Consider the following 72,089-nt stretch of genomic DNA (forward strand, 5'->3'; position numbering starts at 1 on the left):
GGGGGGGGGGAGGGGTGGTGGTGGTGGAGGGTAGTGTTGCCAACGACCAAGAGTAGCAGCCAAATACGTTGGGTTTACCCAGAGAAAGACTACAATGACCATGAAGCCTTGCGTGGGCACAAGTGCGCATGCGTGACTTGCGCATTCGTGTACGTGCCGATTTTTATTACAAATTGCTTTTGCCGATTCTATTCGGGGGGTGGGAGAAGGGGGGTGTTAATCGCGACCGGAGTATAGGTGATAAGTGGCTAATACACTCACTTTCGTTTCTGAAAGGGTTTATCTAACGAATTTAATATTAAACACACAGCGCATATTTTCCTCGCATGAATATTGCGATAAGTCAATTATCAGGGCAGGACAGGGGAGCTTGAAGTAAGTGTTGAAAGAACTTCCAGTAGAAGTGATAGAGGCAGGTTCGATATTATCACTTAAAGAAAAATTGGATAAGTATGTGGACAGGAAAGAAATGGAGTGTTATGGGCTGAGTGCAGGTCAGTGGGACTAGGTGAGAGTAGCGTTCGGCACGGACTAGAAGGGCAGGGATCGCTTATTTCCGTGCTGCAATTTTTATATGGTTATATAAGTCAATAGCATCATAACATTTTAAGTAACATTTGGATATTAAACACACAGCACGTATTTTCCCTGTATGAACATATAAAATTATTGCAACACACCAATATCGCTGAATCAGTGGGAGCCCTGGGCTTGTTTCCCTGCAACAAGACGGTCCTATTGAGGAGTGATGGGAGACAGCGATACTTGAAGGGGGTTCCTTATATCCAGTCTACTCCGCAATTTAGTTTTCGTTGCATTCATTGTAGGGATATGTTGGAAATGGAAGCAACGTTTTTAGTGCTTTTGTGGCTATCTCAGGATATTTAGCCTTGACTTTGATTCAGAATGCCAGCAGAGATGTTACGTCAAACATACTTTTCAGCCCGCCGTCATTTGCAAGCTCGAGGAGTTGATCTCCTTCCCGTGCTGACATGGATGATGCGTGCGCAATGACCTCGCGTGCGTTCAGGTTTAACAGTGGGCGTGACAGGGAATGAGGAAAGGTGCAGCTGACTCATATCGCCAAATCATATCGTTTCCTCGCGGCCCGGTAGCGCATGCTTTGCGGCCCAGCACAGGTCCGCGGCCCGGTGGTTGGGGACCACTGCTGTAAGGAGTTTGTATGTTCTCCCTATGACCATGTGGGTTTCCTCTAGGTTTCTCCCACAGTTCAAAGGTGTACAGGTTGGTAAGTTAATTGGTCATTGTAAATTGTCCCTTGAATAAGCTAGGATTAAATTTGGGGCATTGCTAGGCAGTGTGGCTCAAAGAACCAGAAGGGCCAATTTCACATTGTATCTCAATAGATGAATAATTAAATAAATTTCATTTATCAATGCTGCCCTTCAACACTTACTAGTCTGTATATGTGTAGCTTTGTGCCAAGTATCTAATGACTTTGAGCTACACACAAATGAAAGTAACTATTTGTTTTCACAATTTCTAGCGATAGAGCTCAAGAACAGCAAGGAGAAATTGTACATGTGTCTAATCATAAGCCAAAGAAAACCTGATGTAGAGAGGTCTGGAATTATGTATGGAGTTAGTGCAATCTATTGATTAGTCATCCACTGTGGTCCACCATCCAAAATACACTGCAGAAAATATTGAAACTGCTGCATTTTGGAAGTTAGTGCCTCTTCAATGGTAAAGAAGCAAAGCATCATGAGATTGGGGAGATACTGGGTCTTGAAATTTAATTGCACGGGACTTTTTGTGTACAATTAATACAAAAAGAATGGGAACACACTGAGAGAAAATGGAATTCTTTTGTGTGAATTAACACGTCTACATCTTGCAGATTTGGTTCTAGTGAAGCAGTAAATAGAAACAAATTGACTAACTTGAAAAAAGGTGGAGCATACTAGTAATAATATTGATTACCTGCTATTGCTTCCAAACTGGCCTTCACTTAGTCCTCAATAGACTTCCTTTTTCAGGTTTCTTCGACTTTCATTCGTTCTTTCCTGTTACAATCTTATTCCAGGAGTATATACTCAGTGGCTGGTTTGTTAGATACACCTGTACACCTGCTCATTAATGCAAATATCTAATCAGCCAATCAAGTGGCAGCCACTCAATGCATAAGCGTGTGCAGACATGGTCAAGAGGTTCAGTTGTTATTCATAGCATCAGAATGGAAAAGAAATGTGAACTAAGTGACTTTGACTGTGGAAAGATCGTTGGTACCAAACAGGGTGGTTTGAATATCTCAGAAACTACTGATCTCCTGGGATTTTCACACACAACAGTCTCCAGCGTTTACAGAGAATGGTGCAAGAAACCAAAAAAAAGACGTCCAATGTGTGGCAGTTCTGTGGGCAAAATTGCTTTGATAATGAGAGAGATCAGAAGAGAACAGCCAAACTGGTTCAAGCTATTAGGAAGGCATCAGTAACTAAAATAATCATGCGTTACAAGTGTGGTGTGCAGAAGAGCATCTCTGAACATACAACAAGTTGAACCTTGAAGTGGATCTGTTACGGTATCAGAAGACCACAAAGTTACAGGAATACACTCTGTGGCCACCTCCTGTAGCTAATAAAGTGACCACTGAGTGTGGAACTACCACAAAATATCAAACAAATAAATTAAAACAAAACTTCTTTAAGAACCATTTCTGATGAAGTGGGATCATCTGATTCCTCTACTTCTATTTCTTTCCTGTCTGCTGGAACAATTTGATTGCTTTTCCTCCTTCCTCATATAGGCATATCCCATTGGGATTGATGACAGTTCATGAATCTCAACTTGAAGAACCTGCTCAAATTTCCCATTAATTGCTCACTGAAGAACTGGAATTTGGAACTCACCATTTGAAAAAAGTTGAGGCAAAATCAGGGGAGAAGACACATTGGAAATATGATTCTTGATGGGTCGGGAGTTTCATGCATTACATATTATAAGGACCAGTCATTCCTCTGGAGAGGTAATGTATTCCTGGCAGTAGGAAATTTAGGGTAATTATTTAGAAATAGTGGAAAGAATGGGTTTGAGGGTAACAAAGGCAATATTTCAGGACAAGGTTTCCTCTTTGTGCTTAGATGCATCCAACAAACATATTTATTTGCCCAAATAAATTGTGCAGCAATGCTTTATCAATGTAACAATGATCTCGGGTTTGTTTTCCAGAAATTTGACCAGACATTTCCAGTTGACATTCACAGGATAACTTCAGTCCTTTAGCAAAGCTCCTATGCCGGTCTATCTGGCAGCCTCTCCAGAACCGGTTTCACCATTAATGTCACTGAAGTTACACTGATATGTTGAGGAGAGGAACAGGATGCACTTCACATCTGATCCTCAGCTGCACATCAGTAAAATTGATCAAAGAACTATAGCACATTCATTGTTCTCAGGAAGGCAACAAATTTCACGAAAATACACCGCTGATATTAAACCTGATTCTGATTATTTCTGAAGAGGTGAAAAGGATAAGTGTTTGAGCTATATTATTTTTTCTTATTATTTTAATTAATTGTTAATAATTTTAAATTTTGATTTGCTTTGAATTTAATTTATTTTACCTTTTTATTATTATTTTTTAAATCAGTTACATCTCTTTGAACAAAAGGATTTAAAAATTGCTCCCAAAGCCTTCATCAGAGGCGAGGTCTGGAGCAAAGTGCTGGGGTTCTGTTGCTTGAAACAGAGTGCTTATTCCACGTCATAGGAATCCTCTCTTTTAGAGACAGTCATCTTGACCAGACCTTCGTACCTGAGAAGGTTAATGTTGATGGACAGCCCAGAGAAATGGTGCATTCAGGCAAGGGGCTCAATGTTGGACAACCTCAACAAGGATCTCCAGCTTAATTAGGCAGAATTGGCATGTAAGCCAGTGGTGATGCGGTTGTCTGAATTTTTAAATGGTTTTATTTTTATTATAGAGTTATTAAGCACTAAATCACAGAAATAGGGCCTTTGGCTAATCTACTATATGCCAACCTGGTCTTCCGCTTGGTCCCTTCTACCTGCACCCAAACCAAAGCCATCCTTGCCCATCTCATCCATCTTCTTGGTTATGGCCCAAGTGCCAAGACAGAGACACTGAAGCAGATCAAGAGTTCACTGACGTTAATAGGAACTGTGCAAAAATTAAAGAAAAACGACAAACGCTCGTCCAGCTGACTGTTAATGAGAACTTTTAAACTAAATCTAATGCTGATACAATGGCTTGGCAATAGAGGCTCAATACTGAATAAAGACTGTTTCCTAACAGTGTCAATCTAAATGGGCGTCTTCTTTTCTGGAACCAGGACAACGGTAAGCAGTGAATGCTGACATTGCTGTGCCTTTGGTCGAGTCTTGACAAGAGTGAAAAGAGAGGAAAGGACTTAAATATCAACACAATGAAACACTAATTGGCTGGAAAGTGCAAGCTCACGAGGGTATTTGCCGAACACGTTCCGCAGCCCGCCTGTGAGGGCACACAGACCCTGCAGCAGAGTTTGTGGTTGTGACAGGTCCCGCCTCCCTAGGCACAACTCCTGAGGCGCCAGAGACCTGTGCCTGCTGGTAGTTCCGGATGTGAGAATAGTTTAGGATGTTTTGGGCCAGAACCAAAGAATGTTTCTCAGGGCACACATTTCACAATTCATGAGATACTGGAATCTGCCCCACGCCCAGCGAGATGCCAGGAGGTGCGGCACAGAGTGGACCAGGGACCCATCCACCAAGTGGGAAGGAGGGGAATGGGGGAGGGGGTGAATTGGGCAAAGGGGGAGATTGTCACCGGCTTGAGCTGGGAAACATTGAACACTGGGTGAATTTTCATTGATGATGGTAACTGCAATCTATACAAGATGTTATAGACAACAAGACTTTCTCCCTTGGCTTGAGTGTCCTCTTCTGTCAGCAGAGCTGATCAGGCTGCCGTGCATGTTGTTTCTGAGCACACAGCAGAGAAGCCTTAGCTCTTCTCCACATACACTTATAGCATTGGACTAACTGTTTAGCAGCAGGAAATCCCAAGTCAATCTCCTGGTCAGGGAAGAGCGGTGGCTGGAATCCTTTCTGACATTCCAAGGGACACATGCCAGTAGAGGATGATGAGGTTATTGTGGGCGATCTCTGCCCAAACCATTTGGGAGCTCCAGGACGTAGGGTTGGAAGGGGCAAGGTGGTGCTGGGTTGCCTCCAACTCCTGGTTCACTCTCTGTGAGAATGGGGGTAGAAATCAAATGAGATGGCTGTGGCTCCCACAAGAGAACAGAAGGCCTTCCAAAAATGGGATGTGAGCTGTGGTCCTTGATCAGACACTATGTCCTGAGGGAAGACGTGCAGCCTGAACACATGTGGCCATGAGGCTGGCAGTCTCATGAGCTGACAGGAGCTTGGGGAGAGGTAACAAATTCGGCAGCCTTGGAGAATCAGTCCACAACAACCAGAATGGTAGTGTTTCCAACAGATGGAGGCAGACCGGTGATGAAATGCATGAAAAAGTGGGACCGGGGCAGTGAGTCACATACAGCAGATATAGTGGATCTGCAGGGTGCTTGAGTGATCTTATTGTGGCATAAGTGGGACAGGCAAAGATGAAGTCGTGGATGTCCTGGGACACAGATGCCCACCAAAATCATCTCTTGATATATTCTAGGGTCTGTTGAATTCCTGGCTGCCCAATCAGACAGGAAGAGTTACCTCATGCCGTCACTCTGGGATGCATTGTGGCAGGGACAAACAGCCTGCTCGGAGGTTTCCAACCTGGGCCTGGATCTGACTGTTGGGCAGCCCTCACCTCCACCTCCATTCCCCAAATCATGGGAGCAGCAATTGCACGAGTGAGGAAAGATGGGCTCTGGATTGGTGTTGTCCTTAAACAGATCGAACTGCCAGAGAGACCATTGACCTTGGTACTCTTACTGCCAGGATGGTAGGTGTTGGTGAAGTTAAACTGGCTGAAGAAGAGAACCCAATGGGCTCAATGGGAGTTGAGTCTCTTGATGTCCCAAATGTAGGAGAGGTTATTATGATCAGTCCATACCAAAAAGGGGTGCTCTGCCTCGTCCAGCCATTGTCGCTATGCTTCCAGGGCCTCCTTGATAGCCAGAAGTTCTCACTTTCCAACATCATAGTTATACCTGGCAGGAGTCAAGTAACAGGAAAAGAGGCATAAGGATGCAGCCAGTTATCCATAGAAGAGTGCTGAGAGAGTACAGCTCCAATTCCGATGTCTGCTGCATTCACCTGGCGATGAATGGATGGGATGGGTCTGGATGTTGGAGCACTGGGGCATTGGTAAAGTTTCACTTTAGTTCTGAGAATGCTTGGTCTGCTTTATTTGTCCAAAGGAATCCTGCAGAGGTCTTCTTGGTGAGTACGTTAATAGGGGCTGCGATGGAACTGAAGTTTCTGATGAATTGGCAATAAAAGTTCACAAGCCCTATGGAGAGCTGCACCTGTGCGACTGTAGATTGTTTGGGCCACTCTGTGACTGCCTGAACCGTACACAGGTGTATTTGAACACTGGAAGGGGTATGTATATAGCTCAAAAATGACACCTGGTCTTTATGGAACCCACACTTCTCTAGCTTGGCATGAAGTTTATTTGTGAGGAGACATTTGAGAACCCTCTGGACAGGTTGGACGTGTTCTTGCCAGGAGTGGGAAGAGATTACAATACCATCCAAATACACGGAAATAAACTATTTGATGTGTCCCAGAGCACATCTTTGACCAGGGTCTAATAAACAGCTGGGGCATTGGTCAGACCAAAGGGCATCATAAAGTACTCATCATGGCCAATGGCTGTCTTCCACTCATCCCCCTCTCAGGTATGAACCATGTTATAAGCATCGTGCAGATAAATCTCAGAAAATATAGTTGCTCTCTGGAGATGCTCGAACGCAAAGGTAATCGGGGGGAAGAGGGCAGCAGTTCTTCACCATGATGTTAAGTGGTCAATAATCAATGCAGGGATGGAGCTTGCCATCTGTCGTGATCACAAAAAAATAAGCCCACCCCTGCTGGCGAGGTTGACAGACTGATAAACCCTAAGGCCAAAGCCTTCTTGATGTACACTTCTATGACCACCAATTCAGGATGAGAGAGAGAAAAGAGCTGACCCTGGGGACGAGGTCAATAGCATAGTCATATGGCTGGTGCGGAGGTGGCCTTCTTTTTACTGAAGACCTCAAGAGGTTCAGCATACTCAGCCAGATTGCCAGACAGGTCCGGTCTAACAATAGACACAGGTGGGATACACTAAAAGGGGTTTGAGCTGGACCCAGACATGTGAACAGGCCCCACCCTTGGAGCACCTTTAGGGACCATGGGTTGTGTCGAGATAACCAGGGGAAGACCAAGCACCTGTGGCAGTTCAGGCAAATCATTCAGGCAGTAGGAGAGCTACTCACTGTGGTTGCCTTCTTGCTCAAGTTGGAGAGGCTTTGTGGGAAGGTGGAACTTGCTGTGACTAGAGGCTGACCATCCAGGGTCTTGACATTAATGTTCTCTCTCAATTACTGAGTCAGAAATTTCCATCTTTGAGCATGAGGTTCCTGCCTGCCTTGGGGTCATTAAATGCTTGAAGCCCATGGGTCTGAGACACCTACAACAAAGAAGCTGGTGGCATTATAAAATTAGGGGAAGATACTTGCTGGGGGAATTGACCCATCAGAACTCCCTTTCCTGCTGACGGGTATCCTCTTTGATTGAGTACTTGGGACATGAAGCCCGGAACTGGCCTGGATCACCACAATAGAGTCAGGAACCTGTTCCTTTGTGCCAACCTCATTCCTCTTGAGATAGAGGCATGCGTCCCACCTGCACTGGCTCCTCCACGGGCTGTGTACTGGGTAATATGGGAGAGGTTGCAGACAAAAAATGATCTAAGGAGTAAGAAGCTCAGGCGTTCTGTGCCATTCCGTTGCTCAATTATCAATTTGAATGGGCAGATTAATCAGGTCACCCAGGCTGTCCTGCTCATCACGCTCTGCCATCATGTGCTGGACCCCTGCGCACAGTCCCCACTGGAAGGCAATAAGGGATCTCTTATTCCACTTGTCTCCACTGCAAACGTGTGGAACTTTACTGCGTAGTCCCTCACTGTCCCTCTACTTTGCTGTAGTTCCAGGAGTCAGTGGGCAGTCTCATGACCCTATACTGGAAGATAAAAAGACTCTCCTGAACTCGACGACAAAATGCTGAAACGACAGGGCTGCAGGGCATTGCCGAGCATTGAAGAGGCTGAGTTGCGGGGGGCGGGGGGGGGGGTTGTTATCTAAAAGATACACCATGTATGCCAGTTTCCGTGCCTCATCACCCAACCAACCAGGCTGGACTTGGAAGATCAGCTCACACGAGGAAATAAACTTACTGCAGCCATTGGGGTCAGGGTCTTCAGAGAATCTGCCTCGTGGGGGTTTTGGTCCAGTCAGGGCATTAATGGATGAAGCTGATGAGGTTGTTGAAGAGGAGGATCTTGGAGTTGCTGAGAGTGAGAGCAATGATGGCTGTCAGTAATTCTGGCTGAAGGTATTAAGCTGCTGAACCGCGGCTGTGAGAACAATAATCGCTGCCACTTGATTCTGGCTGTCTGCGGTGCGTTATCGGACTGTTGCTGCCAGGGCTGAAACCTGTTCTTTCAGCTGGGACCGGGTTTACCGCTCTCTTAGTAGTCCTTGCGCTGCGCGGACACATCGACCAACCCAGTCTGTACCAATCATAGTTTCTCCTCTATGAAGTTTGGTTTGAGCTCGGCTTGTTATTCTGAAAGTACCTGTGGCGCTGCTTGAGTCATTTATCCTAAAACATTAGCGGTGGACCAATCGATTCAAAGATAGATAGATAGATAGATAGATAGATAGATAGATAGGGGGAGAGAGGGGGGTAGAGGGGGGGAGAGAGAGGGGGAGAGAGAGGGAGGGGGAGAGAGGGGGAGAGAGGGGCAGAGAGGGAGAGAGAGGGAGAGAGAGGGAGAGATTGATTTCCACATGTCGGGGAGAAGAGTTTAAAAAAGGAGCGTTTCGTGGAGATCGGCGCATTAGCGGCAGACCAATCGATTCGCGATTTATTAGCAGGAGCAAATAAAAGTAAAGCAGGGTCAAAACAGAGCGGCCCTTGTGAGGGGACCAGTGTAGGTGTGGGAGCTTGAGGTTTTGGAGAAGAGGCACAGGTAAGTAGTAAGTAAGACTTTTGCAGTTGTTGAATAAAAAGTCTCTAAATTACAGCTAATTCAATAAAGGGACGATGCAGGATCAGCTGATGTGCTGTAGCTGCATGATGTGAGAGCTAGTGGACTCCATTGTGGTTCCTGGTGACCACATCTGCAGCGAGTGTTCCCTTGATGACCTGGAATCTGAGCTTCAAATACTGCGGCACATCGGGGGAGTGGGGTGGCGGGGGAGACAGTTACCTGGATTCTTTGCTTCAGGAGGGAGTCACACCCATTAGATTAGCTGCCTCAAATTCGGTCTGTGGTCAGGGACAAGAGGGTGTGACTGTGAGCGAGGTGGGTAGTGGGATCCAAGAGACAGTGCTGGAGGAGCCTCAGCCCTCGAGTTTGTCCAACAGCTCTGAGATGAGTGTAAGGGCACTTTATCTGAATGCCCGTGGTATTCAAAACAAGGTCAGTGAACTTGTGGCTCAGATCAGTACAAAGAGGTGTGATCTAGTGGCCATTACAGAGGCGTGGTTGCAGGATGGAGAGGATTGGGAATTAAATGTCCAAGGATATCAGTAATATGGAAGGATAGGCAGGAAGGTAAGGGAGGTGGGATAGTGCTCTTAATTAAAGATGAGATCAGGGCGATAGCGAAAGACGACATGAGATCTAAGGAGCAGAATGTTGAATCTATCTGGGTAAAGATTAGGAATAGTAAAGGGAACAAGTAACTGGTGGGAGTTGTCTATTAGCCATCGAATAATAACATTACAGTGGCACAGGCAATAAACAGAGAAATATCTGAGGTATGTAAGAATGGAACAGCAGTTATCACGGGGGACTTTAACTTGCACATATATTGGGTGAATAAAGTTGGTCAAGGTAGTCTTGAGGAGGACTTCATAGAATGCATCTGTGATGGCTTTCTTGAGCAGCATGTTACTGAACCTACAAGGGAATGTATTATCTTAGATCTGGTCCTCTGCAATGAGACAGGTAAAATTAGTGATCTTGTAGTTAGGGATCCTCTTGGAAAGAGTGATCACAGTATGATTGACTTTCTCATACAAATGGAGGGTGCAATAGTTCAATCTAAAACCAGTGTATAATGCCTGAATAATGGAGGCTAAACAATGGTGAGGGAGGATTTGGCTATTGAAGACTGGGAACACAGCTAAATGGTGGGACAGATGAGGAACAGTGGAAGGCTTTTCACGGTGCTCTACAAAAGCATATTCCAGTTAAAAGCAAGGACAGTAAGGGTGGGGAGAACCAGCCTTGGATAACTAAGGAAATAAAAGAAGGCATTAAACTAAAAGCTTGTGCATACAAAGTCGCTAAGAGTAGTGGGAAACTGGAAGACTGGGAAAACTTTAAAAAGCAACGAAGTACCACTAAGCGAGCAAAAAAGAAAGGGAAGCTAGATTATGAAAAGAAACCAGCACAAAATATAAAAATGGATAGTAAAAGTTTTTATAATTATATAAAGGGAAGAAGGGTGGCTAAAGTGAGTGTAAGTCCCTTGGAGGACGAGAAGGGGGAATCGATATTGGGTAATGAGGAAATGGCCGAGGCTTTGAATGACTATCTCATGCCGGTCTTCACAGTGGAGGGTGCATCTAACATGCCAAAGAGAGATGTTATGGATGTGATGGATGGTGAGGACGTCGATAGAATAGCTATCATTAAAAAGGTTCTGCTGAGCAAACTGGTGGGACTGAAGATAGATAAGTTCCCTGGTCCTGATGGAATACATCCCAGGTACTGAAAGAAATGGCAGAAGTTATAGTAGAGGCTTTGGTGATAAGTTACCAAAATTCTCTGGACTCTAGGCAGGTCCCGGTGGATTGGACAGCGGTGAACGTCACACCACTGTTCAAAAAAGGATGTAGATAAAAGGTAGGTAACTATAGGCCAGTTAATTTAACATCTGTGGTTGGGAAAATGCTTGAAGCTATCACAAAAGAAGAAATAGCAAGACATCTGGAAAGAAATGGATCCATAGACAGATGCAGCATGGATTCAGCAAAGGCAAGTCCTGTTTGACAAACTTACTAGAGCTCTTTCAGGATCTAACAAGTGCAGTGGATAGAGGGGAACAGATGGATATTATTTACTTGGATTTCCAGAAGGCGTTTGATAAGGTGCCACATAAAAGACTTATCCATAAGATAAGGATGCATAGAGTTGGGGGTGATTTATTAACATGGATAGAGGATTGATTAACTAATAGAAAGCAGAGAGTTGGAATACATGGGTACTACTCTGGTGGGCAATCAATGGTGAGCGGTGTGCTGCAGTGGTCAGTGTTGGGCCCACAATTGTTCACAATATACATTAATGATCTGGAAGAGGGAGCTGAGTGTAGTGTATCTAAGTTTGCTGATGTTACTAAATTGAGTGGAAAAGCAAATTGTACAGAGGATACGGAGAGTCTGCAGAGAGATATAGATAGGTTATGTGAGCGGGCAAGGGTCTGGCAGATGGAGTACAATGTTGGTAAATGTGAGGTCATCCACTTTGGAAGGAAAAATAAAAGAGCAGATTATTATTTGAATGGTAATGCTGCTGTGCTGAGGGACTTGGGAGTGCTTGTGCATGAATCACAAAAGGTTGGTTTGCAGGTGCAGCAGGCTATCAAGAAGGCAAATGCAATGGTGGCCTTCATTGCTAGAGGGATTGAATTTAAGAACAGGGAGGTTATGCTGCAATTATACGGGTACTGGTGAGGCCGCACCTGGAGTATTGTGTGCAGTTCTGGTCTCTTTACTTGAAGAAGGATATACTGGCCTTGGAGGAGGTGCAGAGGGAGGTTCACCAGGTTGATTTCAGAGATGAGGGGGTTAGACGATGAGGAGAGATTGAGTCGCCTGGGACTGTACACACTGGAGCTCAAAAGAATGAGAGGAGATCTTATAGAAACATATAAAATTATGAAAGGCATAGGTAAGATAGAGGCAGGAAAGTTGTTTCCACTGGTAGGTGAGACTATAACTAGGAGACGTAGCCTCAAGATCTGGGGGAGTAAACTTAGGATGGAGATGAGGAGGAACTACTTTTCCCAGTGAGTAGTCAATCCGTGGAATTCTCTGCCCAATGAAGTAGTGGAGGCTACCTCAGTAAATATACTTAAGACAGGCTGGGTAGATTTTTGCATAGTAAGGGAATAAAGAGTTATGGGGATAAGGCAGGTAGGTGGAGATGAGTCCATGGTCAGATCAGCCATGATCTTACTGAATGGCAGAGCAGGCTAAATGGGCCTGCTCCTATTCCTTACATCCTTATGTTCTAAAACAGCTCCCATTGACTGTAATTTCTTTCCCAAGGTGGCATGGTAGCTTAGTGGTTAGCACATTGCTTTACAGTACCAATGGCCCAGGTTCAATTCATGCTGCTGCCTTAAGGAGTTTGTACGTTCTCCCTGTGACCACGTGGGTTTCCTCCAGGTGCTCAGGTTTCCTCCAACAGTCCAAAGACATATCAGTTGGTAGGTTAATTGTGAATTGTCCCATGATTAGGCTAGGATTAAACTGGGGGATTATTGGGCAGCATGGCTCAAAGGACCTGAGGGGCCTACTATGTGTTATTGCCCAAATTATCTGGGCGGAGAATATCAGGGCCAAGGTCAGCTGTTCCCTCTCTGCTGTCCACTTTCTTGCTGACAAGAGGTGTGCAGGTATGGCCCAAGTTCTAAGAGAGACACACACACACTGTAGTGGATCAATAATACACTGACGTTAATAGGAACCGTGCAGAACTAAAGGAACGACAATGAACTCGAGTCCAACTGGCCATCAACTAGAATTTTCAAACTAAATATTATACTGATAAGGTGGCTTGGTAGTAGTAGCTTAATACCAAATATATACTGCTCCTTAACAACATCAGTCACAGTGAACGGTCATCCTCTTTCCTGGAACCAGGACAACAGTAAGCAGGGAGCGTTGATGTTGCTGTGCTTTTGGTCACGTCATGACACGACTGAAATGAGAGGAGGGGAGTTAAATACCACCAGAATGAAACACTAATTGGGTGGAACATGTATACTCATGAGTCTGAATTGTACAAGGCATTGGTAAGGCCAAATTTGGAGTATTGTGTACAGTTCTGGTCGCTGAATTATAGGAAAGAGGTCACTAAAATTGAGAGAGTACAGAGGAGATTTACTAGAATGTTACCTGGGTTTCATCTCCTAAGTTACAGAGAAAGGTTGAACAAGTTGGGTCTTTATTCCTTGGAGCATAGCAGGTTGAGGGGGGACTTGATAGAGGTATTTAAAACTATGAAGGGGATAGATAGAGTTGACGTGGATAGGCTTTTTCCATAGAGAGTGGGGGAAATTCAAACAAGAGGACATGAGTTGAGAGTTAAAGAGCAAAAGTTTAGGGGTAACATGAGGGGTAACTTCTTTACTCAGAGAGTGGTAGCTATGTGGAGCGAGCTTCCAGCAGAAGTGGTTGAGGCAGGTTCGATGTTGTCATTTAAAGTTAAATTGGATAGATATATGGACAGGAAAGGAATGGAGGGTTATGGGCTGAGTGCAGGTCGGTGGGATTAGGTGAGAGTAAGAGTTCGGCACAGACTAGAAGGGCCGAGATGGCCTGTTTCCGTGCTGTAATTGTTATATGGTTATATGAATCTATTCCGTAATCTGCCTGCGAGGGAGCACAGGCCCTGTATCAGAGTTCTTGGTTGTGACAGTACCTATACAAACTTAAATCTTACAGTTCAACTCAGCTCTACCTCTTCCATTGGTAGCTTGTTTCACACTCACACCATCCTCTGAGTGAAGAAGCTCCCTACATCAGATCTCTTCTCATTTTCCTGAACTCCAATGAATTAAATCCTAACATGTTCAATCATTCCCTATAACTCAGGTCTTCAAGTCCCAACAAAATCCTTGTAAATTTTCTCTGTACTCTTTCCATAAGACCATAAGATATAGGAGCAGAAGTAGGCCATTCGGCCCATCGAGTCTGCTCCACTATTCAATCGTGGGCTGAACCAATTCTTTCAGTCATCCCCACTCCCCAGCCTTCTCCCCATACCCTTTGATGCCCTGGCTAATCAAGAACCTATCTATCTCTGCCTTAAATGCACCCAGTGACCTGGCCTCCACAGCCGCTCATGGAAACAAATTCCACAGATTTACCACCCTCTGACTAAAGTAATTTCTCCGCATCTCAGTTCTAAGTGGACGTCCTTCAATCCTGAAGTTGTGCCCTCTTGTCCTAGACTCCCCTACCATGGGAAATAACTTTGCCATATGTAATCTGTTCAGGCATTTTAACATTCAGAATGTTTCTATGAGATCCCTCGTCATTCTCCTGAACTCCAGGGTATACAGCCCAAGAGCTGCCAGACGTTCCTCATACAGTAACCCTTTCATTCCTGGAATCATTCTCGTGAATCTTCTCTGAACCGTCTCCAAAATCAGTATATCCCTTCTAAAATAAAGAGCCCAAAACTGCACACAATGCTCCAAATGTGGTCTCATGAGTGCCTTATAGAGCCTCAACATCACATCCCTGCTCTTATATTCTATACCTCTAGAAATGAATGCCAACATTGCATTCGCCTTTTTCACCACTGACTCAGCCTGGAGGTTAACCTTTAGGGCATCCTGCACAAGAACTCCCAAGTCCCTTTACATCTCTCTATTTTGAATTCTCTACCCAACTAAATGATGGACTTCCCATTTATTTCTTCCACCAAGGTGCATGACCATACACTTTCCAACATTGTATTTCATTTGCTACTTCTTTACTCATTCCCCTAAACTACCTAAGTCTCTCTGCAGGCTCTCTGTTTCCTCAACACTACCCGCTCCTCCACCTATCTTTGTATCATCGGTAAATTTAGCCACAAATCCATTAATCCCATAGTCCAAATCATTGCCATACTTCGTAAAAAGCAGTGGTCCCAACACCAACCCTTGTGGAAATCCACTGGTAACCAACAGCTTGCCAGAATAGGATCCCTTTATTCCCATTCTCTGTTTTCTGCCGATCAGCCAATGCTCCACCCATGCTAATAACTCCCCTTTGATTCCATGGGCTCTTATCTTGCTGAACAGCCTAATGTGTGGCCCCTTGTCAAAGGCCTTCTGAAAAACCAAGTACACCACATCTACTGCATTTCCTTTGTTTAGCCTGCTTGTCATTTCCTCAAAAAATTGCAGTAGGTCAGTCATGCAGGATTCTTCTTTCAGGAAACAATGCTGGCTTTGGCCTATCTTGTCATGTGCCTCCAGGTACTCCATAATCTCATCCCTAACAGTCGATTCCAATAAATTCCCAACCACTTATGTCAGGCTAACAGATCTATAGTTTCCTTTCTGCTGCCTCCCAGCCTTCTTAAATAGTGGAGTAACATTTGCAATTTTCTGGTCATCTGGTACAATGCCAGAATCTATCAATTCTTGAAAGATCATTGTTGATGCCTCCACAATCTCTCCAGCTACTTCCTTCAGAACCTGAGGGTGCATTCCATCAGGTCCAGGAGATTTATCCACCCTCAGACCATTAAGCTTCCTGAGCACCTTCTCAGTCATAGTTCTCACTGCACAAACCTCACTTTACTGATACTCTTGAATGCCTGGTATACTGCAGATGTCTTCCACTGTGAAGACTCTGCATTTCTCATTACAATATCTCCAGTGTCATTTTCTATTAGTCCTATATCTACCCTCAACTCTCTTTTACCCTTTATATACTTAAAAAAGCTTTTAGTATCTTCTTTGATATTACTTGCCAGCTTCCTTTTATGATTCATCTTTTCCTTCCTAATGACCTTCCTAGTTTCCTTCTGAAAGTTTTTAAAAGCTTCCAAATCCTCTACCTTCCCACTAGCTTTGGCTTCCTTGTACGCCCTCTCTTTTGCTTTTACTTTGGCTCTGACTTCACTTGCCAGCCATATCGGACTTTAGTTTCTCCTTCTCAATTTTAAAGTGAACTCTACCATATTGTGATCACTGTGCCCCAAGGGTTCCTTAACCTTAAGCTCTCTTATCACCCCTGGAATATTGCACAACACCCAATGCAGTACAGCCAATCCCCTAGTGGGCTCAACAACAAGCTGTTCTAAAAAGCCATCCTATAGACATTCTACAAGTTTTCTCTCTTGTGGTCCAGTACTGGCGTGATTTTACCAATCCACTTTCATGTTAAAATCCCCAACTATTATCATGATATTACCCTTCTGACACACCTTTTCTATCTCCTGCTGTAATTCGTAATTACGTTCCGGCTGCTGTTTGGAAGCCTGTATACAACTGCCATTAGGGTCCTTTTACCCTTGCCATTTCTGAACTCAACCCATAGAGACTCGACACCTTCTGATCCTATGTCATCTCTTTCTAATGATTTAATATTAATTCTTATACACAGGGCCACACCACCCCCTCTGCCTACTAACCTATCTTTCTGATACACTATATATCCTTGGACTTTCAGCTCCCAATGGTAGCCATCCTTTAGCCAAATTTCGGAGATGGCCACAACGTTATACTTGCCAATCTGTAGCTGAATTTCAAGATTGTCCATTTTATTTCTTATGCTGCGTGCATTCAAATGTAACACTTTCAGTCCATTATTTGTTGCTTTCTGTTTTAACTGCACAACACCTCTCTTGCCCTGTAAATCATCCGACTGGCTGTGATTATGCCTCATCTCCTGCCTGTTCTTCCTATCATCTCTGTTGCATGCTATCTTTGATTTATTTCTGTTTTCCCCTTCCTCAGCCCTATCACTCCAGTTCCTATCCCCCTGCCAAATTAGTTTAAACCCTCCCTAACAGCTCTATTAAACCTGCCTGCTGGGATATTGGACCCCTTTGGGTTCAGGTGTAACCCATCCTTTTCGCACAGGTTATACCTCCCCCAGAAAAGGCCCAGGATGATCCAGGAACCCGAAGCCCTGCCCCCTGCACCAGTCTCTTAGCCATGCATCAATATGCCTGATCATCCCATTCTTGCGCTCGTTAGCACGTGGCACAGGCAGCAATCCTGAGATGACTACCCTGGAGGTCCTGCTTTTCAGCTTCCTACCCAACTGTCTGAATTCTCTCTTCAGGACCTCCTCCCTTTTTCTACCCATGTCATTGGTACCAACGTGTACCAAGACTTCTGGCTGTTCACCCTCTCCCTTCAGAATACTCTGCACTCGATCTGAGACATCCCGTACCCTGGCACCTGGGAAGCAACACACCATGCAGGTATCTCTATCAGGCTGACAGAGTCTCCTGTCTGTTCCCTTCACTATGGAATCCCCTTTGACTACCACATTCCTCATCTTCTTTTCTCCCTTCTGCCCCACGGAACCAGGCTCAATGCCAGAGACCCGATTGCCATGGTAGTTCTCTGTCAGGTCACCTCCCCCCTCAACAGCATCCAAAATGAGATAATGATTACTTTCAAATGTTCTACTATCTTTCCTGTATGTATGTCACCAGAAATACAGTATTTTGGAAGTCCAAATTACTCCAGATTGGGCTTCATTAACATCTTATACAACTTCAACATAACATCTCAACTCCTGCACTCAATGCTTTGAGTTATGAAGGCCAATGTTGCAGAAGCTCTCATTAGGACACTATCTATAACCCATCTGTACCCAAGCAACTCTGGATCAGTATTCCCAGATTCATCTGCTCTACCATCTCAGTGCCCTACCTTTCACTGTGTAAGCCCTACTCTGGTTTAACTTCCCAAAGTACATCACCTCACCTCATATTAATTTCCATTTGCTATTTGTCAGCCCATTTTCCCAGCCAGTCCAGATCACTCTGCAAGTTTTGATAGCCTTCCTCCATGTCCACTAGCTCTCCACCTTGGTGTCATCTGCAAATTTGCTGATCCAGTCTACCACAATATCATCCAATCATTAAAATAGATGATAGACAACAAAGAACCCAGCACTGATCAATGTGGCACACCAGTAGTCACAGGCCTCCAGTCAGAGAGAAAACCATCTGATACCACGTTGATGAAACATTTCTAATCACGGTGACAATTTCCTGTTATTCTATTCTATTGATTTCTTGGTCTATTGATGATGCCTCCAGGTTTTATGTTGTTTCTGTAGACTGGCTCCCCCACTTAAAGCCTGGTGTACAGCTGGATAACTTTTTTAAAATTAATCTTTTTATTGATTTTGAGAAAACATATATACATACAAGGGGAGAATTATCTCAAATATATATCAGCAACAATATAAACAAAAGATAAAATAGATATTATCATAATCATACATAATAATAAGCAAATATGCAATATATAATAAAAAAGGACTGCTAATTCTCCTCTTATCAATTCATAAGAGAGGAAAAATAACTTTAAATTTAAAATAAAGAAAAAAAACCCACTACACTAAAAAAAAGAGTAAAAAAAGGGACTGGGCAGTCCGTTTGGAGGATACAACCAAGAAAAAAGGAAAGATGTTCTGATCAAATCTAAAACATCAAAAAAATGAAACAATTGGAAGAATAATAAATCAAATCAAATGAAAATATAAAATGAAAGGTTGCCATATTTGCTCAAATTTAAAGGATGTATCAAATATCAGACTTCTTATTTTCTCTAAACTTAAACAGGACATAATGGAGGAAAGCCAAAAAAAGACAGAAGGTGGATTAGAATCCTTCCACTTCAATAAAATGGCTCTCCTAGCCAATAAAGTCGAAAAGTCTATCATACATTGAGCGGAAACAGGAATATTTCCTGGCTTCCGACTGGATCGGGTCCAGAACATTCTGAAGGGAGAGGATGAGCAGCCAGCTGTCTTGGTACATGTTGGTACCAATGACATAGATAGGAAAAGGGAGGAGGTCCTGAAGAGAGATTTCTGGGGGTTAGGAAGGAAGCTGAGAAGCAGGACCTCCAGCGTAGTAATCTCAGGATTGCTACCTGTGCCATGTGCTAGCGAGGGCAAGAATAGTAGGATCAGGCCGATGAATGCATGGCTGAGAGACTGGTGCAGGGGGCAGGGCTTCAGATTCTTGGATAATTGGGATCTCTTCTGGGGGAAGTATGACCTGTTCAGAAAGGACGGGTTACACCTGAACCCGAAAGGGACCAATATCCTGGCAGGAAGGTTTAATAGAGCTGTTAGGGAGGGTTTAAACTAATTTGGCAGGGGGATGGGAACCAGAATGATAGAGCAGAGGAGGGAGAAAACAGAAATAAATCTAAGATAGTGAGCAGTAGAGATGTCAGGAAGGACAGGCAGGTGATGGGGCAAATTTGCAGCCATTGGGATGAGTTGCAGTGCAATCAAAGAAAAAAGTACCAATTACTGGACTTAATGTGTTATACTTAAATGCACGCAGCATAAGGAATTAGGTGGATGATTTTATCGTACTACAGGTTGGCAGGTATGATATTGTGGCCATCACTGAGACGTGGCTAAAGGATGCATGTCTCTGGGAGCTGAACGTCCAAGGATACCTGGTGTATCAGAAGGATAGGCAGGTAGGCAGAGGGGGTGGCGTGGCTTTATTGGTAAGAAATGATATTATATCATTAGAAAGAGGTGACATAGGATCAGAAGGTGCAGAATCTTTATGGGTTGAGCTAAGAAATCGCAGGGGTAAAAGGACTCTGATGGCAGTTATTTATAGGCCTCCAAACAGCTGCAGTGATGTGGACTACAAATTACAACAGGAAATAGAAAAGGCTTGTCAGAAGGGCAGTGTTATGATAATTGTGGGGGATTTTAACATGCGAGTGGATTGGGAAAATCAGGTCAGCACTGGATCTCAAGAGAGAGAACTTGTAGAATGTCTGCGAGATGACTTTTTAGAACAGCTTGTTGTTGAGCCCACTAGGGGATCGGCTGTACTGGATTGGGCATTGTGCAATGAACAGGAGGTGATTAGAGAGATTGAGGTGAAGGAAACCTTAGGGGAAAGTGATCATAACATGATTGAGTTCACTGTGAAATTTGAGAAAGAGAAGCCAAAATTTGATGTGTCGGTATTTCAGTGGAGTAAAGGAAATTACAGTGGCATGAGAGAGGAACTGGCCAAAGTTGACTGGAAAAGGGACACTGGCAGGAAGGACGGCAGAGCAGCAGTGGCTGGAGTTTATGCGAGAAGTGAGGAAGATGCAAGACAGATATACGCCAAAAAAGAAGAAATTTTCGAAAGGAAAAAGAATGCAGCTGTGGCTGACAAGAGAAGTCAAAGCCAAAGTTAAAGCAAAGGAAAGGGCATACAAGGAAACAAAAATTAGTGGGAAGACAGAGGATTGGGAAGTTTTTAAAAGCTTACAAAAGGAAACTAAGAAGGTCATTAAGAAGGAAAAGATTAACTATGAAAGGAAGCTAGCAAATAATATCAAAGAGGATACTAAAAACTTTTTCAAGTATATAAAGAGTAAAAGACAGGTGAGAGTAGATATAGGACCGATAGAAAATGATGCTGGAGAAATTGTAATGGAAGATAAGGAGATGGCGGAGGAACAGAACAAGTATTTTGCATCAGTCTTCACTGAGGAAGACATCAGCAGTATACCGGACACTCAAGGGTGTCAGGGAAGAGAAGTGTGCACAGTCTCAATTACGATAGAGAAAGTACTCAGGAAGCTGAATAGTCTAAGGGTAGATAAATCTCCCTGACCAGATGCAGTGCACCCTTGTGTTCTGAAGGAAGTAGCTGTGGAGATTGCGGAGCCATTAGCAATGATCTTTCAAAGGTCAATAGATTCTGGCGTGTTTCCGGAGGACTGGAAGATTGCAAATGTCACTCCGCTATTTAAGAAGGGGGCAAGGAAGCAAAAAGGAAAATATAGACGTGTTAGCTTGACATCGGTGGTTGGGAAGTTGTTGGAGTCGATTTTCAAGGATGAGGTTACAGAGTACCTGGAGGCAAATGACAAGATAGGCAGAACTCAGTATGGTTTCCTTAAAGGAAAATCCTGCCTGACAAACCTATTACAATTTTTTGAGGAAATTACAAGTAGGCTAGACAAGGGAGATGCAGTGGATGTTGTGTATTTGGATTTTCAGAAGGCCTTTGACAAGGTGCCACACATGAGGCTGCTAAACAAGATAAGAGCCCATAGAATTACAGGAAAGTTACACACGTGGATAGGGCATTGGCTGATTGGCAGGAAACAGAGAGTGGGAATAAAGGGATCCTATTCTGATTGGCTGCTTGGTGGTTCTGCTTGGTGTTCCACAAGGGTCCGTGTTGGGGCCGCTTCTTTTTACGTTTTACATCAACGATTTGGATTATGGAATAGATGGCTTTGTGGCTAGGTTTGCTGATGATACAAAGATAGGTGGAGGGGCTGGTAGTGCTGAGGAAACAGAGAATCTGCAGAGAGACTTGGATAGATTGGGAGAATGGGCAAAGAAGTGGCAAATGAAATACAATGTTGGAAAGTGTATGGTGATACACTTTGGTAGAAGAAATAAACGGGAAGACTATTATTTAAATGGGGAGAGAATTCAAAGTTCTGAGATGCAATGGGACTTGAGAGTCCTTGTGCAGGATACCCTTAAGGTTAACCTCCAGGTTGAGTCGGTGGTGAAGAAGGCAAATGCAATGTTGGCATTCATTTCTAGAGGAATAGAGTATAGGAGCAGGTATGTGATGTTGAGGCTCTATAAGGCACTGGTAAGACCTCACCTGGAGTACTGTGGGCAGTTTTGGGCTCCTTATTTAAGAAAGGATGTGCTGACGTTGGAGAGGGTTCAGAGAAGATTCACTAGAATGATTCCAGGAATGAGAGGGTTAACATATGAGGAATGTTTGACCGCTCTAGGACTGTACTCCTTGGAGTTTAGAAGAATGAGGGAGGACCTCTTAGAAACATTTTGAATGTTGAAAGGCATGGACAGAGTGGATGTGGCAAAGTTGTTTCCCATGGGGGAGTCTAGTACGAGAGGGCATGACTTAAGGATTGAAGGGCACCCATTCAGAACAGAGATGCGAAGAAATTTTTTTAGTCAGAGGGTGGTGAATCTATGGAATTTGTTGCCACGGGTGGCAGTGGAGGCCAAGTCATTGGGTGTATTTAAGGCAGAGATTGATAGGTATCTGAGTAGCCAGGGCATCAAAGGTTATGGTGAGAAGGCGGGGGAGTGGGTCTAAATGGAAGGATGGATCAGCTCATGATAAAATGGTGGAGCAGACTTGATGGGCTGAATGGCCGACTTCTGCTCCTTTGTCTTATGGTCTTATGGTTTTATGGATAATCCCAAAAATTGCCGTAAGTAAATTAGATTGCAAATCCAGATCCAAGACTTTTGATAGCATTTTAAAAACATCTCTCCAAAAGTTATCTAGCTTTATACAAGACCAAAACATATGAGTTAAAGAGGCCACCTCAGTATTACACCTGTCACAAATTGGATTAATATTGGAAAAAATACGTGCTAGTTTATCCTTTGACATATGGGCCCGATGCAATACCTTGAACTGTATCAAGGAACAATGGGCACAAATAGATGAGTTATTAACTGAAAAGAAAAATTTTACTCCATTGATTATCTGAAAAAGACTCCTGAAATTTCGATTCCCAAGCACGTTTAATTTTATCATTAGATATTGTTTGTGAATTCAATAACCATTTATAGATTATAGCTATCAACCCATTCTGAAATGGTTTAAGCTGAAAGAGAGCATCTGTCATATTAGGTGGATAAACAGAAGGGTAATTTGGCAGCAAACCACATAAAAAATTCCTAATTTGTAAATATCTAAAACAGTGTACATTAGATAAATCACATTTATCCACTAACTGAGAAAAAGACATTAAACAATCCCCTAAAAACAAATCTGAAAATGTTATTATTCCCCTGGTTTTTGAAATTAAAAAGGCCTTATCCAAAACTGATGGTTTAAAAAAATAATTGAGATGGATAAAATTAAAGAATAAAATTACTTAACTCAAAAAATCTATGAAACTGAAACCAAATTCTTAATGTATGTTTAATAATGGGATTAAAATCTTGTCTACTGATCTTAGAAAACAAAAAGGGAAGAGGAGCTCCCAGTAAAGAGGCCAAAGAGAACCCCTTCACTGAGTTTTCTTCCAAATCCAACCATGAAGGACATTCATGTATATCTGAATAGTGAATCCAAAAAGTAATATATCAAATGTTAATTGCCCAGTAATACATTCTAAAATTTGGCAAAGCCATACCACCATCCTTTTTTAATTTCTGCAATAAGGGTTTCCTCAATCTAGGATTTTTATTGTTCCAGATATAAGATAAGATTATAGAATCTATTCTGTCAAGGTGGGGCATTAGCGGAAGTTAGAGAAGTCGATGTTCTAACAATGATGATGACTAACAATCTTTTTTCTTTTTTTTCTGTTAATCAGCTTCAGTCTTGGTAGTGGGTTAGATATTTTATATAATAAAATTATTATTTTTCGATGTTACGAACTAATTGACTTGTACGAATATAGGGAAAGGAGTTTTTATATGCGATTTAGTTTAATATATTGACATATATATTTTTTTCCTGTACTCTGTATTCTTATATATATTAATTAATAAAAATATTGGAAAAAGAAAAGTAAAGCTGAATTTCAAAATACATCTGATTACAATGTCAAGTCTTGTTGGAATCATAACTCGGTAATGAAAGGTAAGTGGAATTTGTGTGTGTGCTTGTTTGTTCAGTATCAGAAAGGTTTTTTTGCTTCTTACCTTTTCCAAAGACAGTACATCCTATAAGATGCTTCAGTGTAGGAGAGGTTCAAAGAACAAGTCATCGTCAAGAGATTTCATTTTTGTCTCAACAATTGCAGCTCCAGTTCTGTTTGTATCGCCTGTGATTGGGTGAGAGGGTCACCCAATCCGCTTCCACGGATGCTGCCTGACCTGCTGAGTTCCTCCAGTGTGTTGTGAGGGTCATTACTGAGCTGCTATAGAAAGGCCCCATCTACTCCCTCAGGTGAATTTAAGAGCAGGTTCCTTCTTGACTATTTGTAAGACAGCCCACAGTATGATCGACCCCACAGTAGTTAATCAGTTGTCGAAGGTTACCATTCTTCTTGTAGTACTGTTTGGGGAACTAGCTGCATTTAAATTGTTGCTTTATTTAACTACAGTAGTGTAGTTCAAAACTAGTTGGCTGCAGTGTTGTGAATCTTTCTGAAAGGAAGGCGAAAGACTTTAAATAAGTACAAACCTTCCCCTTGTATCATAATTACAAATGATGAAATATTGACCCTCTTTCTGAATAACTGCAAAACTGCACAATTCATGAGCGATTTTCTTTGAAAAGAAAGACATTGAATTTTTATAGTTCCTTCATGATTTCAGAAGCTTTGAAAGTGTCTTCCAAGCAATGAGAAGCATAATCACTGTTGTAATGTGGAAAATTCAGCAGTCAAATTCCCTTCTGCAAGGGCCGCCAAAAAGGAGAGGATGTTGTATTTTTAGCGGTGTTGGCTAAGTGAAAAAATATGGCTTGGATTCCAGGAAGAACTGGTGGGAGTTCTTTGGTCTTTCAATATAAAAGTAGCATAGAACCTTTTGTGTTCAACAGAGAATGCAAGTGAGGATTTACTTACTGTCTCATTCTAAAGATAGCTCCTTCGTCCGTGACGCCCAAGGTAAATACCACACACATCAACTCCATGATATTAAACTCTTATTGAAGGCAGAGTTATTGCTTTAGTTGTGAAGGAATATTAAAATAATGTCTCCAGTCACGAGAATTATCATTATTTATTTACTCTCAGGTTGCAGAGATCTTGGTCAATTCCAGCATGTATTGTCCATCCCTATTTGTGGTTGAAGTGAGAAGGTAATTTCAGAAATAATTACATTGGTGGATTCTAGAGTGTCTTTTTTTTGTGTTTAATGTGTTTGAGTACTTTTTAAATTCCAGACTCGTTCAATTTGGATTTAAATTTGCCATGGAGGGATTCAGAGTCAATTCTCTGAATGGATGATCCATGATGCTTGCCCAGCAACTTAACCTTTCTGCTGCCCTGAGCAGATTGAGGGTGGGTGTAGGATGGGACACTGGTGTGATTCACTTCATCAATTTGATCCCTCCTAAGGAAAAGGGATGTACACAGCCAGCCCCAGTGGAAAGTAACTAGAGAAGTAACACTCAGTTTGTGAAGGCACCGGTGACCCAGCTTGGAGAATCAAGTGAAGAGGCCAAATACCGAGTACACTTTGATGAAGGCAGCTCAAGGAAGGGCAAGTTTCACCTTCAGGTACAAATTTGGCTACAACCCTTAATTTAGTCACCAAAGCATATGTGCAAGTCTGTGCTGTGAGTGCTACTGGTTGGCAAATTAGGAAGCAAATTCTACCTGTCAAGTGCTGTTATCTCAGAACACCAGTTAGGCTGTAATATTGACTACGAATCAGCACTGTTAAACCGGAGCATAGGTGCTTCCCACATTCACCAGGGAATCTCCATCAGGACTAGTCATTGGTTATCAGTTATTTTCAGTCAGGTGGATTGACGTTAATGGCTAGTCCTAATTCAGAAAATAGTTTTAGTAGAAGACCTAGGTGTTTTGGTCCCAGTTTGCTTATCAAGATTCAAAGATTCAAGATTCAAAAAACTTTATTGTCATTCTAACTGTACATCAGCTCTGCAGGGCAGAATGAGACAGCGTTTCCCAGGAGCAGTGCAATCATAACATAACAAACACAACACTAGATAATAAACATAACAATAAATAGTAAAACACAACAGCCAAATGTCAGTTAAAATCAAGTTATAAGTGTCCAGTTCAAGTTAAAAGTGTCCAAGCAGAGTCAGGTAGAGCAGCTATTTAGCAGTCTGACTGCCTGTGGGAGGAAGCTGTTTAGTAGCCTTGTGGTTTTAGTTTTGATGCTCCTGTAATGTTTGCCTGATGGCAGAAGAACAAACAGTTCATGGAGAGGGTGTGAGGAGTCTTTAATGATGTACCATGTTGACTCTGAAAGGGGTCTTGGACAGAACGTAGGGAGACCCCAATAACCTTCTCTGCTCCCCTAACCACCCTCTGCAAGGCTTTTTTGTTGACAGCACTGCAGCTGGAGGGCCAGGTTGTGATGCAAAAGGTCAGCACATATGTTTACAGATGAGCAGCACAGTCATCATAATGTTGAAAACTGAAGTCAAAGGCAACAGGAAAACATATGACCTTTGGTTATTCCTTGTTCAATGTGAAAATAAAACCAGATGCTGGCCACTAAGGGGTTAAATACTACTTTGAAACGTAGCAATTGCACAAATATGGTACCTACACTTTGACAGCAAATCAACTCAGATATTTGTTCAATGGAAAAGTTGAGATTGTTTCTCTTTCTTGAGCTCATCAAATGTTAAGAAAACAGAATCTGTTCCTGCTTTTACTTTTCAGTTGATTTAAGGCAGAGAGTCTGGTGTTTGCAGAAGTGTGTCGTTCTGCAGCAGGTAAACTGATTCAACAGCATGATTGGCAAATAACTCTCAGTAGCGCTGTAGCAGAGGCAGGGAAGGTTCATTCCTGTGCAATTTCTTCTGCCTTCTACCAATGCAAGAATGAGCCAAGATTCTTTCTTGCAGGTCTTCCAATGCAGTCTTAAACAACCCTTTTTCCATCCTTTTCAGTGCTGCCAAAGTAGGAAGGTGTTTGAAGATATTTGCATAATTTAGTCAAAACCTTATCTATTGCTTTCTTCAGTTTTTCTTTACTGGATCAGTCTTGCCATTTTCTTTTGACTTTTTTTTAGCTTATGGAACACTTTATGAAACATGTCCATTCTATCAGGTGAGACATTGTGTGTCCAAAGAGAAAAATGTGTTTTTCAACACAACTTTGTTAATTTGCTTAAAATATTTGTACCCTCTTCTTTGAAAAACTAAATTGAAAACATTCAGCTGATTAAATATATCTGGCAGATATGCAATAGAAGCAAGTCATGTATGAAACAGATCTTTTTTCAAAAATAAATCTGCCAACCCACTTTAAAGTTTCTGTAATGAGCCAACATTTTTCCACACAACAGCCAATAAAGTCCGCACGGTAAATCTGATGTATGTTCTCACTGTTCATTTATGTCAAAGATTCTAAATCATATTAAATTCTTGACATTTTTTGTTTGATTTAATCCTCAATTTGAACAAGAGCATTCAGAGTTTTGCACAGCTCAGCTACAAGGCATTTCTTCAACAACGCTTCCCTTTAAATAAAGCATTGGTAAGTTCAAAAGGATCTTTCCATTAATTGCAGCAAATTTTTGGAGCGATCCCATCAATTGTAATTGATCTGAGATACTTAGGCCAGTTCAGAGTCACTGTTTGTAAGCAATTATCCTGTGCAATGTGCTGGATACAGCCCAGTACAGCACAGGAAAAACCTTCCTTACCTTTGAGCACATCTACAAGGAGTGCCGCCACAAGACAGCTGTATCCGTCATCAGGGACCCCCACCATCTAGGCCATGGGTTTTTCTCGCTGCTGCCATCTGGAAGGAGATACTGGATCCTCAGGTCCCACACCACCTGGTTCAGGAACAGTTATTACCCTTCAGCCGTCAGGCTCCTGAACCAGCATGGATAACTTCACTCACCACAACTCTGAACTGATTCCACAATCTATGGGCTCACTTTCAAGGACAATATAATTCATGTTCTCAGTTATATTTGTATTTATTTATTTATTTATTTATTAGTACTTCTTCTGCATTTGCACAGTTTGTCTTCTTTTGAACATTGGTTGTTTCTCAGTTTTTGTGTGTGCCTTTTTGTTGCTTCTATTGTATTTCTTTGTTCTACCGTGAATGCCTGCAAGAAAGCAAATCTCAGGGTAGTAAATGGAGACACTGATGCACTTTGATAATAAATTTACTTTGAACTTTGAACTTTAAAGAGTAGGCAACCTGTACCAGAAGGGTAATGTTGAAAATCGCACTCCCTTGCGTGATTTCCCATGACCCAGCCAGATAACTGAATTTGACATGTGTGTGGATACGTCTAATTGTAAATCTAAGCACTTATTTACTGAAAGACTAGTGGACGCATACCTTTGTCCTTCTTTTGTGATACTGCAATTTCTTTTCTTTATCAGGGCTTTATAGAAGGATTCTTTTTCTAGCTATGTCTCCCAAGAATTTAATGAACACAACAAGAGAAGTGACCTCTGCTGGTGCAAAGTTTTCTACACTTTGGCGATCAGTGAAGTAAGAAGCAGACATACATTGCTCTTCAATCATTTGGAATAATCTGGGTCTGGAGAAAAGTACACCTTCTTGAATGCAACAATTTTGTCTGTTTCCTCAAAATCTTTGAACCCTCTTTCCTGCAAAGAATGAATCAAAACTTTCAGCTCATCAGATACACATTCAGTGGCCGCTCTATTAGGTACACTTGTACACCTGCTCGTTAATGCAGATACCTAATCTGCCAATCACGTGGGAGCAACTCAATGCACAAAAGCATGCAGACATGGCCTAGAGGTTTGGTGTTGTTTAGACCAAACATCAAAACGGGGAAGAAACACAATCCAAATGACTTTGACTGTGGGAATGATTGTGGAATACCAGATGGGGTTGTTTCAGTATTTCAGAAAACTGCTGAAATCCTGCGATTTTCATGAACAACAGTCTCTAGAGTTTACAGAGAATGGTGGGATAAACTAAAAAACACCCAGTGAGCAGCAGAGCTGTGGGTGAAAATGCCTTGTTAATGAGAATTGTCAGGAGGAAAATGGTTCATGCTGAACAGTGGTGTGGAGAAGAGCATCTCTGAATTCACAACACGTCGAGCCTTCAAGTGGATGGGCTCAGCAGTAGATGAGCACACTGGGATCTACTCCTGTACACAGTAAAGTAGCTACTGAATGTATCTGTCAGACATACAATGGAAGAATGTTATGTATAAAACTATCCCTTTCAAAATTATGATGCTCACAATTTTTTGTCTTCCTGTTTAAAAATAGTAAGAGACTTTGCTTTGAAACTCTGCAGTGTTCTCCAACATCTTCAAATCTTTGATGATTTTAAGACTTCATTTGGCAACAGTTTACTGTTTCAACCCCTCCCCTATAAATTAAAACCCAAGTCTTAATTAATCAGATTGCTTGCACAATCCTTCTCCTCCGAGTTTCTGAGGAAAATCCAGCATCACAGATACAAACAGTTGCAATATGAGAACGTAACAATTTGTCAGTTTCACTAACAGATGTATTGACGCAAACTGGCTCTTTCCTGCAAGTGCTCCAGAACACACACACTATTCTCCTAACCCTTGCCACCTTTCACTTAACCACGAAAATATTGTTTATGGTTGGCTAATTGGTGACATATGCATGTTCAAATAACTTTATCAGTCTATACAGCAGTGATACCAAGTCTGCTTGTAATAAACAGGATTGTGCGCTTTTTTTTAAGTTGCTTTCAATACTTCCAGAAAGCAGACTTTGTTTTTAGCACTTGTTTTTCATGGAGATTGGTATTTTTTTTTGACTCCGACCTCCACAGAGCGATTTGCTTTCCAGATTTGACTAGTCTGATGGATTCCTTGACAGAGTCTTGGCTCTGGATAATGTACTTGCCCACCCACCACATGGTGTATAGAAGGTCAGAGCTCCCACATTATTTGCAGCTCACGGTAGGATTTGATTTTTAGCCACCTAAGAAGGATGGCACAATGTGCAGAATAGTGACTTCCTGTGGCAAGACAATGAAGACAAACATCAAATATTTGTTTATTTATTTATTGAGATACAGTGCAGAATAGGCCCTTCTGTTCCTTTGAGCCAGGCCACCCTGTAATCCTGCAATTCACGGTTGTGGTTATGGATCCTGCAGCCCGTCTAAGTCACAGGGGCACTGATCCTCTGATTTAATCCTCGCTTAATCACAGGACAATTTACAATGACCAATAAGCCTACTAATCAGTACATCTTTGGACTGTGGGAGGAAACTGGAGCACCTGGGGGAGGCCCATGCGGTCACGGGGAGAACGAACAAACCCCTTGCAGGCGGTGGCGGGGATTGAACTCAAGTCGCTGGTACTGTAAAGTGTTTGAGCTAACCACAATGCTACTGTGATGTCCCATTATGACCTCCTCTACGTTGGTGAGACTGGAGGCAAACTGGGTGACTGCTCTGCCAATTACCTCTGCTCTGTGTGTCATGGCCACCCAACTGTCTTGGTTGCCAAACCATGTTACTTCACTTATTACTCACACCAACATCTTTGTCCTTGCATGTTGTTCCCCTTCTCTCCTCTGCCCTCTCCAGCTTCCTCTTAGATTCCATTATCTCTGTCACTTTGGCCTATGACATTGCTATCTCCTCCTCCATTGTCCTATCACCCTCTCATCCATACCCTGGATCCACATCTCCTGTCAGCACTTGCTCCATGCTGTCCTTCTGCCCACCTTTTTATACTGGTTCTCTTCCCTTTCAGTCCAGATGAAGGGTTTCGACCGGAAACACCGATTGTCCATTTTCCTCCTTATCAGCCTCTGGCTCACTGAATCCATCCAGCTCTTTGTGTGTGTTGCTGCAAGCATCAAAAGGTTCTTTATCCTCAGAAACATTCAGGCAGTGAGAAATAATTAGTGGGAACTTCAGGAAAGCGTACAAATCTGCTCCCAATGCAGCTGATGGGAGTGGATATGGGGGAGGAACCAAGAGATAGAAAGCCAGCCAGTTGTGCTGTTAGCCTTGGAGTCCTCCGAGATCATTTTCGAACCCAGAGTCTGGTCCATGGAGCAGGATGGATTGTGTTCACTTTGCTTCTGATAGCTTCATCCACAGCCTTAAGCCATAGGATAGCTTAGTAACGTCCTTGCTGTTGGACATCCTGAAGACCTTCTATGTAGCACAGGACAGCGACAGACAGCACAGCCTTCTATATCGTTGATCAATCGCTAAAATAGTTCCAGGGGCCAGAGTCATTTACAGGAAAGGCAACGTCATTCTGGTTTTGGTCTGACCCATCCTCTGTTCTCTCTTCACCATCAGGACTGATTTCCTGAAGGGGCTGGAAACTGTCTGGGAAGGGCCAGAGTGATTGCCCAGAATGAGCCAAGGTGCAGCAGAAGTTGGGAAGGTGGGTGCGACAGTCTGCTTTGATGGTGGAAAAGAACCTGATCATCAGGGACAAGGTGCTGTCAATGTTGTTGTAGATGGGGCAGGCAAGGTTCATATTCTGTTGATGCACTTGGCCACCTGAGCCACCTCATGTCTAATATGGCATTGTGTCAGACGGGACAATCTGACAGACATGTCTCCGGGGGGCAGTGTATCCAATGTTGCCTTCATCCTGGTGCTCAACTTTGTGTGTGATTGCTGTGTGTGTAGCTCGAGTATACAGGCACCGTGTGTCACAACATGCTGAAGTTCTACTGTTCCCTGATTCAGATTCAGATCCATTTATTTATTACACGTGCACAGAAACATACAGTGAAATGTGTCATTTACACTGACGACTAAGACAGCCGAAGGATGCGCTGGAAGTAGCCCTCGTGTCACCATGCGTGCTGACACCAACAGAGCTTGCCCACCACGTTCACAAAACAAACAAGCAGAAACACTGACAATCGAATAATAGAAATTAAATATCAACAGCTGAACAAGGGCCTTAACTCCCTCCCACACACCCACACGCACACACAACCAGTCGTCTAATTCCAGGACAGGCTCTCTCCAGTGGACTTGTGGACTCAGACATTGGGTCTTTGGACTTCCCCAGTACATCTACAGAATCAGGGCTTTGGCTACTGGGCCTCGATTTCTGGGCTTCCGATTGATCTTTGGGCTTTGATCATCAGTGTCGAAGCTCGGACACCAGTAAATAAGAACCCTGGATGAGGACCCAAAACTCCAGACCTTGAATTCCCAATTCGCCAATGTTGCAAATGATAGGCGTTGGCTTGTTGCAGCAAAACGTTCCATTGACTTGGACCGTGCTTCATAGAAGAGTTTCTGTGAGAATGCACCTTTGACCATAAATCAGCAAGGTCTACATGAAGGCTTTGTGGAAGCAGATGGAAGATCCTTTCATATTGCTCCCTGAGCAGATGATCATGATCATTTTCCATAACACCTCATCACCAGAACTCTCATGAAACAAGACCTCATTTGCTCTGCCTGCAACAAAGGGCAGGATCTCCTGGTGATCCATTTCAATTTAACTTTCCATTTCCATTCTGATGTGTTTGCCCATGGCTTCCTCTGCTGTCGTGATGACACCAAACTCAGGTTGAATGAATAAGACCTCGTGTACCGTCTGGGTGACCTCTGGCCTGACAGCATGAACATCGATTTCACTCATTTCCAAATTTTTCTACTCCTCCCTGCTTTTCTCTTTTTCCATTCCTCAGTCTGGTTACCCTCTCATCCATTCTTTTCACTTCCTCTGCCATCACTTCCCTCTGATTTCCGTCCTCCTTTCCTTGCTTCCATGATCCACTGCCCTCTCCTATTAGATTCCTTATTCTTCAAACCTTTACGTCTTCCACCTATCAACTCCCAGTTTCTTACTTCATCCCCCCCCCGCCCACCCACCTTGCCCCTCACCTGGTTTCACCAGCTTGTACTCTTTCCTCTCCCCCCACCCTCTTATTTTGGATTATGCCCCCTTCCTTTCCTGTCCTGATGAAGACTCTCAGCCCGAAATGCTGACTGTTCATTTCCTTCTATAGGTACTGTCTGACTCGCTGAGCTCCTCCAGCACTTTATGTGTGTTGTTCAAGACCTCACTTCATCTGTGATGAGAGGGATGGCCACCGCCAAGTGCTTCATGCATAGCTGGAGTCTCAGCCCCACTTCGTTGTGCCCTCAAGCTGATGATCTTCCAGCAGCAGTCGCCATCTGCCTCAGTATATACACTGGGTGATGGAAAGACCATCCACCTCCTTGTGGACTCTGTGCTTGCCAAGGATGATTGGAAAGGGACACAGTGATCTTTGTTGAGATTTGTCCTGAGCAGATGCAGAGTGCTTTGTAGGGTCTTCCCAGAGACACAAACTGAGAAAAACATCAGTGGCTGATGAAAGATCATTAACTCAATGAGCACTTTGGTCTGTCCGAGGCTTCTTGATGTTCCAGTGCAAGGATCTGCCTAGAAATGAGTCCTTCAGATGGACACATTTCAATGTGCAGAGGGATGAATGGTGTGGAAAGACCATAGTCCATGGTCCTGCCAATAACTGGCTAACCTTAAGGTCTGCCTGGCACAAGTGGAAGGTTAGTACGAGGGGTGATTGATAAGTTCATGGCCTAAGGTTGGAGTCAATTTTAGAAAACCTAGCACATTAATTTTTCAACACAGCCCCCTCCTACATTACCACACTTAGTCCAGCGGTCGTGGAGCATACGCATCTTGGACCTCCAGAAAGTGTCCACAGCAGGGGTGATTGATAAGTTCATGGGCTAAGGTAGAAGGAGATGAGTTATACTGCTCTTGTTACATGCAGGTGATCATGCAGAAAGTTTGAAGTTAATAACTCTTCTCCTTCTACCTTAGGCCACAAACTTATCAATCACCCCTGCTGTGGACACTTTCTGGAGGTCCAAGATCCGTACGCTCCATGACTGCTGGACTAAGTGTGTAAATGTAGGAGGGGACTATGTTGAAAAATAAATGTGTTAGGTTTTCTGAAATTGACTCCTTCTACCTTAGGCCACGAACTTATCAATCACCCCTGGTATGTGGGCTCACACAATGTACAAAGTTCAAAGTTGGAAGTTCAAATTTAGTATCAAAGTACTGTATGTATACAATATAGATTCATCTTCTTGTCGGCATCCACAAGACAAAGAACCAGTATAGAATCCATGAAAAACCACACACAATAAACTCTGACAAACATCCATGAGAAAAAGACTGCAAATCATAACAAAAAAGTAAACAAATAATACATACGAGCTGCAGAGTCCTCGAAAGTGAGTCCACAGCTGCGGAGGCAGTTCAGCACTGAGGTGACTGAAGCGGGTCCAGGAGCCCGATGCCTGCAGGGCAACAACTACCCTCAAACCTGGTGGCGTGAAACCCAAGACTCCTGCGCCTCCCCCGCCTGACTGTGTAGCAAGAAGAGAGGGAGACAGGTCAAATGTAGGTAGATGGTGCTGAACACGGGTTCATTTTCTGCTTTTGAATCTAAACGCAGATCCGCCCCTGGCAATGGCCGTATCAGCTTTCCTGAGAGTCAAGTTTGCCGAATCCTTCAGGAGACTGTAAAATCGCTAGTTTGATTACATGGTTCGTAAGGTACATTTCTTAAAGGGATGTGCTGATACTGGGTTTGCAGACCGCGAAGTACTAAGCTCAGATGAAGACCTAACCAGTATAGATAGTTATGGGTACTTTCACGAAAGGGAGGTTATACTGTAACTACTCAATATTCAAAGTCTACCTCCTTATTCATTGTCAAAATGAACTTCAAGAAGTTTGAACACCTTCAGCATACAATGTCTGCACTTTACAACTCAAAGGGACAAAAACTGGTTTGAGGTTGCTGTGTATATGTAGCATGAATTATCTTTCCCTAGTTGGTTGTCTTCGAAACGATGGATGAGCAAAAATACAACAGAAAGGGACAAGAAAGCTTTTCCACACTTTCTTTGTGCATATCTTTGTGTGCTAAAGATCAGTTTGTGTTCCTTGTGACTGCTCCAGTTTCTGGTAACCATTTTATGCAACCAACCTCCTGAATTGCTGCGGTCTGTCTCTAGAAGATAAAAACAACCTGATTGCTCAGATATTTAAGAGGTGCAGAGAAGTGTGAAAGCCCCTGATGTTTGATGCTGTGGCAAAATTCACTTAATCTGTTGTTTGAAAAATATGGTTTGAGCTTCAATGCATCTAAGAATATAACTTATCAAATATATACAGTATAAATAACCAGCAACTTTTTAAAGCAAGTTTCTGCTTAATACATTTCTTATCACATCCTGCATCAAATTAAGTTTTTATGATGTGTCGATAAAAGTGGAAGGCCGTTCCTTCATGCTTAGCTGTCACAGTGAGCCTATCAATCGCATCTCCTCACTTATTTCCTTGTAATCTGTACTCTCTGACAGGCTCATCAGCATTTTCCCTCGATTTATCTATCACCTGCCTACACCTGGGGTAACTTACAGCAGACAAAGAGCACATCTATAAGGTGCGGGTGAAAGCTATGTTGTCACAGAGAGCACATGTGGAGGTCAGCATCGAACGCAAACTGATGGAGCTGTGACACAATCAAAATGCAGCAATCTTCTTGAACTGGTAATTGGTTTATTATTGTCAAGTGCACTGTGATACAGTGAAAAAATTTGTTTTGCATGCCATCCATACAGACCATTTCAAAACATAAGTACATCATGGATGTGCAAAGGGAAAAGCAATAACAGAATGCAGAATAAATATAGTGTTACCATTACAGAGAGGGTGCTGTGTAAATAAGTTGGAAGGGTCACAGCGAGGTAGATTGAGAGATTAAGAGTCCATCTTTATCATAGAAGAATCTTATAACAGCAGGAATGGAAGCTGTCCTTGTGCCCGGTTATATGTGTTTTGAAGTTTTTTTATACCTTCTGCATTCTGGAAAGAGGGAGAAGAGAGATTGATTGCATTGGGAAGGGTCTTTGATTTTGTCGGCTGCTTTTCTGAGCCAGCGGAAAGTGTGGAGAGTCCATGGATGGGAGACTGGTTTGCATGATGGACTGAGCTGTGTGAGCAGCTCTCTGTAATTTCTTGTAGCCCTGGGCAGCATGGTTGCCACCAAGCTGTGATGCATTGGGGTAGGGTGCTTTTTACGATGCATCCACTGTATAAAAATCAGTGTGGGTCAACAGGGTCATGCCAAGTTTCCTTAGCCTTCTAGGAAAGTAGAGGCTCTGGTGCCCTTTCTAGGCCATATTGTCTATGTGATTGGACCACTGGTGATATTTACAATTAGGAACTCACAGCTCTTTTACCTCAGGGAAAGACCCCAGATATTTGACAAACTGTTCATGAGAGGGATGACTTTACAGAGGTGTATAAAATCACAAGGGGCACAGATGAGGGAATAGTCATGGTATTTTTCCAAATCTAGGTGAGTCTAAAACTAGAGGGAACAGATTTGAGCTGTGAGGGGAAAGTTTTAGAGAGGACTTAAGGGGCGTCTATTTCACGTACAGGATGGTGGGTACATGGAATAAGCTACCAAAGTGGTAGAAGTGGGCACAGTTACAACATTTAAAAGTCATTTGGACAGAGATAGGAAAGGCTAGGAAGGATATGGGGCAAATACAGGCAAATGGGACTAGCTCAGGTAGACAGCTTAGTGGATGTGAACGAGGTTTGCAAATTTTAACTGGCTGTGTTCAAAGGGTGATGGAACTCTCAAGCTGAGGAATAAGTCATGTGCACGCAGTCATCTGTATGTATATAAGGAGGAATAACATACTACCAGCTGTGTTCACTCAACCCATTTGTAACATGGAAACTCCCTGCTGAACTCAGCCAAATTTACATGCTTTCTATAGGCATTGCTGTTTGTAATTCATTGAACCAGCCTCGCCAGGAGACGTCAAATTAACCTTTTGAATATAAGGTAAATTGGGACTTATCACCATTACGGTGTAGTCATATATCTTTTTCATACTGTTAAGTGGTGTCCCTTGGAGATTGAATGAATGTATTTCTTTTGTTTCATTCAGTGAAGAATGAACTTTAGATTATAATGTAGTTTATATTGGTCTCCTTCAGTTTGCTGCATTTTTTTTCTTGTTGCCGATTGGTGGGTGGGCGCTACACGACTTTTTGTGCGAGGGAGTGTTTGGGGATTTGAGGTCCGATGTTCTTGCTGGTTTTTCTGTGTGGGCGATCTGTAAGTTTTTGTGTGTGAGAGAGGGGTTTGGGGGCTTGATGCTAATGTTGCTGTTTGTTGTGAGGAAGGGGATTGGGGGTTTGGGGTTTTTGATTTTCCAGCTGCTGTTTTCTAGGTGTGTGATCTGTTAGTTTTTATGCGAGGCAGGGGATTGGTGGCGGTGAGGATTTGGGGTTTGATGTTCTAGCTGCCATTTTCCATGTTAGTTTTTTGTGTGAGGGATTGGATGGGGGGGGGCGTGCTTTGTTTCTTTTACTTTTTTGTGCAGGGTTAGGGGTCATGACATTTTCTTTCAACAACTCCCTTGGTTTTTCTGTATTTCATGGCTATCTTAAGAAGATAAATATCAGAATTGTATTACACATGGATAATCTGACAATAAATGAACCTTTGAACTTTGAACTTGCGCTGAAATAGAATCTTTCTTGAACTCAAAAAGCTTTATATCATTTTTTGGGTAGATTCAGCATTTAATGAACAAAATTCAGCAGCCATTTATTTAACAATCATTTGTACAGCAACCTTCCAGAAATAGAGATGTGACTATGATGAGGTTAATTAAAACTGACGTCCATCAAGTGACAGGTGATGGGATTATCTCCCGCATAGTTTATGGAGTCAGAGTGGGAAGCAGGTCCTTCAACTCACCAGGTCCATGTTGACTAACAAGCACCTATCTGAGCTAATCCCATTAACCTGTACTTGGTTTGTAGCCTTCTATGCCTTGTCAAATCAAATGCTCTATCAGGTACTTCTTAAATGTTGTGAGATTACTTGCCTCTCTCAGACGGTGTATTTGAGAATACAACCACCTTCTAGGTTAAGAACAATCCTCGGATCTCCTCCAGCTTTATTATTCCTCACCTGAAATCTATGTTCTCTGGTAACTACCTTCTCTGAGTCCTGCTGAAGGGTCTTGGCCAGAAACGTCAACTGTATCCTTTTCCATACATGCTGCCTGGCCTGCTGAGTTCCTCCAGCAGCTTGTGTGTGTTCTCTGGTTTTAGTTGACTTTGTTAATCTTATTTGACACCATGGGATTTTTTTTATGAACATCTGTGAAACAAAATCTAACAACACAGATTTTAGTTCAGTGAGGTAGACCAATGCAATGAATATATAATTCTTAAGCATACTGGCTAGACACATACAAATTCCCCAATCCATCCCACAGATGCACATATCTGATACAGCATTCACATATTGGTCTGAATCAGACTCTTTACCTCTGTAGCCCTTTATTAAGACTTGAATACCTGTGGTGGATCCATAGATCCCAATTCTGACACTGACTCATCAGATCCTGATCTCAAAAGTCATTTCCATTGTTGTAATATCTCTGATAGAGTATATAATACACTTGTATTGGATTAAAATAATGTTTCTTTAATTAAAAAAAAATCCTGTTTAATTTGTATTGATTCAAAAATATAAATGTATATTGAAATAAAACAAAAAACTTAGCATAAGTTACCTTGTCACAGAAGGTCAATGACCTCATCACTCCAATAACTAGGATCATCTTGTTTACACCAACGAAAGTGCATCCAAGCATCACCTGATCTAAAGATGGTGAGTCCGCAGTGTTAGAGCAGGAGGTCAGTTGCACATCTAATCTCCAGTGGATTGTGCACTTATGGGCTACCTGGCATAAATGTAGAAATAGAAGACACTAAGTAATTGAGGGCCGATGTGGAGAGGTTCCCTACACAGCATCCAGATATAGGGAACTATTAAGTTATACCTCTTATCCCTGTTGTTCCAGGAAATCTTAATAGGATATGTTTTGCCATTGAAAATGGCACAAGTGGGAGTCTTGTAATTTATTTGGTTGTATTACTATGGAATAGCCAACCTCTCTCAATTTTGGGTGTCTTGTGATACACAGCCAGCACCGAACTATCTGTATTTCGGCAAAATATCCTGACTAGTCCTCAGAATAAATTTACCCTGATATTATGCCTGCTGTTCTAAGATTTAGCCACTAGGTAGCAATATTGAACATGAGAAGATACTCCCTACAAAAAAACAAGCAGATGCCTCTGCTCTGATTGAAGGGTCTGAGGGGTGGTTTTGCGCAGGGGAGTGCCCAAGAAGGGGGAAGGGTGGGGCGTGGGGTGGAAGGAAAGAATTCCTGAGGCATATTTGAAGAAACACGTGGAACTTTTTTGTCCTTGTATGAGTTGGACTGAAGAACCATCATGGATCTGTGAATAAAACCAGTCTTAAGAACAAGCATATTGTACATAAGAAACATTTGCAAAATGTATTGTTTTCTGATAAAGGTTCATTAAGATACTTTCTTCACAAACGCAGCAGAATATTTAATGTGAAGTTGGAGGAAATCTGTCGAAAAATTAAAGAGACTGCTTGCTGGCTTCAGACTTCAATTAATTGGCACAATGCTAATTTAATTATTCTATACTCACTGTAGGTAACACAGTGAAATGTGCATTGTTGACCACATTTACTATCTGACAGGAAGTACCTTGGTGTGATTAATTGACGTGTGATTAAAGTGAACTAATTGTGTGAATTCAAATATTTATATAGGTAAGTAATTGTACTAAATCAAATAATTTTCACCTTTAAGGTGAAGAGGAAAAGTTTAAGGAGATGTGTGAGGCAAGATGTTTTTTTAGACACAAAGACTGGCAGGAGCCTGAAATGTATTGCCAGGGGATGTGGTGGTAGCTGATACAACTGTGACATTTAAGAGGTATTTGGATGGGCATGTGAACAGGCAGGGAATGGAGGGATATAGATCATGTACAGGCAGATGGGATTACTTTAATTTTGTGTTCTCGTGGGCTGAAAGAACCGCTTGTCTGCTGTACTCTGCTATGTTCTGTAAGTGCCTTTCTGCTGCCGATCTGATCTCACTGAGGGAAACAGGGTATTTCTTTATTTAAGATATTTCATTGAGAAACGTGACTCAATTAAGGAGCAACACACAAAGCAGCTGGAGGAATTCAGTGGGTCAGGCAGCACCTATGAAGGGACATGGGCAGCTGACGGTTCGGGACGAAACAATAAGGTACTGGATGTAAAGTCTATGGAATGAGAGGAGCTGTGAGAGACCAACCCAGATTACCTCACACTTCCATTCAAACTTTCGTGTTTACGTCTGAAATCAGGCAGTCATCAAAAGTTCAGGAAGCAGAGTAAATTAATGCTTTGAGCCAAAACAAATTAATTTGGACATTAGAGTTACAATCCAAATGCTTTGATTGGGCTGTTACCAAGCTGGCTTCAAGCAATGAGGTAGAAAATCATGCCCAGCCATCTTTCACAATATATATTCATCACTGCACAAAATGAGACCAATCAACCCTTCAAACCTATGCTAGATGATTGAAAGACTAATTCAAATTAATCCCATTTCTTTATTTGCTCTGCTTAGATCAGCAATTCTATTTTTCTCCTGAAAGCTGTTTTTAAAATCTGCTTCCATTAGCCCATCATGCTGTGCGTAATGAATTGTTTATGACTTTCTAGACCTATTAGCATTATGTTGAAATTTTAGTTCACAGACCTGGGGATCAGAATAACCACAATAATAAACAGCTCAGATTGTGTTCTTCCCACTTCTGTTGTCATCTCTGCTCTGCACAGCACAGATTGGCAATGTGGCTCCATAGTTTTCCTTTTGTTTTAGTTTTGGTTCCCTTTGGATTTTGAAACTTAAGACACATCGATCTGATAAAAATTGTTTTTACTTTAACGAACACACCAGGGGGAGTTGTATAGTGACATTTCCATCCATGTGGCTGACACATGCAAAAAAAAAGGAAGATTTCTTTTGAAAAGATCAAACTTAATAACTTACTGGAAAGCATTTGTCATTTGCCATAAATGAATGTGCTTGCTGCCAGAGACCAGAGTTTCAAGACAGGCATATTATTCTGTTCCTGAAATCCGAGTTTCCTTCTGAAGGATCAAGATCCCCCAGGCTCATGTGCCCTCTACCCAGCAATGTTGAAATTTTAAAAAAAATAAATATTGAATACAATGTTGTCTAAATCCACAGGGAGTACACTGAATTTGCCAGGAATTGTTTAACTCACAATTTTCAGGAGCCAATGAAGACATACATTTTTATAATCACCCGGTTCGGAACTGAATTGTAACTTGATTCTCAAGAAGTAATGCAGTGATGACAGATGCTTAAATTAGCTTTTGCTGTTTTCATATTTTTATCCAGTGCAGCACAATTGGATCCATTTGTGACAGGTGGGTACCAGAGGGACTGGAGTGGATCTTTGCCCCATATCAGGACAGCATTTTGACTTGAATTCAACATTAATATTCCAAATGAAATTATTTCACAACAATAAAGATGGCTTAACAAGTACTCTCTCTTAAATGGACAGCTAACATCATTTTACAAAGCTCCAATGTTTTGATGTTTACCATTCCTAGAAGTAATTTTAAAAATTGCACTTCTCTGACTCCATAAAGGAAAATGGTCTTTTGGTTCCATTAGTCCATAAGACATGGGAGCAGAATTAGGCCATTTGGCCCATCGAGTCTGCTCTGCCTTTCAATCATGGCTGATCCTTTCTTACCCTCCTCAGCCCCACTCCCTGGCCTTCTCCCCATAACTTTTGATGCCATGGCCAATCAAGAACATATCAATCTGCGCCTTAAATACACCCAACGACCTGGCTTCCACAGCTGCCTGTGGTAACAAATTCCAGAAATTCACCACCCTCTGGCTAAAGAAATTTCTCTGCATCTCTGTTTTAAATGGATGCCCCTCTGTCCTGAGGCTGTGCCCTTTTGTCCTAGACTCTCCCACCATGGGAAACATCCTTTCTACATCTACTCTGTCTAGGGCTTTCAACATTCAAAAGGTTCCAATGAGATCCCCCCTCATCCTTCTAAATTCCAGCAAGTACAGACCCAGAGCCATCAAATGTTCCTCATACGATAACTCTTTCATTCCTGGAATCATTCATGAACCTCCTCTGAATCCTCTTCAATGCCAGCACATCTTTTCTTAAATAAGGAGCCCAAAACTGTTTACAATACTCAAGGTGAGGCCTCACCAGTGCCTTATAAAACCTCAGCATCACATCCCTGCTCTTACATTCTAGATCTCTTGAAATGAATGCTAACATTACATTTGCCTTCCTCACCACCAACTCAACCTACATGTTAATCTTTAGGGTGTTTTGCACAAAAACTCCCAAGTCCCTTTGCATCTCAGATTTTTGGATTTTCTCCCTGTTTGGAAAATAGTCCGCACATTTATTTCTTCTACCAAAGTGCATGACCATGCATTTTCCAACATTGTATTTCATTTGCCACTTTCTTGCCCATTCTCCTAATCAGTCTAAGTCCTTCTGCAGCCTACCTGTTTCCTCAGCACGACCAATCTTCATATCCCTTGCCTCCTGCAACTAAAGGGGTTCACTTTCAGTCAGGTCACAGTAATGTCAATCCTTTTAAGGTTGTAAGTAAAATCAATCCAGTTCATCCATTAAATAAGTACTCTGGAAAAGGATGCTCCCACATGGATTCCCTTCAGTAAATACGTTCACTGGTTCAATGAACAGCGGCAACAAACAATAGTTTCTTTTCCAATTGAATATCATGTTAGAAATACTAATATCCCCCTCACAGATGGTGCTCGACGTGCTAATTTCCTCCAGCATATTGTGCGTTGATGTGAAACATATAACTGGTGTTAAATTAACCACATCTAGTTCTTACACTTGCCATGGGTGCTTCCAAAGTCCATGTTATGGTGGTTTCTTTAACACCTTAAAATGTCCCTGGAGCTTCCGCAGCTCTAACAGAAGTTGTAGAATTTCTGCTGAAGTTCTGTGGAGAGTGTTCTGACTGATTGCCTCACTGTCTGGTATGGAGACTGCGCTGCACAGGATCACAAGGACCCTCTGTTGAGGGTTGCAGACTCAACCAGCTCCATCACGAGCATAATCCTCCTCAACACCGAGGATATCTTCAAGATGGAGTGCCTCATGACTCTCACCATCTGGGACATGCCCTCATCTCTTTACCTCCATCAGGGAGAGGGTTCAGGATCCTAAAAGACCTACACTTAACATTGTTAGAACAACTTTCCCTCTGCCTTCCGATTTCTGAATGGTCCACTTTCTTTTTGACATTTTATTTTATATTGTAACATGTAGTGAATTTTTGTTGCGCACTGTACTGCTGCCACAAAACAACAAAGATGACATATGTCAATGACAATAAACCTGATTCTGATTCTGAAGAAGCTTCAGAATTAGTGTCTCGGGCAAAGCAGTAAGAATAGAAGACCAATTTGTGAAGCACTTTCGGAGTACTTGTGTTAAATAACATGAAGGAAGAGCAGCTTACACAGAAGACTAGATAATGAAAATGGTGTTCACGATTCTGGATTCTGGACTGACGAAGGCCGCAGTTGTAAAGAGGAGAAAGTCCAGCACGAGGGTTTTGAGGAACACACACAAAATTGAGGAGAAGTCGCATTAAGATTGAAGATTGTTTGATGTCATTCCTGGTACATAGGTGTAAAGGAAAACAAAATAATTGTTACTCCAGATCTGATACAGCACAAGAATACACAATGAGATAAAGTATGTAATAAATATAAATACGTAAATAGGTTATATACATATTGATTGTATGTCCACTAAGTGACGCTAGGCACGGGAGTGTTTGTACATAAGGTGACTGACAAGAAGTGATAAAGTAGTGGTGTTTGGGGATGTAGAGGGGTGGGTTAGTGGGTGGAGATATTGATCAGCCTTACTGCTTGGGGAAACTAACTGTTTTTTGGCATCAGGTGGTCTTGGCATGGATGTTACGTAGCCTCCTCCCTGATGGGAGTGGGACAAACAGTCCTTGAGTAGTGTGGTTGAGATCCTTCATGATGTCACTGGCCCTTTTCTGCCACCTTTCTGTATATATCTCCTTGATGTTGGGTAGGCTGGTGCCAGTGATGCGTTGGGCAGTTTTGACTACCTGTTGTGGAGCCTTGTTGTTCGCTGCAGCGGAGTTTCCATGCCATGCAGTGATGCAGCTTGCTTGGATGCTCTCTATTGCACATCTGTAGAATGATGTGAGTATGGATGTGCAAAGTCCAGCTCTCTTCGGTCTCCACAGAAAGTAAAGGCATTGGTGAGCTTTCCTATCACAAGCAAGAGAAAATCTGCAGAGGCTGGAACTCCAAGCAACACAGGCAAAATGCTGGAGGAACTCAGCAGGCCAGGCAGCATTGATTGAAGAGAGTACAGTCGGAGTTTCGGGCTGAGACCCTTCAGCAAGTGTAAAGAGGAGCATGAGTGGTGCGAGTTCACCTGAAGTCGATAACCATCTCCTTTCTCTTGTTGTCACTGAGGAAGGGGTTATTTGCGTGGCACCAGGCCTCATGTTCTTCTACCTCCACTCTGAGGTTATTGAGCGTAGGACAGAATGTGGAAGGTATCCTTTTGGTCTGCCTGCTGGAGCTTAAGGATTAGTAGGAATGTGGAGTGCAGAGATGACACTGTTTGGTGGCTGTACTGGTGCAGTGTTAGGTGATTTCTCATTTCTACCTGCCTCAATATCATTTAGGTCTGTCTTTGGTTAATGCTTTACAATTGCATATTCAACCTTAGTCAAGAATTTGTTATTTCTTGGATTTAGGTTGGTTTGGATTTCTCCCAAGTGAATGTGGAGTGAGAGACAACGGCCAAGTGAACCTGAAGAGGATTCTACTACACTGAAACACTGGGCTGCTCTCTCTCTGCCAGATAAACGCTGAGATAATTGAATGTGTAGAAGAGTTTAAAGTCCTTGAAATGGTACACAGTCTGTAATTAGACCGGATCTGTCAGGAAGAAATAGCATGCATGGCAAAGAAAGTCTAAGTTCGTAGAAAAGCCATGTTCACACTCACGAGAAGCTATCAAAATAACAATTGTCTGTATAACCAAAACATTGTGAAAATGCCATGAAGGAAGAAGAATAAATTCGACAGGGTTCAAATATACAAGTCTGTGCAAATTCAAGGAAATTGCTGACAATTTTTTTTCAGCTTTGTTTATTAAGAGCGATTTTTTTCCGGGAACAATGAGATGTGTCCAAAATTACCTTAAGATAAATTACTTGAAAGCCATTAATGCAAAAACAACCTAAGTAGATATACTGAATTCCTAGAAAGCACGTCAACATGGTTGGAGATGCTAAGCAGATTACTACAGATCTATTTTACTTAGAAAATGATGACCTCATTTGATGATTTAATTCTCTCTCTGCCTTTCTCCAAAAGCAGTAATACTCAAGCGCATTAGACAAACAAGACTATTCCCACAGGCTCAATGTGCACGGTCTATTAGTGCAGCAACAGCCTTTTCTCTTCATTTGATTGATTATAAACCATGAGGCAACCTTTACAGTTGTGTCCTTTTGCGATTCCTGCAGCATGCTGTTTATTAAACCATATTTGAAATCTAAATAATGTTGACGAGAATGATTTATGTAAACCCAATGACTTTTACGACTGAGCGTGATGAAGCATTACGCAGTGCAACTATACGAGTATTTGCGGCCAGTATAATTTGCTGAATAGCGAGACCATCACTTATATATATATACCTGTGCATTTTCACAGTGTATCATTGTCTATTGTCACGTCAAGCCAAGTCAAGTTTATTGTCACTTAACTATATACATGTATATAACGATTATAACTATATAATTATAGAAATGAGACAACATTTCTCTGAACCAGGGCGTAAAGCACAGTAGTACACATAACACACAATAAATTATGAAGATGAGGATAAAATCTAGAGAGCAATCACAAATATGTAATGAACAAAAGTGCATAAATTAATGCTGTAAGGTACAGAACAGATTAACCTGTGACACTTCCAATATGATGTGGCAGGGAGTTTAGAAGCCTAATGGCCTGAGGGAAGAAGCTGCGTCACATCCTGACTGTTCTTTTTTTTATGCCTCGGAGTCTCCTGATAAATTGTGGATTTTAAGGCCTAATATTTACAGACTTTCTTCTGTTCTCACCAAATAAGATCTGCATCACTGCTGTATCCTCATTGACAGACCTCAATCAGTGTGGATTGGTTAAGGCGTCTCCTTGCTGACCGGCCACAGAGGTGCACCTCACGGCTTCATGCTCGGTCCCCTGCTCGACTCTTATGCACAGCTTACACTCAGTGGCCACTTTATTTGGTGCAGGAGGAACCTACCTTGTGTTACTCTCTTGAATGTTGTGTCTCCAATATCATGGGCCAGTGTTGCTGCAGCAAGTGAGTTTTCTCATTGGACCTGTGCATTCAAGGACTTGTCCACATGACAAGGAGCTTGGCTTGACCAATATCCTGAGCACTGGGATTGAATCTCGGCTGTTCCAGCTGAAGATGAGGTCCAAAAGAGGTGACATGCTCCATTTACTCACCCCCCACTTGTCCCCAGGCTGGTTATCATTTGTTCTGCAGACATGTTCATGATATGATGTGTTTCTGGTTCCTGGTCACTCCTTTTTTTGGTCACATTTTGGGTGATTTTCTATTGGGGTGGCCTGCAGATCTGAGCTGAATATGCCTGGACTCTTTCGATGTTCTGTTTTATATTCCTTATTTTTCGCTCCTTTGTTTTGCTGTTGGTGCAACGTGTTTTTTTTTTGGCTGGGGGGCAGGGAGGGTTGATATTTTTCTTTGAACGGGTCCCAGGATTTTCTTTGTTTCATGGCTCTCTGTGGGAAGACAAATCACGTGGTTGTACACTGGAGACATATTTGCATAATAAATGTACTTCGAATCTTTGAATCAAAAGTCAGGCACATTCAGCTCTGAGGCTCCTACAAGAGTAGCATAGGCAAGGAGTAGAGAATTTGGGGAAGGTAGGGGGTGGGAAGTTGTCAAAGGAGCATGATATACAAGGGAGGAGAAGATGGCGGTGCGACACAGCTCGCAGCGGCCACTCCGGTGGTGATGTCTGTTATTTTCAAGTAGGGTGCCGTGCACGATCCTGATTTGATGGAGACGGATGTGAGAGCAAGGAGGAACATCTGGTGAAACTTCTGAAATGCCTGCTTCACTGCTGCTGCTACTGTGTGATCCAGAATCTCCGGAGGAGAAGGCCCCGAGTCCTCAGCTTTGCTTGTTGCTCGGCGGCCAGGGCGGATGGTGCTCGGAGAGGTTGTATCGGAGGGGCTGGTCAGAGGCTCGAAGTTTTCTGACGGACTCAGAGTCGGCTATGGTCGGGTGCTTCCAATGCATCGGCAAGTTGGCGGCGTTTGGATGTTCATGGCGGGGAGAGTTTCTCCCTTCTGCTGCCTGCGTTAGATGATGAGTCGATCGGGACTTTGAGACTTTTTTTTACCGTGCCCATGGTCTGCTCTTTATCAAATTATGGTATTGCTTTGCATTGTTGTAACTATATGTTATAATTATGTGGCTTTGTCAGTTTTAGTCTTGGTTTGTCCTGGTTTTCTTGTGATATCATTCTGGAGGAACATTGTATCATTTTTTAATGCATGCATTTCTAAATGACAATAAATGAGGACTGAGTGTCCTCATAATCTAATCTAATCAAGTAGGTCAGTAGGGAGGAGCTTTTCCATGTTAACTGCCAAATCGATGTCCTGCTACCAGACAGAAAGTCCATTCGAAACCTCCAGGAACTGAGATCAGTACACATCACTGTGGGTGAACTGAAGAGAGGTGCTAACTACCTGCAGATGATGAGAAGTTAGAGAATAGGAAGAAAATATACCTGGGCTATTTTCAGTCAGATCCTCCCAGTTGAACCATGAATCAAGCTTTGTAGTACAATTAGCCTGTTGCACTTTTCTACTGATATGTAGTATAAAAACAAAGTTAGTTGTCATTGAAAAAAAATAACATAAATTCATTTTTTGTTTAAACATTGTACAAAAAACAAATCTTATTGGGTTTATAATTTAGAAAAAAGCTTGATTTTATAAATAATTTATAGATGCAGTTGAGCTCCAAAAACACAAATTATCAGAGTAATATGACCTTAAAATAGGATTTATGTGTCTTTGAGTTGTTCATAAACAGTTTTATACAAATTGCGTAATTGCTTCCCTCCTGTGCGTCACTTTGCAATTCAGAGAATAGCTGTAATGTAATTGATTATAATTCTATTTTCTTTCTATATTACTGTAAATGCAGTAGTGCAAAAACATTAATAAATACTATTTATTTAACCTTAGCAGGAGAATAAGTCGCCATACAAGCCAAAAGGGAAAGGTATTTAGTGGTGACATTTAGACCATTCAAGTATAACATTATTATAATTTTCCTCCAATTTTATATACATACTGTAGAAGAGGATTTTTGTTATTTGGAAAATTTAAAACAATGTGGGTTTAAAGAAACATGAGCTTTTAGGGATACAGAACTAACCACCAATGCTAAATACAAAATTAAAGGATTCTTCATATTCTATATTCTATATATATTCTATATCCGTCCGCCAAAACAGACAGGATCTCCCAGTAGCCACCCACTTCAACTCTGCTTCCCACTCCCATTCAGATATGTCCATACATGGCCTCCTCTACTGCCATGATGAGGCTAAACTCAGGTTGGAGGAGCAACACCTCATGAACTTGGTATGAACATAGAATTCTCCAACTTCCGGTAATTCCCTCCCCCTCCCTTCCCCTATCCCTTTGTCACTGTGCCCCGTCTCCCAGCTGCCTACCACCTCCCTCTTGGTTCCGCCTCCTTCTACTACCCATTGTGTTTTCCCCTATTCTTTCTTCACCTTTCCTGCCTATCACCTCCCTGCCTCCCTTCCTCCATCTCTTTAACTTTTCCTTTACTGGTTTTTCACCTGGAACCTACCAGCCTTCTCCTTCCCACCCTCCCCCCACCTTCTTTATAGGGCCTCTGCCCCTTCCCTCTACAGCCCTGACGAAGGGTTCCAGCCCGAAACGTCGACCGATCTTTTCCATGGATGCTGCCCGACCTGCTGAGTTCCTCCAGCGTGAGTGTTGCTTTGACCCCAGAATCTGCAGATTATTTTTGTGTTTAAAGAATTCTTTATTTGCATGTGCAGTGGGAATCAGAATCAGAATAAGGTTTAATATCACTGGCATAACAACTTGAGATGATTTTATCATTAATAAACTCAATGCTCAGTTCTTAGCGTTTGATAGGGTAATTAACAGCATATCTGTTGTTGTTAGATTAATCCAATGAAGAGACATCCTGAACAAGAAGGCAAATTGAGGAAAATATTTCTATTGATTATTAAGATAGTAAATAAATTTCTTATTTAACAGTTTGTTAAAAGAGCAGAGAGAAAGGTTGGAAAAATTTAATCAGTCTCCCAAAATGGGAGAAATCAGATACAGTAATTCTTTGATTTATGAAAAATACATCTTCCTAGAAAATAATTATTTAATCAAAAGTCATGGATCAATAATTAGTTGAACTCATGAATGGTATTTTGATGTCATGTATTCCTAGATGTGGAGAAAGACGTGTTATTCATTACAGTGAAAAAACTACTGCTGCTGTATCAATGACCTTACCTCCAATGATAATGTCTGAAATATGGATTTTTGCTGATGTTTGCAGGGTGTATCAGATCCATTAATGTTTGCCCAATTACTGAAGCAGAATTAGCCACCATCCGGCAAGATGAGAATTGGGATCAGATATGGGAGATTAGGAGCTAATTAGCATTGATGTTGCATGAGTGCTGGTCAGTGACTGCAGAAAACAGAAAGAACCTGACAGTTCAAGATATTACAACTGCCAAATCTCATCATCAACATGATGAAGTTGCTCACTGAGTGAAAATTTGACCAACCATAGAAATACTGCAAGATGAACTGTATATCAGAGGCTTGCATTTTTTGATGAACCAGCCACTTCTAGATTCCCAAAGGGATTTCCTCCATGAAGGAACTTGCCAAGCCTTTATCAATCATCGTCATCAGCGTTATATGCTGCGTTGTATGACATAGGCGATTATGGTCTTTGTCTTCTATCTGTCACCCTATCTCTATATATACATATATACATATATCTCTATCGACAAGCTGGCTAAACTAGGTGAGGGTAGCTGACGGGTCTCAAACCCTCGGTGAGATAGGGAGTTGTCTATCCCAGCATGTGAAGACAGACTCCGGCGAATTGAGCGGATGAGACCAATGGAAGGTCCAACGGTCAAGAAGGCGGTCTCTGCAAGCGTCGTGGAACGTGTAGAGCAGGACAAGACACAGAAGACGTTCTGGTCATCCACTGCGCCTAGTCCCATCTCCAGCCGTCTCGACTCTGTCTTGCCACTGGATCCAGATGGGAATTGGGAAGAGAGAGTGAGGCTGACGCTACGCAACTCTCCCTCACTTAAATCCAAATAATGCGCTAGTCTCATCACCATCATAATGGTGTCGAGGTCCTCAACGACGTTGACAATGGATGAACACTGATTCATGACCATAGTTGTTCTTGGCAAATTTTTCCACAGAAGTGGTTTGCCATTGCCTTCTTCTGGGCAGTGTCTTTACAAGACTGGTGACCCCAGACATTATCAATACTCTTCAGAGATGGTCTGCCTGGTGTCAGTGGTCACATAACCAGGACTTGTGATGTGCACTGGCTGCTCATACAATCATCCACCAGCTGCTCCCATGGCTTCATGTGACCCTGATCTGGGGAGGGGGGTCCGGCAAGCAGGTGCTGCACCTGGCGCAGGGGTGACCTGCAGGCTAGCGAAAGGAAGGAGCGCCTTACCACCTCCTTTGGGAGAGACGTACAGTATATCCACTCTGCTGCCCAACTTTAGCAATACCTCTCCTAAACCTGTCTAGAAGGACTAGCCGGATACACCAAATTCCTCTTGAAGACACCTAACACACATGGAATTCCCTGACTACCACTGGGTTAAAATTCTGGAAATCTCTTCAACAATACCACGTATGTTCTCTTAAAACAAGGCCTCAAGCATTTCAAGAAGCTAGTTGCGGATTATCAGTGTGATCTTATTTTGCCAACAGTACTCACAATCAACAACATAAGGAACTAACTGATCAGCATTATAACTAGTAGCATCTTAATTTGCTTTTAGGTGATGCTATTAATTAGGGATAAAAACCAAGTCAGCTAAACAGAAAATTGAAGGAGAAGTTCTAAACAAAGACATCCACAAGCATGTATTTTTAATATTGGTACTTTTGAATGTAATATCATGGCTTGGCTTTGCGAATGAAGATTTAGGAAGGGGGCTGCCCACGTCTGCTGCAGGCTCGCTGGTGGCTGACAAGGCTGATACAGGACAGGCAGGTGTGGCCACAGCGGCTGCAAGGGAAATTCTGTTCTGGGTTTGGATGCTGCTGTGTCACGGTTCTTCCTCCTTCTCCTTTTGTCCTCAATGCCAGCCCTACGTGCGTTCTCGAAGGAGGAGACAGACTGGTGAATGGTGTGTCGCCAGGCCTCACGATCGGAGGCTAGATTAGACCACTGGCGATGGTCAATGCGACAGGCACCAAGGGATTTTTTCAGAGAGTCCTTGTACCTCTCCTTCGGTGCCCCTCTATCATGGTGGCCAGTGGAGAGTTTGTCATACAGCACAATCTTGGGCAGATGATGATCCTCCATCCTGGAGACGTGCCCTGCCCTGCGCAGCTGCGTCTTCAACAGCATGGCCTCGATGCTGGTAACCTCCGCCTGTTCGAGGACTTCGATGTTGGTGACAAAGTCACTCCAGTGGATGTTGAGGATGGTGCGGAGGCAGCGCTGGTGGAAACGCTCAAGGAGTCGTAGGTGGTGATGGTAGGTGACCCACAACTCGGAGCCGTACAGGAGGGTGGTCAGTACAATGGCTTTGTACAATCTGATCTTTGTACCTTTCTTCAAACACTTGTTGTTCCAGACTCTTTGTACAGCCTGCTGAACGCGCTGTTTGCCTTTGCCAGTCTGTTGTCAATCTCTTTGTCGATCTTGGCATCTGACGAGATGGTGCACCCCAGGTAGCTGAACCGGTGGACTGTCTTCAGCTCTACCTCACCGATGGTGATGCGGGGAGGGTGGTAATCTTCTTGAGGTGTGGGCTGATGGAGAACTTCTGTCTTCTTCAAGCTGACTTCCAGTCCAAAGAGCTCGGCAGCCTCTGTGAAGCAGGATGTTATACACTGCAGGGCTGTCTCTGTGTGGGCAACAAGGGCAGCATCGTCGGCGAAGAATAGCTCTCGGATGAGTTGCTCCAATGTCTTGGTGTGGGACTGTAGTCGCCTCAGGTTGAACAGGCTGCCATTGGTGCAGTATTGGATGTAGACCCCATCCTCGTCATCAAGGTCTTCTGTGGCCCTTTCGAGCATCATACTGAAGAAGATGGTGAAGAGAGTCGGCGCGAGGACGCAGCCTTGCTTTACTCTGTTGCCTATTGGTAAGGGTTCTGAGAGGTCATTGTTGTGTCTGACTTGGCCACTCTGATCGTCATGTAGCTGGATAACCATACTGAGGAACTTTGGGGGCATTCCAGTCGTTCCATGATTTGCCACAGACCTTCCCTGCTCGCGGTGTCAAATGGTTTGGTAAGATCGACAAACGTCACGTACGATCCCTTGTTCTGTTCCCTACATTTCTCTTGGAGCTGCCAAAGAACAAATGCCATGTCGATGGTGCTCCTGTTGGCTCTGAAGCCACGCTGGCTCTCTGGGAGGTGTTCTTCTGCAATGATGGGCACCAATCTGTTCAGGAGTACTCTTGCGAGGATTTTTCCTGCGTTAGAGAGAAGAGTTACCCCTGATAGTTGGAGCAGTCGGACTTTTCCCCCTTGTTCTCATACAGGGCGATGATGACTATGTCATGGAGGTCCTGTGGTAGTTTACCTTGTTCTCAGCAGCAGACAAAGAACTCTTGGAGTTCGTTGTGTAACGCTGGGCCCCCATGCTTCCAAATCTCAGGTGGGATTCCATCAACTCCCACTGGCTTGCCACTTTTCAGCTGCTCTATGGCCTTGGCTGTCTCTTCTAGGGTTGGAAGCTTGTCCAGTTCTGTTTTCTCTGGCTGTTGTGGGATGTGATGAATTGCTGAGTCTTGGACCATGCGGTTGGCGCTGAAGAGAGTCTGGAAACGTTCTGATCACCGGTTCAGGATGGACACCTTGTCTGTGAAGAGTGCCTGACTGTCTGCACTTCACAAGGGACTCTGGACCTGCTGCGAAGGGCCATACACCACTCTCAGGGCTTCATAAAACCCTCTGTAGTCACCGGTGTCTGCACAAGGCTGAGTTCTCTTTGCGAGGTTGGTCCGCCAGACGTTCTGAATCTCTCAAAACTTGCGCTGGAGGTTGCTGCGTACAAGGCAGAAGGCTGCTTTCTTATCAGGACAAGACGGCTGAGCAAGGTGCGCCTGGTGGGCGGATCTCGTCTTCGCCAGCAATTCTTGGATCTCCTGGTTGTTTTCATTGAACGGATCCTTGTTCTTCTTTGTGGAAAACCCTAGGACTTCTTCAGAGGTTTGCAGGATGGTGGTTTTTAGGTGTTCCCAAAGCACTTCTGGAGAGGAGTTTGTAGGGAAACTGGGAATCCTGAAGCCTCGACTGAAGATTCGTCTGAAAGTCAGTTTTCACTTCAGCTGACTGGAGGTTGCCAACCTGAAACTTCTTCCTTGGAGCGCCTCCTCTCTTTGGCTTGGGTTTGAAATGGAGACTGAGTTTGCAGCGGACAAGACAATGGTAGCATCTTAATTTGCTTTTAGGTGATGCTATTAATAGGAATAAAAACCAGGTCAGCTAAACAGAAAATTGAAGGAAAAGTTCTATACCAAGACATCCACAGGCATGCATTTTTAATATTGGTACTTTTGAATGTAATATAATTTTTCTGTAAATGTGGGCATATATGATATCTCATGGGTAAATGAAAAGAAAGTATGGTTTCAATCCAATATGAGTGAATATACCAACGTTGTTAACTTAGCATTTAAATTTGGCTCAGTTTTCAAATGCTTGAATGTAAGAATTACAGAGGTAAGCACCTGCCTGCAAATGTACCAACATCGTATGAGTTTGTGAATTGTAGCTGGTGTGATGAATAGATGTCATTGACTCAGGCAACATTTGTGAAGGGCAAATGCTTTTAGAACTGAACTTACCATGAACAGACATTGAATGAAATTGCACTTATGATAAGACTTTCTAAATGTCACTTTTTATTTATCCTGTATCAGAACAGAAAATAATTTTGCAAGATTTGGTCCATTAGAAACTTCTGAAAGCATCTCATCTATCAAAAGAAATCCTGTTTACTTTCCATCATATATCACTAAGTGGAGAAACCTCTTCATGCTGCTAGATGGATAAGGGAAGACGAATAGAATTGGCTGACTTTTTCATATCTACCTTGTAATTCTGCAATAAAATGCAAAAGATATTACTTTATCCCTAAATGTTTAAATACCCTTTGAAGGAACATTCCTTGCATAACTTTGCTAAGGTTTTCTAGGTAGTAAATGTATGGCTAAGAGCCACATATTCCCCCAGCATTAACAGCCATTTATATATTAAGTGTTGATTGCTTCAAATCCACCACCATTTGAAACATAAAGATTTCAGTGAGATACAAATTGAACTGGCAGGGACCAGGAGTCTAATCATTAAATAGCTGGTGAAATATCACTATAAATCCCTTTTTAGTGAGCTTTGATTTAGTATTTTAAGGATTAAATTAAGCAGAGAAAATATTGGGAACCATCACTTCAGAATGTAGTAGGAAAAGAAACGTGTGAGAATCATTAGCATCACATTTTACTCAAAAATTGATGTCATAATAATTTTATAATATCTCTACAGGGAGGATGCTGGAAAAAAAGATCATCTTTTGACTTTCAGGATTTCAAAGAACATAAAGCATCCAGGCAATATAAAATGGACCATAAGTAATTAGGATACCAGTGAGTAAAACCTGATTTTTGTGAAACTTGAAAAAAATCAAGGATAATTTATTCTAGGTTTTGACCTTCAATCTTTTTAACCGGGGCATTTTTGAGTGGATTATGATGTTTGATGGACATAATATATTACATTAAAAATTCCCTTTCAAAAGTATGGCGAATTTGCTTACTGGCTATTTTGCCTTAGAGTATATAGTGATTTATTAAACTATTTACATAGAGTTCAAGTGTTTCATATCGGGTTTAATAGTTTGGAATATATTAAAATGTTTGGCTGGAAATTGTAATTTATAGACATTATTTGATTGTATCAACTGCCCAGAGTTGCTGGTGTTTGGTGTCTGATTAGAACAAATGAGCTCTGGAGGAATATTTTACAAAGAATTCCATTTGGCATTGTGCTAGAGAATGGGAACTGTGTTTAGGTCCTAAAAATTCAACTTACATATTGGACCAGACCTTACATTTAAAAGCCAAGAGTTTTTCTTCATATTACTACCATCTACTTAGATAACTGGATGGATGTTCAGAACTCAGGAGTAAAGGCCAAAGCCTTACTTTTCCATTCATCTGATTAGTGCTCCCCAGCACAGGACTCCACATGAAGGGCAACAGGGATGCACAAATGTCCACAGATTCCCAAAACAGGCATGACATTCTGTCTGCTGAAAATCATCTAGGCTATGCTGGATGAAGTCCAGCTGAGCCCAGAAAGGAATCACAAATAGAAAGACAGGAACAAGATAACTTCCTTTCTTCCAGCCATTCAGTCGATCTATATGTACGGTATTCAATTATGTGTGTAAATATTATATAAAATAATATTTATTGTTATTTAATTTATTATTTTAAACAATAAATATTCATGGTATTCATAATTCTAATTTATAATTAATATATTAAATAATAATTGAACACAAAACAATTTATTATAATTGTATTAATATTATAATTTACTGTAATGATTAGTATTCATAAAATATAATATTAATAGCATTATAATCAGTTTTTTGTGTTTTTGAATACACAGACATTCTTGACATGACAACACAAGAATGAAACTTAATCTTCTTTGCTTGCATTTTTGGGGTGGCAGAACTTTCTAGTCAGAAAGGTCCTGCTCTGAGCTGGCTCTCTTCCATCAACTATGAGCCAGTGCTTTAGGAGGAAGATTGCATCAAGGGATCTAATTCACGTTTAAGTTGACTTTGAGGCTTGGAGGCTAGTGGTTCAAGTCGTGTGAACCAATTACGTTGATCAACTTCAGCTGGTCTTGGAAAGAACAATTGGAGAGCTGCCTCCTTGAAATGATTTAGACCTTGTTCTGACAGAATTTCCATGGTGTTTCCAGAATTAGAAGTTTGTTGTTGATGAAAAACCAAAGGTTGTGATTTATTTGCCATTCTGGCAAATGTTTTCTTTGAACATTTATAACTGATCTTAAAATCTAAATCGTATGAGCTTTAACATATACCTTTCATAAACGGTGAATTCTAAAGGAAATTATAGAATGCACGAGTGACACAAAGTACTGGAGGTCTTGGCCCAAAACATCGGCTGTACTCTTTTCCATAGATGCTGCCTGACCTGCTGAGTTCCTCCAGCATTTTGTGTGTGTTGCTCAGATTCCAACATCTGCAGACATTCTCTAGTTTGAGAATTCACAAGTCAGTCAGTTACTAATCAGACAAAAACAACAAACTGTGCATATACAAAAAGAAAGAACGAAAAAGAAATATTAAACAGATAAGCAATAAATATTGAGAATATGAAGAGTCCTTGAAAATGAGTACATTGGCTGCGGGAACATTTTAGAGATGGGACAAGTGAAATTGAGTGAATTATCCCCTCTACTTCAGGAGCCTGATGGTTAAGGAGTAATAACTATTCCTGAACCTGGTGGTGTGAGTCCTGAGGCTCTTGCACCTTCTTCCTGATGGCAGTAGCGAGAAGAGAGCATGACAGGGATGGTGCGAAAAAGCTCCATGTAGATGTGCTCAATGGCGGGGAAGGCTTTACTCATGATGGACTGGGCCATATTCACTACTTTTTGTAGGATTTTCCATTCGAGGGCATTGGTGTTTCCATAGCAGGCTGTAATATAGCCAATCTCCACCACACATCTATAGAAGTGTGTCGAAGTTTTAAATGTCATGCCAAATCTTTGTAAACACCTAAGGAAGTAGACACACTGCCCTGATTTCTTCGTAATTGCACTAATGTGCTGGGCCCAGCACAGGTCCTCTGAAGTGATAACACCGAAGTATTTAAGGTTGTTGAACCTCTCCACCTCTGATCCTTTGATGAGGACTGGCTCATGGACCTCTGGTTTCCCTCTCCTGTAGTCAATAATCAGTTCCTTGATCTTTTTGATATTGAGTAAGAAGTTGTTGTTGTGGCATCATTCAGCCAGATTTTTCAATCTCCCTCCTATGTAAGATTCGTCGCCACCTATAATTTGGCTAGCAACAGCAAAGATGCATACATTAGCAAGCCTAAATATGGTTTTGGAGCTGTGCTCAGATCACCATCATAAATATAAAGCAAGTAGAGCAAAGGACTAAGCTCACAGTCTTGTGATTCACCGTGCTGATGGAGATTGTGGAGGAGATGTTGTTGCCAATCTGACTGACTAGGGTCTGTAAGTGAGGAAATCCAGAATGCAATTTCACAGAGAGGAACTGAGGCCAACATCTTGAAGCTTATTGATTAGTTTTGAAGGGATGATGGTATTGATAACGAGCATCCTGGTGTATGCATCTTTGCTGTCCTGATATTCCAGGGTTGAGTGAAAACCCAATGAAATGGCAGCAGCCATGGACCTGTTCTACCAGTAGGCAAATTGGAGTGGATTCAAGTCACTCCTCATGCAGGAGTTGATATGTTTCATCACCAGCCTCTCAAAACAATTCATCACTGTGGATGTAAGTGCTACTGGACGATATTCATTGAGGCAGGTTGCCATGTTCTTCTTAGGCAGCAGTATAATTGAAGCTAGTTTGAAGCAGAAGGGTATTTCAGAGTGCTGAAGCGAGAGGTTAAAGATCTCAGTGAGTACTCCAGCCGGCTGATCAGCGCAGGTCTTCAGTACGGCCAGATACCCCATATCAGAATCAGAATCAGAACCCTTTATTATCGCCAAGTATGTGGACTCATACAGGGAATTTAATGCCGGTTTCCCTGAGCTCTCGCTGTACAGAATCAAAAAGCAAACAAAACGTGATATGTGACCGATGCTTTCCATAGGTTCGTCCTCCTGAAGGAAGCCTTTGCTTTGGTCTCTCAGATTGAACTCACAGGGTTACTCTCTCAGCAACCAGTCCTCTAATGGGGACTGGCACTTGGACCTCCGGCAGCCTTCTCCTGTAGTTGATAATCAGCTCTTCAGTTTTGCTGATGCTAAGTGAGAGACACCATTCAACCAGATTCTCAGCCTCCCTTTCTGTGTGCCGATTTGTCACCACCTTTGACTTGGCCAGCAACAGTGGTGTCATCAGTAAACTTAAATCTGACATTGTCTCGGAGGCCAATGTTAGGTTGTCTTTAAAGAGGGTGAACCCTTGCAAGGCGGAAGGTCCTGATGGAGTAACTGGTAAGGCTCTGAAAACTTGTGCCAACCAACAGGAGGGAGCATTAAGGACATTTTCCTCTGATATTGCAAGTGATCTGTTGATGGTAATTGTTTAGTGATTTTTTTCAGACTGGCCTAGTTAAAATCCCCCAAAGCCATGGTGGAGACTTTGGGGTGCATTGTTTTGTGCACGTTGATCCCATTGCTCAGATCATCTAAAGCCTGATTGACGTTGACTTTAGGTGGAATCTTATGATTTGATGTAGAACCGCAAATCTGGAATTAGCTATTCAGTCCCTTGAACCACCTCTATGTCTGTCTGTTGCATAACACTGTGTGGCAAATCTATCAGCCCAGAATCTAGCAATTCTTTAGTGAGAGAATTCCAGATTTATATTTCCTTCCTGTGAAAAAGTGTTTCTGAAAGAGTATTTAAAGAGTGATTTTAATTTCCATTGTCTTTTTAGCAGTTAAAATTATATCTCGCATCCTCACCCTTCAACTTTCTATTTGCAAAGGAATTAATTTCTAGATGGCACAAAATTCCCTCAAAATGCAAGTTATTTTTTGTGCCTGGTTCTATTTTGATTCTATTGAAGCTGTGTGTTTCATTCTTCAGGGCTAATGCACCCTTTCTAAGTAGCAGTGTCCAGATCTTGCTGCAGAAGTCTGGATGAAGTGTAACACTACTGTAAGATAACCACTGTCCTTCATGAGATGATGAAATACTGAACATTTCAGTTTATTTTCATGGCTATCCACCAGCATTTTAGTGATTTCATAGATTTTTTGCTATTCAATAAGTACCTTGATCTTTGCATTAACTCTGGCATTAAATAGATAGCTGACAAGTTGATCCCACTTTAATAACAAAGTGTTGCAATTATAAAGTTAAGCATTTCAGATATTAGTACAAATCTTTTTTGTTTTTCCCTAAAGTTTTTCTCAATGTCAGTGACTAAATAACAATTGGAAAATATAATGTTGCCTTTCTATTTTTATGAAGTGACTAATATTCTTAATTGTGCAGCTGTGAGTCAGGCTGATGATTATTGTATACTTCCATCTGAAAATATTAAAATCATTCTAACATAAGCATATGTTTCCCAATGACTCCAACTAATAACGGAATATTAAGGGAGTCAAGGGATATGGGGATGAGTAGAAACATGGCACTGAGGTTAAAGGTTAGCCATAATCTAAATGAATAACAGTGCAGACTCAAAAACCTCTTCCTTCTCCTGTTCCTTACTTCTGTAATGGAAAGGGAATACTTAATTGTTAAAGCACAGAATGAGGCTATTTAGCCTGTTGGGTCCTGTGCTGCTCGGCACCTTAGCAATAATATCAGCCCAATAAATTTTCTCCTGAAGAGGTCCACAACCTTGTCATTGGGTTTGGAGGCTTGCGTGCCTCAGTGACCTGGAGAGCTGTGCTGGCTGGAGTCAGGGCTTTATGCTTTGGCTCTTGGTCAGGTCGCCCATGCCAAACAGGTCAAAGGGTAGAGGCCAGACTAAGTATGGTCCCCGGTCCTCCATGTTCAGAGGTTCAGCTCAGGGCTAACAACTCTAACTGGTCAAACAAAATTGTTATGGAAACAGCAATGAAGAATCCTTCTTCATCTGGGTGACTCAGGACAGACAGAGATGGAGGACTTCCACTGCAGGTGTAATGGGCAGTAAGGAAATAATTTATTTCCCATGGAGCGCCAACTCATTCACTCTCACATGCCCATCAGCTCTTTGTCACTAAGGTATAATTGTCATTGTATCTGCCTTTATGATGCAGTACACTGTTTTGAAATGTCATGTCGTCCATTTCCGGGAGTAAATGCCAATACATCAAGTGAATATATTGGTATCTCCCAAATCCCCCTGTCTTCATCCATCCACCCAACAGATCCAGTACACCCAAAAAGAATCTAATCTGAAAGCTTAGTGATATCAGTGAGCAGATATTTAACAAAACAATACACACAAAATGCTGGAGGAACTCGGCAAGTCAGGCAGCATCTATGGAAATGAAGAGATGCTGCCTGACCTGTTGTCATCCTCCAGTATTTTGTGTGTGTTGTTTTGGATTTCCAGCATCTGCAGAATCTCTCATGTTTAAGTTATTTAACAAATACTTGTGACAATTCTTCCTGTTCAAACATTCATCTACTTTTATCACCAGTAGTACTTGCTTAGGCTGCACCCTTTATCCGTAATTACATGGCATTTGCCTGAATGTGGGTTGTTCTTCATGGAAAGCATAGTCAGTGTCAATGGTGCAGACCGGAACACCTTTGGCTGTCACATGCTCATCAAGGGTGTGATTGTCCTGTCTACAAGGCTTGCTTATTTTAATGTTTTTCTTTATTATCCCAGAGCTAAACTTTTGCAACTTTGACCGTGGTTACATGCAGAGATACCTTTACAATTAAATATTGCAGACATCTAAGGATGCTCAAAGTGCTGTGATCACTCATCTGAGGTTTGACATCATTGTGCTAGACTTGACTTCAATTGCTTCCAATCTCAATATTTAAGCTTGGTCATGATATCAGTAAAGACTGATTCATCCCAAAAAAAATCATCTCTGTGACATTGACTGCAATGACTATTGTATTCTGACTCAGATGTATCAATTCAAAACTTTCCTGTGATGCAGGATTGAGTCAGCATGTTAATTTTTATTTTAAATTTCACCCCACATAAAGGTGACATTTGTGTTAGTGTCAAGTTATTACCAGTTCGATTAGAAAGCAAATAATTAATTCTATGAAGGTGATAATGAAATTCCACAATTTTAGTTAATAGAAGAGGACAAAGTATAAGATACAACTTCTGAAATGTTCCATTTATTTGCTCATATGCAATGCTTCTAAATCATTTAGAGAGATAACCTATTCAATAATATTATGTGTTATATTTGACCTCAACACATTTTGATATCACTATATTCCCTTCCCTCGATTCCACTAATAAAGAGACATCTCTTGATATCATTCTTGATTGCATTTAATGAATAAGCATTCGCTGAACACCTACGCTCTGTCCGCCAGAGAAAGCAGGATCTCCCAGTGGCCATTCCACATCCCATTCCCATTCTGATACATCTATCCACAGACTCCTCTACTGTCAAGATGAAGTCACACTCAAGTTGGAGGAACAACACCTTATATTCTGTCTGGGTAGCCTCCAACCTGATGGCATAAACATTGACTTCTCAAAGTTCCGTTAATGCCCCACCTCCTCTTCATACCCCATATGTTACTTACGTATTATTATGTATATATATATATATATATTTTTTTTTTCTCTTTCTTTTTCTCCCTCTGTCCCTCTCACTATACTCCTTGCTCATCCTCTGGGATTCCCCCCTCCCCCTTTCTTTCTCCCTAGGCCTCCCGTCCCATGATCCTGTCATATCCCTTTTGCCAATCAACTGTCCAGCTCCATCCCTCCCCCTCCTGTCTTCCCCTATCATTTTGGATCTCCCCCTCCCCCTCCCACTTTCAAATCTCTTACTAGCTCTGCTTTCAGTTAGTCCTGATGAAGGGTCTCGGCCCGTAACTTCGACTACACCTCTTCCTATAGATGCTGCCTGGCCTGCTGCGTTCACCAGCAACTTTTATGTGTGTTGCACCATCCAGGCCATGGCTTCTTCTTGTTGGTATCACTGGGCAGGAGGCACAGAGGCCTTACCAGATTCAGGATTAGTTATTACTCCACAATTTCAATTAGCAACTCTTTGAACTGATTCTATGGCCTACAGATTCACTTTCAAAGAAATATTTGCAACTCATGTTCTTGGATTTATCTTTATCTTTTATTTGCAGTTTGTCTTCTTTTGCTTATTGGTTGCTTGTCAAGCTTTGTCTTTTTAGGTTGAATTTTCCATAAATTCTATTGCATATTTTCCTGTAAATCCCTGCAAGAAGATGAATCTCAATGTGGTTATAGTAACATATACATACTTAAATAATAAATACAGGTTTCCCCTGCCATCTGAAGGTGAATCGTTCCTATGAAATGGTTTGTAAGCCAAAATGTCGTAAAGCGAAGAAGCAATTACCATTTATTTATATGGGAAAATTTTGTGAGCATTTGCAGACCCAAAAATAACCTACCAAATCACGCCAAATAACACAAAGAATGCAGCGGTAGCCAGGAGGCACCCAGCGCATCTTTAAGAAAAAAGCCGAAATAAACATGCTAATTAATTAGGTGCAGCCTGGCACGTAATTGTCGGCCCAGATCAGTGCCGATTGCCGATTGCATCGCCTCTGTTCTGGGCCGACAATTACGTGCTAGGCGGCACCTAATTAATTAGCATGTTTATTTCGGCTTTTTTCTTAAAGATGTGCTGTGTGCCTCCCGGCTACTGCTGCATTCTCCGCGAATCGGTACAGTATCTGTCCAGGGCTCGGGTGTTGGGGTGGTGGGACACGAGGGTGTCATCTCATCGTCGATCAGGGCAGGCAGCTCATCTTCTCCTATGACTGCCTGCCTTGATGTCGAAGGTCGAGGTTTGTCGTCTGCTGTGGCTGATGTGGAAGGCTTGCTTGACTGCTGAGCCTCGCGCATTTTTCTATCATACAGCTGTTTGTAAGCGCTCAAACCATCCTGCAAATATCCCCTAAACCTATGTACCCTTTCAAAATTAAAGTCGTACTTTATCATTGCAGCGAAAATCTCACGCAGTTGCTTCACTTTCTGCATTCGGTTTCGATTGTTATCCTTTCCTCTTCCAATTGCATCAGCTCTTCATCTATCAGATCTTGGTCATAGGATGCCAAAACCTCTTCGACATCATCTTTGTCAGCTTCCACAAGCCGAACTCACTTTGTCCTTACTTTGTTCACCACGATCGAAACGCTTAATTATGTCTAGTTTTACGCTAAGTGTAACACCCTTACGAGCTCTCTCAGGCTTTTCTGACACCCTAGAACTTATCTTGCTAGCGGCTGCTCAATGCAACGTGTTTAAGCAATGCCGACGAGAATCTGGGGAGAGTGGCTGCTCGGGGCGCACGCTGCCTTTTATCGTGCACTGATTTTTTCGCGCGCTGATTTTTTATCGCGTGCTGCCTTTCTTCGCAACAGTGAAAACACCTTCTGAAAGTGAAAACAGGGTACTAATGTAGGTCTTTTGTAACAGTGAGGTTTCGTAAAGCGAACGTTCGAAAGGGGGGGACTCCTGTATACTTTGAACTTTGAACTATGCCCACGTGTTCTGATTTGATTGTGTTTTTGATCTGTTGCTTGCATTGCAATTCATCTGGGAGATTTACTTTCCTTATATATTGAGAAAATTAAATCCATTGTGATAAATAAACGCATCTAGATCTTACTGCTTAATATTTAAAGTGCTTGCTCTGATAATTACTCTTTGCCTTTGCAATATACTTTCACAAAAATTGCAGGGTATAACTAATGCTTTTAGTGCCAGTTTTAGGACAAGTTAAAATTAAAATGGTATACAGTATATCACAGCAAAGTGGAGTGGGAATATAAGTAAAAGTGAAATGATTTTCTCTCTCTCTCTTCCTAGGTGAGCTGCATGATTAATGCTCTAGAAACAGAATTTCCTCTGAATGGAGGCAGAAACTTTATTTATAAAGAGGAATATCAACAATGTCTATTTATTTTAAAAAATATCCACCTTAAAGAGTTAGCAACAAATGCTAGATACCTATAGGTTGCCAATTTATGTACATAAGCAGTTTGATACCATTAAAAATGCTTCAGAAGTGATTTTGGGAGTTATGTAACTTATTTGATATGATTGACTGATGGGACTCCATGGATTTGAAGTTCTCATACAAGATAAAAATTTGAAAGGCATAGCTCCTGATGCAATTTTTTTCAGAGTAATTTACACTTCTGCTGATTTTGCACCATTCTGTAAGAATGAAACTGCATCTTGCTTCTCATCTCTCCCTGTATGTATTTTTTGTGATCTATTATCTCAAAAATATTGAGAATCTGTGCAATGGACTAAATGGGAAGCGTGGTTCAAGACTGTGCTGAGTATTGTCCTAAGAAAAGTCTTCTACTTAACAAGAATTTGAACAACAAGTAAATTGTGGCAACTAATCATTTTATATATACTCACATATTTTCAGAATATTCCACGTGAAGTGCAATATTTTTATTCATTGCTTTTATAACATGATATCTTCTATTCACTTGAACTGATGTCCTGTCATACCATCTCCATTAGCCGGCTGGTGGTATCAGCGCAGGACTTTGAGGCGAGTGGGCCTGGGTTCGAACCCTGCTGGTTCCTTGCATGCCTGTTGAGTGTCAGACAAAATGCTAAAGAAATAGCAAGGTTGCTCTCTGGTGTGCCACAAGGTGTGGAGAAGAATAACAATACCATCTCTATGGAATTGCTATCATTGCTTTCAGTCACTCGTGGGAATAGGTATTGCCTCATTTAGTGCCTAACTCCAGTTACGTCTGAGCATTCCACCAGTTGGGAACTCAGAGGCTTAGACCCAGTTATGAAGAATGTTTACATGGCTCTAATGAGAATGACATGTGGCAGTACCCTCATGACCTTGCTGAACATCATTCTAGCTGCTGGAGGTTCTGAGTTAGAAAGATGCTGTTGCAGATACTTTCCCAAATTGTTGCAATGCAACGTATAGATGAATTTTAAATGAAAAATACATTTTAATAATAAAATTATTAATAAATTTAATAATAACATTTTAATACATTTTTAATTTTAATAATAACATTAAAATGTATATTCTTTTTGTTCCTAATGGTATCAAGATTCTTGAGTCATCTAGGCAAATGGAAGATACTGGATCACACTCCTGGCTGTACCTTGCAGATGAGGGAAAGGCTTTATGGACTCAGGAGATGAGTCAGTCACCAGAGAACAGACAGACACGGACTCAATCTTGTAGATTCTCCTTTTTATTTGGCTGGTCTCAATTCAGCTTTTGTAACCACAAAATGTTGAGGGTGGGTAGTCAGACAGTGATAGCACTGAAGGTCATGGAGAGGTCAGTAAAGACCACTGTTGGACTTGCTCACTGCCTGGGCACTTGTGAGATTTGAGTATTTCTTCTCACACATCTGCCTGTGTTTGATTGCTGAATGGGCTTCCCACCTTTGGCATAGATTTCTTTATTTTCTGTAGAAGTGGAAATTGAACAGAACACTGGTGTTATCCTAAAGATGAACTAGCTAATCTCCAACATCCACAAGCATCCTGCGAGTTCTTTCACTGATTTGAATTTATTTCAATTTTAGAAGGCATGCTGGATGTTCACCTGGTTAAATACTGCAAAGGTATTCATTCCTGTGTTATCTCCGGAATCCAACTTTTTGATCCAGGTTTAGACCAAGGCTCGAATATTTTCAGGAGCGAAGTGTTTTAAATGAATCTGAATTGATGACCAGTGAGCAGGTTAATGGTGAGTCAACGTTGCCTGGATCCACCATAAATGCCATTTTCCCACTCCTTGCTGATGGTTGATAGCAGACTGCTGGAGTGGTAATTGCCCACGTAGGACTTAACTTTGTCCTTATGGACTGGAAGCACCTGAATGAACTTCCACAATGTCAAGTACAGTAGATACTGTGATTATCTATTATAATACACATGAACACATCCATTATGTCCATGTTCAAAAGGAATGTAACTTAATTTCGAAGCTTAGAGAACTCATCAACTCTGCAGAAATCTATCTTTATCACATCCTAAATTATTGCTCGATTAACATTAACGTCATATCACATTTTCAATGAAACTACATGATCCTGTGTTTGTATGGAATCTGGAAACACTAACACCACATTTTTTTTTATTTTTTCAAAGTTCAAAGTACATTTATTATCAAAGTATGTATATTGTATATGCAACCTTGAGTTCTGTCCCCTTACAGGCAGCCACAACACAAAGAAACCCAATAGAACCCGTAAAAAAAAAGAAGACTGTCAAAAACCCAATGTGCAGAGAAAACCCAAATCACGCGAACAATAAAAATAAGTAAATAACACTCAGAACTGAAGTTCACGAAAGTGAGTTCACAACCACAAAGACAGTCCACACTGCAGCCAGTCCACACTGCAGCCAGTCCAGAGGACTGTTAGTTGCAGGCTACAGCCTCAGTTCAGCTCAGGGATGAGTAAACCTCACAAGCAGTGAGATGAACACTGGCTCGTCAGTCTCTTCCAGCTTTGACACCCTGAGGTTTTCAATCTGGCCCTGTGCTTAAATTGGCCAATCTGCAGGTCATTCCTCACTTTCTGACCTGGGTCCTGCCTCCTCGATACACTCTCATGCCTGGGCCCTCGATTCGACTCGTATTTGACCTTTGCAGTCTGGCCCAGTATTTAAACTGGTCAAGCATTGGTTCTACCATATGGATAATTTATTTTTTTAACCATGACCTTCAGAGGTTCATACGGATGGCGCTCTCCATCATAAATCTTCTGCTCACAGATCTGGAGACTGTAAATTTAAAGTATTGCTTCAAAGTCTGTCAAGTGGGAGGTAATATGGTTGACTGTCATCTAAAAGAGTCATGGATATCCATGGATTTGCCCAGATTCACTCACTCAAGTATCCTTCTGCAGAAAAAGAATAAATGCTTCATATTGCCAGCTGAAGCAGTTGGGAATTATCTATTTGGATATTCTTGGCATTGCCTACCATCCGTACTCCTACAGAAAATAAACTTCCCTTATTACCACATCCACATCCTTTGCACAAACAGAAGACGGAGCCAGGACATCAGATTCTTTCTATTGTAATGTGTGCGAGAAAAACTCTTGCCTCCTGTTCCTTCTCAGATTCAGATTCAGATCCAGATTAATTTATTGTCATGTTCACCAGGGTGCAATGAGATTCCTTGCTCATGTGAAACAAAATATGCACGGTGATAATAAATACAACAAAAAATACAGGGCTGAGTACAAAACAGCAGAATGGTTCCAAGACAGTAGAGCAGATCTGGAGTAAACCCAAAAAGAAATGCTAAAATAGTCAGTAATGAAATATTTGAGAGATAATATATATTAATAAACAGTGGACTCCTGTTAATTGGGCAGCTGCTTATTTGGAACAACTCTTAAAGAAAGGAAAATGATCGGCAAAGTAACTGGGATTGCCTTTGTTTATTTGGGACATTATGCTGCTTAATTGGGGCAGGAGGCTGTTGCCAAATAGTTTATAACCAGCATCAGACTTAGAGTGAACAGCTTTCAGATAAAATCAGTTGTTTGTGCTTGTGCTCAAAAGCAGTGATTTTTGTCACTGGCAGTTGGCGAGAAATGAGCAGTAAGACAACTCAGAACCACGTTGCTCACTGTGGTTTTGAGCATTCAGGCTTGGTGATGCCAGAATTGGCTGGGAGTGAAAATGAAACAATTTCACTACTTCAACAAGTTAGGACCTATGAAGAATTTGAACGTTATCAACAATCATCTTGAATGTTGCAATGAAAGTGAAGATTTGGAGGCTGCAATTGTCAACGGCAATGTACGAAGACAGTTCATTATCTCCATTATGTTCTTGCACTGATTTTGTTCATTTACATTCAATCAAAAGTATGTGCCACTGGATTAATTCCTCCATCAAAAACTATTACGAACTAAGACACAGTTTTATAGTACTGTAGAAATATTGATAGTGTTCTAATTTGTTCTGTATTTCACTTAAGTATGTAACTTGTTACTTAGTTAAATGATAGTTTGTCTTTTTATACCTTTTTTAGCTGTTTCCATGAAACTTCGGCTAATTAGGGCAACTGCATAATTGGGCCAAAATGTACACATTCTGATGTGTCCCAATTAACCAGAATCCACTGTATATATTATCTGAGAATGTGGCAGCACCACTGGGAAGAGGATGTGAAAAAGATGATTGATTCAGAAGTTGATGGCAGGGCAGAAGATGCTGCCTTTCAGTCTGGTCATCTGGGTTTTCAAGCACCTATATCTTCTCCCAGGAGGTAGAAAAGGGAATGGCCAGGGTGGCAAACATCCTTGATGATACGATTAGTCTTCCTGAAGTAAAGCACTGAATGGATCCATGCCTTTGCATTCATGGACTTGATCATTCTTGCAGGTACATGCACCACTTAGATGGTCTTTTCTCTGTTACTCTTTAATTTTGAAATTATCCAAAATTTTTGCATATTTCCTTTCATAGTTGTTCATTTTGACCTCTCGATACATGTGAAAGACCCATCTCCTAGTGTTCTTGAAAACCCAAATGAGTCTGCATACATTAAATTCCTTGCAATTTAATCTGTTTTCTGTATAAAATATTCAACACGTTTCCAATCCAGTAACATAAACATAAACTTGAGCACACCATCTACGAGATGTTTTGGCTGGTGAAGATTTCCCTTAGATCACTCACAACACATTTTTGAGTGAAATTCTTCTCTTCTGCTTTCATGTCTGGCCAGTGCAGTGATTGGCAAGCTCTCCTCAAACAGCCGTTACTCAAGATTGGCACATCACTTCTATAAGCACAACCAACTCTGCTTTGATTTCTTTCTTTGTTTCATTTTTTTTACTTCATCTTCCATTTTCTTATGGTTCTATGGTAATGTAGTTGTACATTGTTATTGCTTGTTTTGTCTCTTCAAGCAAACGTCTTTGCAAATCCTTGCAAACTTCTTTGGAGTGGTGTTATATTTTGCACTATTGTCTATTTAGGACTGTCCCTTCCAAGGTAGCAGTGATCTGTACTGTTTATTTGGCCTCCTCTACTCTGTTCATCTGTCTCACTGTCCGCTGTTCATTGTTACTAATTTGATCTCCTGATCAGCTTCTCCACATCTCACGAGGTTTGTAGTCCACATGTGCAGCATTGTGAACTGGCATTGTCTCTCACTAGTTTCCTTCTTCTTGTGACTTGTCTTCATTGCTTTGCTCTAAGATGAAAATTGAATCTTCTTTTTTGTCATTTGTGATTATAGGGTGGCACAGTGCTTTACAGTACCAGCGACCTGGGTTCAATTCCCGTTTCTCCCTGTAAGGAGTTTGTATGTTTTCCCTGTGACTGCTTCAGTTTCCTCCTACACTCTGGTTGGTAGGCTAATTGGTCATTGTAAATTGTCCTGTGATTAGGCTAGCGTTAAATCAGGGGGTTGTTGGGCAGTGCAGCTGTAAGGGCTGGAAGGGCACTGTATTTCAATAAATAAAGTATTCCTTTCTTTAAGCTGAGCATTTTTCTTTTACTTATTCATAATGTTATAATATTTACACACTTTCAGCAGTTGCTATGCTTTTCTTCTCTGCTTTTCTGTGACTGCATGACTTGTCCACTTTCGAGCAGAAAGACAGTTGGGATTCTACAGAATGTGACACACTTTGCCAGGCCTGTTTCCCCCAGCGGACATCTAGCATTTCAAATTCTGTATTCAATTGTGCCATAGTCCCTGAAGGTACAATTCGGAACAAGCAACGTCAGTTCAGTGAAGTATGAGTTGAGTGTCTCCCTAGTCACCCGACATCCCTTGTCCATTGTCTTGCTGCATGGAAAGATGTAACAGTTGTAGCAAGAGTTACTAGCTTGTAATCAATCCCTCGCACAATACCTGCCTATATTCTCCTTGCCTTCCTAGTACTTACTGCATGCTACCTTTCTGTATTTTATATGCGAAGACATCCCTCTGAAGAGATTGCCCTTTCACAGCATTCTGCAAATTTGCTACATTAAAACAATATATTGTTTTTCTTTCTTTATACTAAATTTGATGCCTTATATTTTAACTTAACTTCTAGATGATACCTCTCTGTAATATTTTGCAGAGTCTATGCACTCTTAACAACTTGCTTTCCTATCCTTCTTTACACTTCTAGCACATTTGTCTACAGTACACCCAAACCTTCATTAAAATCATTAATATAGATCATATCCCTTCCACAGCCAATATGGTACCTGAAACCAAAAGTATACCCCAGATAGAATCCATCCAAAGCTGTATATAACTCTGACATGACTTCCTGTCCTTTATTGACCAGTGACAATCGACACAAAATACTGCATTCTGTTTGCCTATTTGATAACTTTCTATAAGTGTGCACAGACTCCAGTGACTTTGCCAGATTGACTTTCTTCAATGTACTGGCTTTAAAAAGGTATTCCAATTCATCTTAGCTCCAGACTGGATGATCTCATCCTTCCTAATGTTAGCATCCGTCTGCAATAATTTTACCCACTTAGTCTGAATATATCACTTTGACATTCCTGCTCCCATCCACACAAATTGTACTCCCTCATAATTCACGTCACCTGCAAACTTGGATGGACAGCTCTTTATTTTTGAAACAAATTATTAATATGTCACAATATAACACCAGAAGTGATGCTCTAAGATTAGCTATTCACCTGTGCAGATTTTAAAATGAGACATTGTGACATGGTATCACTATAGAATAGTAAAAGACTTCAATTCTTTATGTTCTGTTGCAACCTGACAAGGCCAATCAGGGAATTTGGCAATTACGGCCTAGAGTTTCTTCTTTTAAATTTCTTCCAGAGGCAGGGCAGCTTTTTTGGTTTTCTGAGTCTTTTTTGCCAGCCAATTGTTGGAATGTAGTATCACAGTAGATATTTCTTTGAAGTGCAAACTTGCAGCGGATGACTATTAATTAAAACAGCAGGATATGGACTGGATCTAGTATTGTAAAAGCACTTTCATCTGGGATCAATCTAGGTGATTTATTCTAAAGCAAGTCTGTTGTCATCACAACGTGAAGTGCTTTAATCTGTGCCAAAAGAAAGACCTCACCCTTCTCTATTTATCTAAAATAGCCTTTGGTTTAAAAGAAATTAAACTCTCACATGAGTTTCTGCTAACATAGTTGATTTAACAACAAGGAGACACAAACAGGAGTGGACCTTTAAAGACATGCTTCACTGTTCATTCTATGCCTCAGTTCCACTTCCCCGTATGAATTCTGATCACGGTTTTACCTTTCATATCCAGTGATCTATTGATTTCAGATTTGAACACGCTGACTGGCTAAGCATCTCCAGTTCTCTGAAATAGAAAAATCTAAAGCCTTGTAGCCCTCTATGCCAAGAAATTTCTTCTTCACTCAGCTCTGCTCTTGACCCTACACTCGGTCTCAGCTTAAACAGATCAGACTCCTCTGCCATTGTCATCCTTCTTTCAAAGTCGTTATAATGACCCCTTTTCCTCTCCAAAACACTAGAAATCATCCAGAATCTTGCTTCCTGTATCCAATTTCCCACAAAATTTCACTCATCCATCATGATGGTGATGACTGACAGCACTACCATCTTCACCTTTATATTCAAATCCCTTCCTACCTGCTTGTTTCCTAAAAACCCTGGTCATTCTCTCATAGAAGCAATTGAAACCTCTCTAATTGCTTTTCTTTCCCCTTCATTCACTCGCCTACCATTCTCACAGTCAGAACTATAGGCTTTGCAGTCTTAGCATCCCATCTGATCCTCAGCAGACCTTTCAGCCACATATTCCTCTCATCAGTACTCTACCCTCTTACACATTTCTGCACCAACCCTTCTATTGCAGAAATACTCATTTCTGTCCTTGTCATTTAAGACCATAAGACCATAAGACAAAGGAGCAGAAGTCAGCTAGTCGGCCCATCGAGTCTGCTCCTCCATTTTATCATGAGCTGATCCATTCTCCCATTTAGTCCCACTCCCCCGCCTTCTCACCATAACCTTTGATGCCCTGG

This window comes from Mobula birostris, chromosome 22 (assembly GCF_030028105.1).
Source record: "Mobula birostris isolate sMobBir1 chromosome 22, sMobBir1.hap1, whole genome shotgun sequence".
Lineage (NCBI taxonomy): Eukaryota > Metazoa > Chordata > Chondrichthyes > Myliobatiformes > Myliobatidae > Mobula > Mobula birostris.